The sequence below is a fragment of the Lactuca virosa genome, chromosome 1 (assembly GCF_052849685.1).
Source record: "Lactuca virosa cultivar CGN04683 chromosome 1, Lactuca_virosa_CGN04683_v6, whole genome shotgun sequence".
NCBI classification, from domain to species: Eukaryota; Viridiplantae; Streptophyta; class Magnoliopsida; order Asterales; family Asteraceae; genus Lactuca; species Lactuca virosa.
Window position 1 is genome coordinate 145,338,479 of NC_136426.1, and position 72,089 is coordinate 145,410,567.

A 72,089-nucleotide genomic window follows, 5' to 3' on the forward strand; every position below is an offset into this window, starting at 1 on the left:
TGGTAATTTGGGGTCTACTTACTCGCTCCGACTGATCGTACACATCGCATCCTCTTTGACTATTTTGAAAACAATTTGAAAATTATTTATTTATTTGTGAGTTTGCTAGGTGAGTTTTCCTCACTATACTTGCAGGTCGAAGGCACCAAGGCCGGCCCATTGGTTTGATATCCTGATATTTACTGATATGTTGAGTATAGAATAGATATGCATGATTATGCTACTGGTTAAATGGGACTCTAGAGATCAAAAGAACTTAATACTTGACTTAATACATGCACGGAACCAAAACTACCATAACATTTGAACCTTTATCCCCAAGGAACTCATGATATATCCAGATCTACAATTTCAAGCTTTAAAAACGTCTTTAACTCCCACTCATCAACCAAAAGGGGTCAAAATGACCAAAAATGCACCAAGAAGAAGATCCATGAAATGAAAAGGCAAGGTTTGAACTTTATTCCTCCCAAGCTACCAAAAGGAGATGTAAATGCTGGATCTCAAAGCTTTCCTTCAAAGAACAAGTATTCAAGTTTCTCCTTCTTCTTCTAGATCCATAAAACTCTCCACAATCTCACAAGAGCTTCAAAATCACCAAACATGGGCTAAGGAGTCGAATTAGGGTTTTTAGAGCATGGAGGTTGTCTTAAAAATGATCAAAAGGGGCTATCATAAATCTTATATAGGGTACAACACAAAAAATAGGGTTTTCTAACTGACCCTCGTACGCCCAGCGTACTCCTCGTACGCCCCGTGTACGAGACATCATACCCCCGCACCACCCTTCGTTGTACGCCCTGTGTACACCACTTTACGCCAAGCTAATGACCTCCGCAGCAGTATGCCCCACGTACCCCCTTGGTACGCCCCGCATACTAGGGTTCCCTCTATAACCCTAAATACTCTGAAGGCCATAACATCCTCGATCTAAGTCCGTTTCCGACGAACTTTATATCCACAGAAAGGTGACGAGAAGCCCTACACTTTTAGCAATCCATCATAGCCTTGAAGTTCCCCGAACCAAACCCAAAATGCATAAAGGATCGGGTCAACAAATTATGATTATACCATTGGGCTATGAAACACCATCGAGCACTCGGTTTACTTAAACTTTAACATCCTCTTCCAAAAAGGGCCAAATCCTTTCTTCCCCAAGCTCCCAAGCCTTATGATAACTGATGATCGGGATGCAGCCCCGAATAATGAAGAGATTCCCCCCATATAAATTCCATTTCATCCTCGAAATCATTCCTTATCATCCCTGGCATGCCTGAAAGCCCGAGGGACACAACCACAACCTTGAACATACAATTGCCTTCCCAAGGCAACTGAACCCAACAGAATTCCCCACTTAAGAAGATGAATCCAAAATCCCATGAACAAACCCAACCTACTCTATCTGAAGCCTGAAGTCTCGAAGTGGTCTGACTCCCTGACAGACTGCCCATACTGAACTAATGCTAAATCCATGACACCTATCCATCAAACTATCTATTCAAATCCTGATGATAAAAATTCCATGAACACAATGAGATACAATATATAAATTTCCTTAACCGCCGGACCGACATGCTGCTGCTATAATGATGAAACCTCATCACTTTCCCGGCCTTCACACAGGTAGCACCATCCTAGAGCACATACATATAAGCTAAATCCTGAACCTCCAGCTGATGCCTTTGACACAAAGATTTCATAATCCACATCTTTCTGAGCACATCCCTTGCATGGATACACTCGCGAATCCCAACACGAGTTTCCACTAAAATCCCACTCGAAAATGGCCACTCATATTCTTCTCGAAGACCCTCCCCTACAACTGGTTTAACATCCATTTATGAAACTACCCCCCCCCCCAATCCCTGACTGGAGACCCTACCAGAAACAAGCAGAAATGATCCTCAAAACATACCGATTGTGAACTTCACCCAAAACCAAACCATATGATGTACCAAACCTTAATAACCCTTTACTCTCTACTAGGCCATTACCAACCAATTCTTCAACAAGCAAAGATGATCAAACCAAGATTTTCGCGTTACATCAAATTCCTATCGCCTCAAGTGAACCCCCACCTAGACAACCACTCGAGATATTCATAAAGAACTTTATGACCTGTGACCTCATAAGCAATTTCAAATATTGAAAATCATAACCCTAACAACAACTTGTGAACAATCGGAAATATAATGCATACATCCCACAGAGACTTTCTGATACCTGATTGATACTCCCCACAACCCTTACTGCTCCCTTTATCTAACCAACAGATTTGTGACTCGCCTAACATCCATCAGTGCGTCAACACCGAAAGCACCACAAGAAGAAGAAATGAACAACCATGTTCACTAGGCCCTCAGCCTATGACTGGAATGCTCCCAATAACACACTGATCTTGTTGCTATCGCATCGATCGCCCAACACTCCGGGCCTAAAGATACTCACCTCATTCCATTGCCTTGAAGGGACCTAATCAACTCCCTCACAACGCCAACTGAGCACCACAAAGCTGCTACCAAAGCAAAACCTTACAAAATCATGGTCACACGCGGCCCGTGAATAGGATAATGATTACGCTCTTGGTCCAATTCGAAGGCTATAACCCAAAAGAACCATGCACATAATTCGAACCAAGTGCTCCAATGCTATCCTGCCTACCTCACATGAAATACCCCCATACACATACTTATGGAACCTATAATCTCATCCAAAGAGAGAAGAAATACCATAGATAATCGAAATAACACCTCAATAAATAACAGAAAACATCCTCACAAGCAGTCAAAATAAGATCCCATAGTTGATGGTGACTGAACGGATTCCACCACTACGCACCTAGCTTGACAAGACTTCCAAGGTGATCCCGAAGGTTACCAAAACCTGAGTTTGCTATGAACCAAGTTCCTACTCCACCATTAAGGGTAAACATACCCGAAGACCCAAGGAATATAGAACATACTGAACTTGATGATAGATTAGCCCGACCATTGAATCTCAGATGATACAATTAAACTTTTGAGTGAACCTCCGCTGAATGATGAAACCCATGACCAGTGGTTAAGGACACATTGACAATTAATCCAGAAAATCAAGACTCACATGGAACTGAACATACCCGCTTCTGGAAAAGATCCACCGATCAACATCTGCCCATCAAACCGAAAACAACAATCCAAGCAACGAACTAGCAAAACCCTCAATAGCTAAAATACTCAACCCGAGAATCCCGGTTCTCCCCCACTTGGGGCTCGAACTACCACCCACTGGCGCTGAAACCAAATCATAACTCAAACCAGCATAAGCAGGTACTACCCTTCCTAACTCTGGAAATTAAGAGCCTGCTTACTCTTTCTCCGAACTCGGAAAAACTGAAAGGGCATAACCCTTGTCACAGATAACAACATTCCAATCCATCAATCAACCATCCCACTTCCAGTTGCAAAACCGAAGCCGATCATAATCATCGCTCCCTTCTTGAGTCCCGCGAATCGAATACCCGGTCTCGAGTAAAACCTACGATGCCTCAAACCAATAAACTCACTAGGTTTGCACCAAACAACCCAAATTAATAACACCACTGGGGCTCAAAACGATTAACAGGACCATCCTCACGCCTGAGCAGTCACAACCAAAAGATAGACAGGAATGGAAACACTGCCATGGATCATGGTATCTAACCATGCAACCTTCCCCCACTAGCCCTTAGAAGCCCTGAAACCTTCCTTGATTCGAGTACGGATCTTGTGCTTCTAATAGTACGGGCCCAATACTAGCTTCCACACCTATCCATGCTTTCTTTAAGAATCGTCTCGGGTCTTCTAAGACCTAGTCACAAAATACTCTTGAAACCTGCTCAACGACGAAGCAACCTCACTAAAATACTCCCTAGGCTATCCTAGGATTCACCCACACCCCCTCTGCCATCAGCTGTTGAAGGACCCCTACCAATGTCAGCTAACCACTTCATGAATACAATTACATGCAACCAAGCTTAAATAATCCTTTGACTGAAGGGCTCAGCCCTACAACGGTTAGACTCAAACAAGAGCTGTGCAATAGATCCGAGTCCTTCATTCTAAGATTCTTTAACCTTCATAGCTTGTAATTTATTATATTCATTTGATGGTTAACTCTCATCAACATGGGTCCCACAAAGCACAAAGCAAGCAACATTCGAGCAGAGAAGTTGACTGGCAATAATACGTAATAAAATTTGACAGATCCTCATACGTAATCCTTGATCTTCAACTCCCCCGCACCACGGGTGCACCTTCGCCCTGCTCTCACTCTCCCCATAGTGGCTAATCATTCCTCGCGCTGACCCGCTATACACTACACCCACTCATGAAACTTCCACCAAGCCTGAAACACTCGTGTATTGATAGTTTCATTTTATTCACTTCTTTTTATAGTTTATTTTAGCGCATTTCATCCGTATTTTAGTTAATTTCCATGCATATTTTCCTTTTTGCTATTTTATGGCCATTTCGGGTATTTTTCTAGTTTCGCGAGCATAATTGCAGATTTTAAGGAGACTAGCGATGCAGAATCTTTGAGAGGTGATTGGATTTGGAGGACAACAAGAATTTAGGGCTTGGTGATAATGGAGTTGATGCTTGGTGTGGGCTTGCTTATTAATTGAAGGCTTGGAAGAAATAAACTTTAAATTTGCGAGACGCGGGAGAATATTCGAGCGTGCGGAGATTGATGATCGGGCGATTTCGGAAGTTATGGATCATTTGGAGAAGCCAAATTGGGCTTAAAATGAAGTGAACTTAAAGAAAAATGGGCTAGAAGCTGTTTGGACTCGAACTGGGCCAAGTGGGATAAGCTGTGGAGGCCCAATATTCAAAGAACCCATGATCTAAACACACCCGTGCAACCCACCCGCGCAAGGTTGCGCGGCCGCGCACGACTCAACAGGGGTAGTTTCGGGATTTCAGTTAGAAGGCTATATGGGGAAGGTTGGTTTGCATCTTTTGGGGACTCTTGGACATCCAATTTTTGAGCATTCTCTCTGGAGTTTTGAAGATTCTTGAAGGCCAAGAACACCTCAAGAACATCATCTTTTCACCTCTTGATTCTTGTTTAATGTTTGGTATAATCTTTTCTAACTTTGTTTCTTTGAGTTTAGCAATGTTTGGCTAAACTAAACTTGGTTGACTTTTGTTGAATCCTTTGAACTTTTGTTGAATATTGAATAATCCATGAACTTGTTCTTAAATCTTTATGGGAATGTTTTGTGTTTTAACATATTATCACCACTTGTATGTTTTTATTCATGAGTTTAAATGTGTTTGTGTTGATTAGTTGGCTAATTTCTTGATTAAGTAAAGGATCCTCAAATTAGCAAGAAACGAATGATTTTTGTGTTGTTTTTGCTTCACACAATCATAAAGCATTTCCTCCAACATGGTAGTGAAAGCATTTGACTCCTCTTGGAGTTGGTGACTTTTTGGTTCTTAATGCTAGTTGACTTTCACTAATTACATGCTTAATGGGAATTGTGACTTTGACTAAGGAAATTTTTATGAGCTTCTCTAACCATTTTAACAACTAAGAAAAGTCTAGGTAATCTCAAGCTTCTTGGATTACTATAGCCAAATTAAGGATTTAAATCAAGTATTGCACCATTGGATTCTAATGATATGGCCATCACAAGTCAAAGTCAGGAAACCTTAAGTCAACCATCTTCCTCTTATTGATTTTACATCAAACTATTATTTTTGTTGAAATTGTCTATTTAAATCTTAGTTTAATTCTAGTTTATTTCAAGTATTTCAAAAGACCAAACCCCCCCCCCCCCCATTTTTAATTTATTGTCATTTTTCAAGTATTTTACAAAGAGATTTTTCATAGAGTTATAAATTGAACCAATCTCCATGGATTCGATCCCTTTACCACCATACACTATTTTAGTGTGTAATATTTAGGGTTATTAATTTTATTCGCCTCGACAACCACTAAATTTTGGCGCCGTTGCCGGGGATTGGTTTATTTTTAATCAGTTTGTTTCTCTATACCCAGATATCAATGTACAGATGACTTGATTTATAATCCGAAAATTGAGAAAGAAGCAATACGTTTGGAGAAGGAAAAGAGAATAGAACGTGGTCAAACTTCTAATCCACACGGGGATCCAGAGGTTGAACCCGCTTCATCAAGTGACACGGAACCCGATTCTAGTCCCGACCCTCGCCAAGAAATTCCCGAAACACCACCCCTACAACAAAATCCACCCATTATTAAACCAATTGCAATGGCGGACGAAGGAGAAGCTCCCGAAAGAACTTTGAGGCAAATGATGGAAACCGATGTTACACAAACTCCAACCGGTATCAATTACTCGGTTTTGGAAGGAGGTTCGGAATTGAAGTCAAGTTTAGTCCATCACCTTCCAACTTTTCATAGATTAGAGAATGAAGACCCTCATAAGCACTTGAAGATGTTCCATATTATTTGCACTAGTATGAAGCCACAAGGGTCAACCGGTGACCAAATCAAGCTAAGGGCATTCCCCTTTTCATTGGTCGATAGAGCAAAGGATTGGTTATTCTATCTTTCCCCGGGGTCAATCAACTCATGGACCGACATGGCAAGAGATTTTCTTGACAAGTTCTATCCCGCTTCAAGAGTCTCAAGTCTTAGAAATGAGATTTGTGGAATCCGCCAAGGTCAAAATCAGACTTTTAATGATTATTGGGAGAGGTTCAACAACTTGTGCTATAGTTGTCCACAACATCAAATTCCGGAACAACTCCTCATTCAACACTTCTACGAGGGATTGTTACCAATGGAGAAAAGATTAGTTGATGCCTCAACTGGTGGAGATGTTTTTAGCAAAACTCCATAACAAACAAGACAACTCTTCAACACAATAGCCGCAAATTGACAACACTTTGGTCCGCACCAAGATATGAAGAGGGAGACACAACACAAAGTCAATAAAGTGGGAACATCAAATCTCGAGTCTCAAATCATAGATTTAACCTTCGTTGTCCAAAAGTTAGCCATGGGACAAACTCCACAAGTGATGGTTTGTGGAATATGTGCAACAATAGGACATCCTACGGATATGTGTCCCATTCTCCAAGAACATGCGGAACATGTAAATTCCATGGGAGAGTTCGAAAACTACCACAACAAGCCATCCGGTTACCAAAATGCATATAATTCAAGTTGGAAGCGAAATCCCAACATGAGCTACAACCCAAGACCATTGCCTCAAAATCCATTAGTTAGACCTTCCTATCCACCACCACAACCTCATTACCAACATCCACAACCACACTATCAACCCAAACCACACCCTCCACATCATCATCAACAACCTCCTCAATCTCAACCAAGTGGCTCCGGAATGTCCCTTGAAGACATTGGCAAATCCTTAGCCACTAGTACCCAACAATTTCAAAAGGAGACAAGAACTAGTATCTCCAACCTTGAAGCACAAATGGGAGATATAGTTACACACATAAGCAAGTTGGAGTCCCGTGGAAAATTGCCTTCTCAAACCGAAAAGAACCCAAATGTCAATGTGGTGACCTTGAGAAGTGGCAAACAAACCGGATAGTAGTTCAAAGAAGAAGCCAAGGGATGAAGAGGAAGAAATAGAAGTCATTCCCATTGAGGATCCCATAGCCAAGAATGCCATACAAGCAGGAGTTCCAAAGAAGACCACTCCCTTAGTGACACCAACCGCCACTCAACCGCCACTTCCCTCTCGACTTGTGATTTCGAAGAAGAACATGGAGGAGAAAGAGATTTTGGACACCTTCCGAAATGTGGAAGTAAACATCCCTTTACTTGATGCCATCAAGCAAATCCCTAGATATGCAAAATTCTTGAAGGAACTTTGTACCAACAAGAGGAAATTGAAGGGAAATGAGAAAATATCAATGAATGAAAATGCATCCGCGGTTTTACAAAGGAAACTTCCACCCAAGTGCAAAGATCCCAGAATGTTTATGTAACACCCTGTTTATTTATTAGATAAATAAATAAATTAATGAATGAATAGTAGCCCTAAAATAAATAATTGAAAGTTTAGAGGGTTAAATGGTAAATTTCGGACTCAATTTGTAAAGTGGGTTGAAGGCCGGGGTCAAAAGGATAATATATAGACTTTAATTCAGAATAATTTGTAAATGAGGGGTTGGATGGTAACTGCTGGACTTAAAATGAAAGGAATTATTGGAGCAGGGGTGAAATGGGTAATTATGGGAGCTATTTTGAAATTATCCTGGAAGGAGGGGCCATAGTTGCCATCATGGAAGTGAGTTTGGTTGGAGCCGGGTATAAAACACTCCCGTAACCCTAACCCTAGAGCCATGCTATCCAGCCGCCACCCTCTCCATCTTCAATCACCGGCCGCCACCCACAGCCTCTCTAGTCGGTCGTCGCCGCCGCTGCTTAGTCAAGTTCAACACCATCCGCCACATCGCAACCGAGACGCCTTCACCACTTCCGGATTTATCATCCGACGGTGAGTTTCGTGTGGGAGTCGCGTCCGATAGGGAGGTCGGGGGTAGATGACGAAGTTGCCACCCCGTCGTTGAGTTCGTTGACCACCGGCTGTCGCCACCTTGCACCACCGAAGCCGCCATCGTTAATCTGTGCATCGACCATCGTGGTTAGCTGTTGTTGTTGTCATCATTTCCCCTCCGCCACCAGCTACGTTCCTGTTGCGCCACCGCCATGTCCACCACCGCCCTTTAGCGCTCCGGTTGCCATCTGCCGCCAGTCGTGGTTGTGTAGATGTCGTCCAGCGACCTTGTTCCGGCGGGTGGTATGCTAGCCGGATTCATTTGTGGATGCTCTCGTTTGGCCGAAATCATCACGGGAACCACCATGGCAGCCCATCATGGTCGTTGTTATCTTGCTGACGCCTCCGCACGCCACCATGAGGTGGGTGGTCACGTTCATTCCCGAGAAAAAGGCGTGCTTAATGGGTGTATTCTGTTGTGTGGGTGTTAGTTGGCCGGAAAAGCCACCGCCACCACCGTGAGGTGGTGGCTGCCACCATCTGCCGCCGCCGGCCACCACAAGGTGGTTGTGTGTATGTGTATGTTTGTTTGTTTAGTGTGTGTGTTTATTTTGAGTTTTAGCATTGTAAAGAGTAAAATTACAATTTGGATAATGAAAAGAAAACTGAAAACCACCACCGTAGGGTGGTGGCTGCCGCCTCCTGCCGCCACCGGCCGCCGTGTCGGGTGGCGGTGTGCCTCGTTGTATGGTGACTCGTTTGTGGTGTTTGGACAAGGGACATAAACCCTAATGGGCCTAATAAACCCTAATGGGCCCAATGAAGCCCTAATTGACATTAAAGACCAAGCATGTGTCTAATGGGCTTAATGGACCCTAATCTATCTAAGGACTTAGCTAATGGGCGTATTGGGCTAAGATGGGTTGGAAACCCTAATTAGGGTTTGGAAAACCCTAATCCCATGAAACCCTAATTTGGGGTTTATCGGGATCGCATCGGGATTAATTAATGAACTCAGAATATTAATTAATAATCATTTGCAATCAATCTAAGTCAATATTGGACTTAATGGATTAAGTCCTTAGCGGGTTAAGTCCTTAATGGGTTAAGTAGGAAACTTAACCCTAATCATCATTTTATGTGAAACCCTTATTTCACTTGGGTTTATTGTTGGGCCTTTCTATTGGGCCTTGATGATTGGGTTATTAAGTGGGCTATCCAAGATCAAGCAAACGGTCTAGAATAATTTAATGGGCCTAGGGTAAGGCCCATTTAAGGGGTTTTGGGCCTAATTTAGAAAATTGGGCCATAAATGGGCCATAGTTTGGGCCTTAATGATTATATGATGTTGGGCCTTAGAATGAGACCATGTATAGGCCTAGGCCCAATTTGGAAAATTGGGCCATGTGTTGGGCTTTGATTCCTAATTGACTTTGGGCCTATGGATTGGGCCTTGGGGTTGAATAAGCCAAGCTAGGGGTAATGTAGTAATTACCCAAAGAATGTACTTATGGTTATGTAGTGGGACCCAATTATTAATTGGGTGTTATTTTGGTGTTGACAGTTCGGGAATCTGTCATACAGCTGCTGCGGTTGAGTCTACGGGACTTCAGCAGAGTGGGATTGTGTCTACGGGACTTCAGCAGTGTGAGGTGAGTTACCTTCCAGTAGCGGTGGGTCTATGGCCACAATGCCGGCCCACCAGTAGGAGTTGTATGTTGGATGATTGTCATTGTGATATCATCCAGGTTTGCTACTACCTGATATGTTATATGCCGGCATGATGTTATATGTGATAATGGTAGAGTTCGGTTGTTAGGACCGAAGAGTAGGTCAGGCACCCCAGATATGTCTGACAGTATGTGATGATGTGTTTATATGCTGGCATGATACGTTATATGTGATAGTGGTAGTAGGAGGGGAATAGTCCCCAAGTTCGGTTGTTAGGACCGAAGGGTAGTTCGGACACCCCAGATATGTCTGATAGTATGTTTATGTTATGATATATGTGATAGTAGCAGTAGGGGGTGGAATAGTCCCCGAGGTTCGGTTGTTAGGACCGACGGGTAGGTTAGCACCCTAGAATGGCTTGACACGGGTAGGTTAGCACCCCAGAATGGCTCGACACGGGTAGGTCATCACCCCAAAATGGTTGTACCGGGTAGGTTGGCACCCCAGAATGGCCGTACCGGGTAGGTTGGCACCCTAGAATGGCCGTACCAGGGTAGGTCGGGCACCCCAGAATTGTCGGCAGTATGTATGCTATGTGATTGTATGGTATGTGGTATGATGGGGGAACTCAATAAGCTTCGTGCTTACGGTTTACAGTTTTGGTTTCAGGTACTCGTTTCAAAGGAAAGGAGCCGGCTTGATCGCAGCGCATCACACTATGTTTTCCGCACATGAGATCCTTGGGATTACACTCTGATATGGTTTTATGATAATATTCTTTGATTATTGACACTTTGGTTTGACATGAGAGATGAATATGAATGTTTTATTACTGATGGTTTTATATTATAACTTAATCAAAATGAAATTTTTGGCCTGAAATTTTGGGATGTTACAGTTTACGGTTCCTTGCAAGATTGGGGACGTCACTTTTAGTAGCGCTATGCTTGATCTTGGTGCTTCTATCAATGTCATGCCCTATTCGGTTTATGAATCATTGAATGTCGGACCTTTAAGTGAAACCGGAGTCATAATCTCTCTTGCGGATAAATCGTGTGTCTTTCCTAGAGGTGTTTTGGAAGATGTTTTGATGCAAGTGAACCAATTGGTCTTCCCGGTGGATTTTTATGTGATTGATCTACATGAGCAAGTGTCCTCCAAATCGGCTCTAATCTTACTTGGAATACCGTTTTTGAAGACGTCTAGGACGAAGATCGATGTGTATGCGGGAAGTTTGACAATGGAGTTTGATGGTGAAACAATAAGTTTTAATATCTATGATGCTATGAGATATCCTAGTGATGTTTCATCTTTATACTTTGTTGATGTTGTTGAGCCACTAACCCAAGACTTATTCGAGTTGTCTAATGGTTATGTGTTGGAAATGAGTCTAAGCAAGGGATTCGGTTGTGGGAAGCTAGCCGAGCAATTGAAGCGTTATTCTCTGGATCCGGAGGTTGAGAAGTTGGTCAATAATTTAGAGGTGAAGAAATCTACAAGATTTGATGTCAAGCAAATTGAGTTGCCCCCAACCCATAAGAAATTGTCACCATCCCTTGTTCAACCACCCGAATTGGAATTGAAAGTCCTACCTCAACACTTGAAGTATGCCTACTTGGGAAAAAATGAGACACTTCCGGTTATCATATCGACCCATCTAAGAGAATTTGAAGAAGAGCAACTCCTTAAGTTGTTGAAGGAGCACAAAGAAGCCATGGGTTGGACAATCGCGGATATTAAGGGATTGAGCCCCTCCACTTGTATGCACAAGATCTTGATGGAGGATGGATGCAAGCCAAGCCGGGACGCACAAAGAAGATTGAACCCGCCTATGATGGAAGTTATGAAGAAAGAGATTTTGATGCTTCTTGATGCGGGGATGATCTATCCAATCTCAGATAGCAAATGGGTGAGCCCGGTGCAAGTTGTTCCAAAGAAGACGGGAATCACGGTGGTCGAGAACAACAAAGGTATGATGGTCCCCACCCGTGTGCAAAACGGGTGGAGAGTATGTATTGACTACCGCAAACTCAATGCAAGCACAAGAAAAGATCATTTTCCATTGCCTTCCATTGACCAAATGTTAGAAAGGTTGGCCGAGAAATCTCACTGTTGCTGTCTAGACGGGTACTCCAGTTTCCACCAAATCCCGGTGGCAGCGGAAGACCAAGAAAAGACAACCTTTACATGTCCTTTTGGCACTTTTGCATACCGGAGAATGCCATTTGGATTGTGTAACGCCCCGGCCACTTTCCAATGTTGCATGGTTAGTATCTTTTCGGAATATGTTGAAAACATAATTGAGGTTTTTATGGATGATTTTACGGTATACGGGAACTCGTTTCAAGAATGTTTGACCAATCTCACCAAAATTTTAAAAAGATGCATTGAAACAAATTTGGTTCTAAATTTTGAGAAATGTCATTTCATGGTGAGTCAAGGTCTCATTTTGGGTAACATTGTGTCTAAAAAAGGAATTTAGGTAGATAAGGCCAAAATTGATGTTATACAAAGCTTACCTTACCCGACTTGTGTTCGGGAAGTTCGTTCTTTTTTGGGCCATGCAGGTTTCTACCGAAGGTTCATCAAGGATTTTTCAAAGATAACAAGAGCAATGTGCCAACTCTTGCAAAAAGGAAGTTGATTTCGAGTTCAATGAGTCGTGCAAAGAAGCTTTCGACAAGCTCAAGGAATTGCTTACATCCGCCCCGATCATACAAGCACCAAACTGGGATCTCCCCTTCAAGATCATGTGTGATGCAAACAATTATGCTATTGGCGCCGTTTTGGATCAAAAGAATGGAAGAGCCTCCCATGTGATCTATTATGCATCAAGGACACTAGACAATGCTCAAAGCAACCACTCTACCACGGAAAAGGAGCTATTGGCGATAGTGTTTGCTTTGGAAAAGTTTAGGCAATATCTACTTGGCACCAAAGTTATAGTGTATTCGGATCATTCGGCTCTCAAGTACTTGATGACAAAGAAAGATGCAAAGCCAAGACTCATCCGGTGGATCTTATTATTGCAAGAATTTGATTTGGAAACCCATGACAAAAGTGGATGCGAGAATCTTATTGCCGACCACCTAAGCCGGATCATTTCAAATGAAACTCTTTTCCTGTTGCGGGACGAGTTTTCGGATGAGCATCTCTTTTCCCTTACTCAATCTACTCCTTGTTATGCCGATATCGTTAACTTTTTGGTCACAAAAGGTATCCCGACACATTCACATGCGCTCAAAAAGATAAGTTGAAAAGTGATGCAAAATATTACGTGTGGGATGAACCTTATTTGTGGAAACATTGTCCTGATAAAATCATTAGGCGATGTGTGCCCCAACAAGAACATCAATCCATTTTGCAACTTTATCATGAATTTTATTGTGGGGGACACTTCATACCTAGCTGGACTTTGAGAAATGTTCTTGAGTGTGGACTATTTTTGCCAACCATGTCACGCGATTGTTATATGTTTTGTAAAAGTTGTGAATGGTGCCAAAGGACAGGAAACATTTCACATGTGACAACCCGAAAATTTCTATCTTGTACAACCATACAATTCAATCAAAGTCAGACTAGTTTCTGCTATCTTTTAGCCCTGTTAAGGATCTGTTTTAGAGCTTCTGTGACTAGTGTAATGTATGAATGGATGCTAGGATTAGTTAGCTTGAGATCGGGATGATAAATTCAAACCAGAAAATCACTCACAAGATGTTCACGGCCGCAAACTAGGTTCACGGCCGTGAACCACCTCCTATATATATTAGAGGGACCTCATTTTCTTCTCATTTCTCCTCCTCCCAACCGTGAACACATCCATTCTCTATCAAAAAGCTTCAACCGTGAACACTCTAAAGCCTAAAAAACGTAAGTGTTTCATCCTTACTCTTGTCATACTTGAAAGTGTTTCTTCAGTCCATTGTTATCACGGTTTGGGCCTGTCCAGCCGTGTTTATGTCATTAGGGTTTAGTATATAAGATGCATGCATGCATCGTTCTCTGTACGCTTTTGGTTAATTATTCTTTTCATCGTACTATAACCCTAGCACACCTCTACAGTAGAAGTTCTTTGTTGAGCTCTTCTGAGGTGGAGCATATTAATCATTCAGCTCTTGTTTGATTCATCGTGTGTTCATTGCTCTTATTATGTTTGACTAAATCTGTTACGAATCTAAATGATCTTAGAGAACTTAATTCTCATCAATTGGTATCAGAGCAGGAGACTGTGTAATTCATACGCATCTCTTCTGTTGGAAAAATCTCTTTAGGGTTTCTGCTTTTGTTGAAATCATTGAAGCTGTCATCTCATTATTGACGTTGTTCCACGTTTTTAATAAAATCCTAATTCAACCTTACAAGTCTGGTTCTTGACAGATATTCAAAACAGGTCATCATGTCTCACGAAGATTCACAAACAAACCCGATCAACATATCCAACAGCATCAGATCTACTACAAAAATTTCGATTTTATACACTCAAGATTATAAAGTTTAGACGCATCACTTTGAAGACTATGTTCTTGGTTCAGAGGATAATGGGTATCTAATCTGGGAAGCTATCACCTTGGGTCTGTTTGCACACACTGGAACTAATAGAGTCATCACAACTCAAAAGGAGTACAATCAGCTGATGATCGACGTAGAGAAAGTTCCTCAAGACGAGAAGGATAAACTGATGAGCAACATTAAAGTTATGAGGATGATCAGATTTGCCTTGCAATCAAATACTTTTTGTCTGGTTAGTTCATGCACGACGGCAAAACAAATCTGGATAGGCGTAAGGAGCCATATTCCACCGATGAGGATCTAGAGCATTCAATTCAAACTCTTCTGCTTTCAGAATTTGGTGACTTCAAGCAAAAGGAAGAAGAAAAACTCATTCAGGGGTTCGATCGTTTCAATCATCTTCTTAGTAAGATGATCAAGCACGGAATTGGAAGAGAAGTGATCGAACAGAAGTTAACTTTTATGAATGGCTTAAGACCCGAATGGATGGTTGTGGTATCGACTGTGAAAGCTCATGAACAGTTCAAATCCTATTCGTTAGTAAAGCTTGTAGGAATACTCAAGTCACATGAAAGTGTAGTGACTAAGGAAATGAAAGTGGTGTTTAGCATGGGATCTTTGGCTCTTCTCTCAAAGGGCAAGAATGTGGCTGAAGAAGAAGAAGAGTTAGACCTTTTTGAATGTGATCTGACAAATGAAGAATATGCATTAATGGTCTCTAATACTAAGAATTTTTCTCGCAAGAGGAGATTAAAAACACTCCTCAACAAGATGAAGGGAAGAAGGAGAACAAGCTTGTAGGTGACTCCGGATATGACTGTAATTTCTGCCACGACAAAAATCACTTTGCCAAAGATTATATGTTGAGAAAGTTGTCCGAGAAGAGGGATGGAGAAGATGATGAAGCGTATCACCTGCGAAAACTGGAGGAAATAAAGAAGAAGAAAACCTCTAACAATTCTATGAATGCTTTGATTGTGCAGGAGAACTTGATTGATGATGAGTTCGGAGGAGTAGAAGTCTGGTCTACTGACTCTGAAGATGAAGAAGTTCGCAAACCTACGCATGGTAGGGCCTTTGTGGCGAAGGAAGATGAGGCTAAGTTTGTTGGAAGGTGCTTAATGGTGTCTGCTGAAGTATCACACATAAGAGGCTACACAACGGATGGCGGGTCTGATGAAGCGAAGGAAAGAGAAGGCAGATGCTTCGCCGCCAAACCAATGGGTGAACAGATCAATGAATGTGATCAGTTGATCAAGAAGGTACAATCTATTATTGAATCACTGAAAATTTCAGTTACTAACTATACAAAGGAATTAAACGAATTGAAATTCAAATTTTCTAGTTTAAGTGGTAGCCTAAAACAAACTCGCCTCACGAATTCTAACCTAACTGATCAACTCAGCAGGGTGTCTTCCAAGAGTGAGGAGAGAAGAATGTGGATAGAGAAGAAGGAACTAGAGTTAGTTAGGGCTAGAGATGAACTGATTTATTTGCAACGTGATAAGATTCACAAAATGATTTTTCCTTTCCTTGAATTAAAGGAAGACGAAATCGATGCTTATTGCTATAAATGTGAATCTATTGTCTCTTCGGATGAGATTTCTGATGCCTACAGAATCGGTCTGGACAAAACCGAGTCCTTTATCCAGTCCAAAGACCATAAGAACATGCTTAAAAACCTTTTGGATGAAAATTACAAATTAAAAATCAAGACCGAAACTGTATAGAAATTCGACTCATTGAGTACCAAGTTGAGTTCAGAAAACAAGATAAATGTGGAAAACACTTCTGAATTTGATGAGGACAGTGATATGAGTGAAATATCTGTGGAGGATGTAATTGATTGTTCATAATATGTCAAAAGCGAAACCGAACCCACCAAAGGTCTTATATCTAAAAACTCGGTTGAGTTCGCACGAATATCCCAAGATAAATCCAAAGTTATGAAACCGAAGGCAGTGGTATATCAAAAGGTACAAACAGTACCAAATCAGGTATACACCACAACAGGAGTTACTCAAAAACACACAGCCAAACTTACAACCATATTAAACAAAGACAATAAAGGTGGTTGTGATAATTACTTTTGGTGTGCTCCAATTGACAATGCAGACGAAACTGTCGGATTATCATAAATAACATCATGGAGAGACAAAGGCAGGTATGTGGCAGAACCACTCAACAAGCCAACAAGCTTTGATGTACCAAGCACAAGTGGTACTAAAGAAATTCCAAGTGAACCTTCGAAGGCGGCAAGTGAAACCTCTTTATTGAAGAGTGAGACTGATGCTGAGAGACCTAAGCCGTGAGCAAACATTCACAAATCTCAAAAGCAGCTTGCTGAACAAAAATGCCAGCGAAACAGAAGATATCAAAAGAATCTCAATGAAAGGAAGCAGTTTTGGCACTCCCAAAACTCTAATTATGTTCGCACGGAAAAGGCTTCCAATCACAAGGCGAAAGAAAATCCAAAGGCTAACTCTAACACATGTACTCACTATCAGTCATGCAGTCAAACGAACTGAAAGAGCAGTTTCGGTCCCAAATCTAGCAGTGACAAGAACCGAAAGAGCAGTTTCAGTCCTAAATCCAATCCTCCTCATTCTCAAACAAAGCAAAATCCTAACAAGGATGTCAAGGGAAAAGGAAAGATCGTCTCAGAGAGCGAAGTACAAACGAAGAAGACGACAGCTAACCCAAGGAAACAAAAGAAAGTTTTTGTTAAGAATCAAAATAAAACTCAACAATCTGATTCAAACCAAACAAAAGCTAACAAAATTTAATTTTTCACCATCAAAAGGAAAGACGAAACCACTTTAATAAAATGAACATATCTAGTTAATTTTTCTATTGCAATTCCCTCTTCTGTAAAAGGCTCACGTGGACCCAAGCAACTTTGGGTTCCTAAATCTGCTTAATTTTTGCAGGTTATCAGTGACGAGTAGTTCGACGATGAATGGTATATTGACAGTTCACATGACAGTGAGACGGGAAGAGCTGAGGGAGTTTCGGGCCCTAAAAGATGGTGGATGTGTCAAGTATGGTAACAACTCATATGGCACTATAAAAGGCTATGGAATGATAACGAACGGAGATTTTCCATTCGAAAGGTGACCTATGTGGAAGGATTGCAACACAATCTTATAAGTGTTTCGCAACCGATAGTAGGGACTGGCCTGAAGGTCTCGTTTGATGATGAAGGTTCCAAGATTGTTAAAAAGAAAACTAAAACAATTATGTTGAAGTCCCAGCGCAAAGGCGAAATGTATCCATTGAATCTGAACCCGATACGAGGGAAGCCATCTGTATGTCTTGTAAAGAAAGCTCATTCTGATGAAAGCTGGCTATGGCATCGAAAACTCTCACACCTTAACTTCAAAGACATCAACAAGCTGGTTCTTGGTGATCATGTGCGAGGATTGCCACTTCTCAAGTTTGACAATGAACATTTATGTGTTGCATGTGAAATGGGAAAGCTAAGCCGAAAGAGTCATCCCACACGTGTTAAAGATCATTGAACCTCTTGAGCTATTACACATCGATCTATGTGGTCCATCGACAATAGAAAGTATCGGTGGTAATAAGTATATTCTTGTTATTGTCGATGATTTTTCACGTTTCACCTGGGTTTTCTTTCTTAAACAGAAATCAGAGGCAACTCCACAACTCAAAATTTTCATCAAACAGGTTGAAGTAAAGCTGAGAAAGATAGTGGGAAATGTCCGAAGTGACAATGGTTTAGAGTTTAAAAACAACGACTTTGAAGAATTTCTGACCGAAAAGGGAGTAACTCACAACTTCTCCGCTCCCTATACTCCACAACAAAATGGTGTTTTTGAAAGGCGAAACCGTTCATTGTGTGAAGCCGCGTGAACCATGATCAGCTTCGTTTCTCTTCCTCTGTACTTCTGGGCTGATGCGATTTCTGCTGCTTGCTATACCCAGAACCGAACCTTCCTCAATAAGCGGTTTTATATCACACCGTATGAAATTCTGAATAATCGCAAGCCTAACGTTAAATTATTTCTATGTCTTCGGTTCAAGATGCTTCATCTTCAACTCCAAAGAGAACCGAAACAAGTTTGATGTGAAGGTAGACGAAGGGATTTTTCTTGGCTACTCTCTCACATCCAAGACTTATAGGGTTCTGAATAAAAGATCCAAGAAAATTGAAGTAACCTACTATGTCACATTTGATGACAATTATGTGAAGAAACTTCAACCAAGCGAAAGTCCAATGGAGGAAATCTTTCCACAAAAAGCTCTAGTAACGGCTCCTATATCAAATCTATTTGAGGAGTACATGTTGCTTTTTGATGAACCGGAGAATTCAATTCTTTCTGAAGCGAAAGCGGTTGATAACAAGGTTGACAACCTGAAGGAGATAATCATCGAAGCAGCAAAACCCATGCCAAGCAAACCTCAAATTCCTAGCGAACCCAAAGGTCCAAGCGAACCTCAAACTCCTAGCGATCCCAAAGGTCCAAGCGAACCCACAAATGATCGCACCACTTTCCAAGGGGAGGGTTCATCTGCATCAAAGCAACCTGATTTGCCTTTCCAGGGGGAGAACCCATCTCCAACAATGGACCATGGACGTCCAACCGAGAGGGAGAATTTTGATCCTAATGTCAAAATTGTTTCATCATTCGAAGGGGAGAATAGTAATACGAATGACGACGACACTCAGTCAGAACTTGGAGAAGAAATCAATGCCGAATTGGATCCTAATTATGATCCCAATTACCCTCCTCTCACAAAATGGAAAAAAGATCATCCAAAAACTCAAGTAATTGGTGAATCATCTGAGGGAGTACTCACACGCTCTCAACTGAAAGCGAAGCAAACAGCTCTATTCTCTCATGTTGAATTCTGCATGTTTAATTCGTTTGTCTCCAAGATTGAGCCGAAAACAGTAAACACTGCATTTGATCACTCTAATTGGGTACAGGCTTTAAAATGGGTATTTCAGAACAATTTGGACAAAGAAGGGAACGTCATACGCAATAAGGCAAGGCTAGTGGTTAAGGGATATTGTCAGGAAGAAGGTATATATTATGAAGAAACCTTCGCTCCTGTAGCAAGGTTCGAATAGAGAACTAGAAGAGACTGTATATGTGGAGCAACCACCGGGTTTCGAGAATGAGAAGTATCCTGATCATTGCTATATTCTAGACAAAGTAGTTTACGGTCTAAAGCAAGCTCCTAGAGCCTGGTATGAAACATTAACTCGCTTTCTTAAATTGTCAAAATTCAAACAAGGTTCGGTTGAACCAGCCTTCTTTCGCAAGAAAGAGGGTAACCATTTAATGATCGTCCAAATCTATGTCGATGACAACATCTTCGGTTCTACGAATCCTAGCTTAACGGCTGAATTCCGGAAGTTGATGGAGACTAAATTTAAGATGAGTTCAATGGGTCCGATTAACTTTTTTCTTGGACTGAACATAAGACAGGGACCAGAAGGCATATTCATTAATCAGGAGGCTTACACGAAGACTCTACTAGCGAAGTTCGGCATGATGGGAGATTCTAAAGTAAAAGTTCCAATGGCATTCGGAAAAAAGCTAACACCATCTCTGGAGAAACCGACTGCAGATATGACCCTCTATCGTCAAATGATAGGGTCTCTAATGTATCTAACAGCTAGTAGACCAGACATTATGTTTTATGTCTGTTATTATGCCAGGTTTCAAGCTAATCCACGCGAACCTCATATGGTGGCTGTGAAAAATATCTTCAGATATTTGAAGCGAACCTCGTCTCTCGGTCTTTGGTACCCTGCGAAATCAGGTTTCTTTGTTCAAGCATTCTCTGATGCCGACCTTGGAGGATGTGGTCTAGATCGAAAGAGCATGACTGGCGGGTGTCAATTCCTTGATGGAAAACTCGTTAGTTGGCAATCTAGGAAACAAACCTGCGTGTCTCTTTCTACAGCCGAAGCAGAATACATCGCAGCAGCATCTTGCACTTCACAGGTCATATGGATACAAAGTCAACTTAGAGACTATGGCCTAAATATGAAGAGAATTCTACTCTATTGTGACTCAGCGCTATTCGGATATGCGACAACCCAGTGCAACACTCGCAAAACGAAACATATAGCACTGAGATACCACTTCATCAAGGATCACATAGAAGATGGTAACGTTGAGATCCACTTTGTTTGATCTGCTGACCAATTAGCTGACATCTTCACGAAAGCCTTACCCGAAGCAAGTTTCAATAAAATACTCCAAGGCTTAGGTATGATGGAAGTTGAGTCAGTACCGAAACCCCTCTCGCCTCTTTAAAATTAAGCAAGCGAAATAGAGCGAACGCTCGGTCTATTTCGGGTCCAGATTTTTTGGGAACCGAAATGCACCGAACGCTCGGTCAATTTCGCTTCATCTCTCCAAGGGTGAAGTTTCGGTTGTATACTTTGTACACTATGTATACTTTTCTCACTTTAATTTGTTTATTTCTTTTCATAAAATCTAAAAATATTTTTCTTTTCTGTTTTTATTTCTTTTCAGAAAAATTCATAAAATCCAAAAGGTTGATCGAGAATAAATTGATTACTATCTCGCATTCTCTCAACCGCAATACCTGACTTGGAGCGCACAGAAGATCACAACAGTCAAGGTATTGAAACAAACTTCAGCAAGGAATTTTATAAATGTGAAATTCAAAGTGACCCGAGGCTCTGACAACTCGGTTCATATGATTTCTCTTCCTGATCTGCCAAACTTAAATCCACATGACTGGATCCTCTTGAACAACATTCTGCTTACTGATCAACAACAGTACGAGCCTATCATAGATCACATCAAACGAATGTTAGTTTCTTACATTCATGAGTTTTCCAAGATGGATCAAGAGATCGCCTCTGCCTTGAGGAAGAAGCCTACAATCAGACCAATTGGGAAGGCGAGCAATGTGAACAAGATGCAGAAACAAACTTCAGCAGGGAATTTTATAAATGTGAAATTCAAAGTGACCCGAGGCTCTGACAACTCGGTTCATATGATTTCTCTTGCTGATCTGCCAAACTTAAATCCACATGACTGGATCCTCTTGAACAACATTCTGCTTACTGATCAATAACAGTACGAGCCTATCATAGATCACATCAAACGAATGTTAGTTTCTTACATTCATGAGTTTTCCAAGATGGATCAAGAGATCGCCTCTGCCTTGAGGAAGAAGCCTACAATCAGACCAATTGGGAAGGCGAGCAACGTGAACAAGATGCACACAGTCATGTTCACAAGAGCCGAAGGCCAAAAGTGTTTGTTCGCTCTTGATGATAAACACCTGTTCTCTACTTCTTGTCTGGAGCACATTCTGGATATCACTCACAGGTGTAAGCAAAACAGTGAAGATGATAAGAAAAAAATTTCGGATATGCTTTGGTGGTATATTGACTTTCAACAGACTCTTCTCGCCATCATACCGAAGCTATTCAAGACTGTGAAGAAATCTACTCTTACTTAACCGAAATGATCTCTTGCCTCAATTGATGCAAAGGGGGAGATTGTTAGGTCTAAGAGTTGCGTGATTGGGCCTGTTTCTTCAGTCCATTGTTATCACGGTTTGGGCATGTCCAGTCGTGTTTATGTCATTAGGGTTTAGTATATAAGATGCATGCATGCATCGTTCTCTGTACACTTTTGGTTAATTATTCTTTTAATCGTACTGTAACCCTAGCACACCTCTACAGTAGAAGTTCTTTGTCGAGCTCTTCTGAGGTGGAGCATATTAATCATTCAGCTCTTCTTTGATTCATCGTGTGTTCATTGCTCTTATTATGTTTGACTAAATCTGTTACAAATCTAAACGATCTTAGAGAACTTAATTCTCATCAAGGTCGTCATGTTAAACATGTGTCAAATCAGTATGGTTACAGCCCCATCACATTTTAACCTTAATTAACAAACTGGTTTTAAGGTATTCAGTACTTCAGTAGTTATTTTATACAATACTACTGTATACTTTCATTTTCCCATTACATTCATATTGTGATATTCTCACATAAAAGGTAATGCAAACTATTTTCTAGTAAAGATAGTTATAAACTAAGGAAAACTTACATCATTACAAACGACAAGTAAAACAGTCGAGTCTTAGTACATTCAGTTAGAAGGGGGCCTGTAATGCTAACTTTATGATTCCTCGGTAGATACATCAGGGATATATATTACTCGGATCCGGCAGGCAGTAGGATGTGTGCTTTCTGCTTCATTTCCTATTCCTTGTTTGGTTGTGGGCTTAGAGCAGATTCATCCAGTCTACTATCTATTCGGTCTTAGCTATATATATATATATATATATATATATATATATATATATATATATATATATATATATATATATATATATATATATATATATATATTGTATACACCAAGTAATCATAAGGAGTACCAGGTACGTGTCAGGTCATAGTATACAAGCTCAATACACCGTTTTCTAGTACAAAACATACTTTTCAAATAGAACATTTGGTAGACAAAAACTAGAAACTTATCCGTAAAAGGGTTTAATCCATTTTATTAAACCAGTATAACTTAAAGGACATTTAGTGGTTAATTCTATAATACCTTAGTTTATACATCAGGGTTATATATAATTAATATCCAATAGATAGTTGGATGTGTGCTTTCCGCCTTACTTCCTGTTCCTTGTTTGGTTGTGGGCTTAGGGCAGATTCACACAATTAACTATTTGTTCGATATTAGATTATATATAACTAGTATAAACTAAGTGATTATAGAAGGAGCTATTGTGGTTACCATTTTTACTAAAGGAAATAAGGGTTTTTCTTAATGAATGTTTTCAGCAAATATAAAGGAACTATTACAGTTAACTCCGTGAGTACGAAATGAATACTTTAGGGTTATATACAACGAAGATCTAACAAACAATGGGATGTGTGACTTTTGCCTCATTTCCTGTTGTAAGGGTCGAAGACCTGTTGTAATATGTCGAAATCATAAGTTTATCATACAAGGCATTTTATGTAATGAAGCGTATTGTTTAGTCCTTTTAATTTTTTGTGTGCTTTCATGTTTCCTATAAATAGGGACATTACTTAGAGTTAGATAAGAGTCTTTGTATGAACTTGTCTACATACTCTCTGTAACAGTTGAAAGCATAATAGAGCTGAAACCAGATCATATTTACATTGTGTGCTCAATCTATATTCATATAACTCTGATTTGATTCATACTTGATTCTACACTTCATCAATTGGTATCAGAGCAGGAATCATTATCTGAAATCTAATTTTCATTCTGATTCAAAAGGTTTTTGAATCAAATTTCTGGTTCAAAAAGTTCTGCACCTTTTGACGTGAAAAAGCGTTCTAGATCTTCAGTTGTGATTTGATTCTGCAACTGATTTGTTGAATCGAGTATTCTACTTGATATTTATGTTCAATTCAGCAATTTGCTTTCAAATTCTCTTTGATTTCTCAAAATTTCTCAAAAATCTTCTTCCGTACATCAATGGCGAACTTCAATCTCAACTCGACGACTTCATACTCTCATCTGCTAGGATCTTCAACTAAGATTCCTATGCTCATTCCGGAATACTATGATCAGTGGTATGATCGTATGCAAGATTACTTTAATGGAATCGATGAAGAGCTTTGGTCTTGCATCTCAGGGAATGTTACACTTCCGACGAATCTTCAACCAATTGGATCATCGTCTGGTACTACGAGTGTTGAAGATCAAAATGTTCGAATGAAGAAACTTGAAAAACGATGCATAAGGGAGTTATGTGGTGCATTGCCTCCAGTTGTGTATAACTATGTCAGAAGTTGTACAACTACAAAAGACATCTAGAATAATTTCAAAGAAAAGTTTCAAGGTAGCGAGAAGATGAAAATCAATTCAGTTAAGGAATATTTGATTGAAATTGAAGGATTTCAAGCAAAAAAGATGGTGAAACGATTGAAAGTTACTATGATAGGCTGAACGAGCTGATTTACAAATGCAATCGTTATGGAATCACGAGGTCTGCCATGGAATTCAATCTCACCTTTGTTATGGGACTCCGTAAAGAATGGAGGAGTGTTAGCATGATGGTGAAAAATCAACAGAGTTTCGACACATCTTCTTTGAATGATTTGTACAATCAACTGAAAACTCACGAAAGTGAAGTGAACGAAATGGTAGAAGAGTCGAAGCTTAGTCTGGGAGGTCCATTAGCACTTGTCTCTAAAGTGTCTGAAAAGGAAGCAGTCGAAAAAGGTGATTCTGATGATGAAGAGGGGTTTATCATGAATTCGGATGATGAAGCAATTGCTTTTTACTCAAACAATCGAGTCAAAAAGTTTTTCAAGAAACCGTTTAATCCAAAGGTAAAGCAAAGTGAGGGAAAAGGAAGTTTCGTGAACAAGGTTGTAGGAGAAGAGACAAAGAAGTATGAGAAGAATGATGCGAAGGGTGTTGAGGAAAAGAAAGAGAAGAAACTAAAAGGAGATTCTGGTATGGATTGTCATTATTGCAATGGAGCAAATTATCTAGCAAATGATTGCATGCTTCAAAAGAAGGATGAGAAAAAGAATAGAGTGAAGGATGAGGCATATTATGTGGAGAGATTGGAAGAGGTGCGTACGAAGGCGAAAAATTTGTCTTTGGTGGCTCAAGGTGAACAGGAGAATGATGACACATATCAAATTTGGTCTTCGGGCTCCGATGATGAGGAAATGCGTAATCCTACGCATGGGGCCATGTATGCGAAGCTGGAGGAAGATTCAGACGAAGAGGTAACGGGTCGATGCTTTGTGTCAAAGACTGCTGACAAGTCTCCAATGACAACTAAGGTACGTAATATTCTTCAATCTTTCAATATTCCTTTGAGTGCATATGATTCTGAAATTGTTGCTTTTGATGATACTATTGCTTATTTTGATGATTTGGTTGTTTTTGCTAGCAATGAAGCTAAGAAATTAAGCAATCAGTTGTTAGAGACACAGAAGAAGTTAGATTCGAAAGTTGTCAAGATAGAATGTTTAGAATTGCAAATAACAAACACTATGTGTGATCGAGATTCATTGTCTAGTGAAGTAAAACTTTTGTTAGCTCAACGAAATATCTACTGCAATTCAGCTAAAGGTCTATATGGCAAGTTAACTGCATTGCATCATTCGTGTGAAATTAGCAAGGAACAACATAGAAAATTATTACCTTTTCTAGCATATGAGAGAGCGAAGGTTGATAATATTTCGTATGATTGTGAGAAAAATATTGCTGAGTTTGACAAAATTCCTGATGATAGATATGCTTATGGAATTGTCAAAATTAACGAATTTCTTGATTCAAATGAATTAGTTAACATTGTGAATGATACTTTGACAAAATCAGAACAAATCAAAATTTTGAAAAAGACTGAGAATTCAACATCTGATTCTCAATCTAATTTTGCCGATATTGAAGATAACTCTGATAATATTAGAGAAATTAGTGAAATTGAGGATGTTGATTGTTCTCAGTTGTCTGTCATTAATATTGCATCAAAATCTAAAGGAAAAGAAAAACTTAAGGATTTGAAAGTTAAGATTGACACTGACAAACCTTCAATTTCGAAAGTTTGTGATCCCGAGATTGTGGATATCCGAGATAGTCAAACGGATAGCAGTGATGATGAAAATGATGATGACGATTCGCATAAAAAGGTATCATCAAACAAAGATTTGAAAGAAACGGAAATTCCCCGTGTTGTTGTTGATCAACTGTTTGGGAACACGGACAACTTCGATAAAGTGTTGTCTGAAAAAGGAGCCCATTATTTGGAAACAAATCAAGTGGTGTATCCAAATTTCAAGTGTAGTGATAATGTTGTATTTCCAAATCAAGTGTTTGTCACCACTGGAAATGTTGAGAACATTAAACCAGAATTCAACAAAATGGTAGAAGATGACAACAAGAGAACAACAAACGAAGGGTTCTTTTCAAATCAGAGCATTGTCGAAAATAATCTAACAAAGAATTCATATGTTTTTCAAAGACAAAAATCACAACGCAAATGGGTTGAAAAATCGAAAATTGTGGAAGAAGTTACAAAAGAGGTTGTTGTGGAAAATGATACTGTTGTCAAATTAAATTCCAAAGAATTTAAAGAACAAATTGACAAGTTTTCAAAAGAAAATGCAATTTCAAAAAGACAAGCTCGAAAGAAGATTTTTTGGCAAACCGTAGAGTTACGAAAGCAACAAAATGGTTTGAGATTGAAAACAACTAAAAACACAAAGACTAAATCTGTTAAGAACAAGTCTTCTCATTCAACAATTCATTCAGATCAAAAGATAAATCCCGCTCAAACAAATAAAACTAAATCTGAATCTCATCCAAAGACAAATTCTTCGAAAGTTTCAAACTCATCATTTTCTAAAAATAACGAAAATATCTTAAAGAGTGTTCAAAATCAACCATCAACACAACTATTTTCTTCTAATCAACAAACAAGGTTTTCTCAAAAACAAACATCTCAAAATTGATTTTCTTAAAATGTAAGTGTTGGAAACAATGATGGAAGTCGATACGCAATGACATTTCGACCTAAATCAAATGTTGATTTCTTCCCACAAAAACCGAATTTTCCAAATCCTACAGGGAAACAAACCTTAAAAGTTTCATACACAAAAGGGTTGTCTCGTGACAAAAACATTGATCATTGGCTTGAAGGAAAAGGACGAAAATATCAATCAAGGAAATATTCTCAACAACAAATTCATGAAGCCTATGAGAATTATGTGAATACTTCGTCAATTGAAAGCTCATCTTCAAAAGATTCGAATGTTTCGGTAAAAACTTGGCAACCGGTTTCGAAAGAAAAGAATGCTCATACACAATCTAAAAAGACGAAGGCATGTGTCAGTGACAATCCCAAACTAACAAAAACTTATATTTCTATTCCTTTACCTAGTGATGTGGACTTAATTGATAGTCTAAAAACTAAAGTTTGTGATTGGGTTAAAGGTTCTGCATTTCATTATGTGTTCAAAACTAATTTCCAAGGACCCACACAACCTTGGGTACCTAAATTCTTTCATTGATCGCAGGTACTATGTGGCGAGAAATATTATGAGAAATGGTATATCGATAGTGGTTGCTCACGTCACATGACAGGACAAAAGGAAAATATGAGAGATTTTTGAAGCTTGGAAAATGCAGGAGTTGTGAAGTTTGGTAATCATCACAAGTGCCAGGTGAAAGGATATGGCAAAGTCATGAATGGAAAGTTCACTGTTAATCATGTTGCTTATGTCGAAGGTCTTCAACATAACTTGATAAGTGGTTTTTAACGAAGAAGGCAGCATCATTTCGAATGTTGAAACTAACAAAGTTTTACTCAAATCCAAACGACATGGTGACATTTTTACTCTTGATATCAAACCAATCATCGGCAAACCCTTAGTATGCTTACTTTAGAAAGCTTCCTCTGACATCAGCTGGCTATGGCATCGACGTTTATCGCATTTAAACTTTCGAAATTTGAATAAATTGGTTGTTGATGATCTTGTTCGAGGTTTACCTGTACTAAAGTTGGATAATGATACCTTGTGTGTAGCTTGTGAGAAAAGTAAACAGCACAGAAAAGGACATCCAATTGTGATAGATTCGAAAATTGTGTAACCGTTGGAACTTCTTCACATTGACCTTTGTGGACCATCAACTGTTGAAACTCTCAACAAGAAACGGTACATTTTGGTTATTGTTAATGATTTTTCACAATTTACTTGGGTCTATTTTCTCAGGTTAAAATCTGAGGTTGCTCAAACAATGATCGAGTTTATAAAGAAGATTGAGATAAGTCTGAAGAAATCTGTTCGAAAGCTCAAAAGTGATAATGGATCTGAGTTTAAGAACAAAATGTTAGATTCGTACTTAACCGAAAAAGGAATTTCGCATAACTTCTCTTCGCCCTATACACCTCAGCAAAATGGTGTTGTTGAAAGACGAAATAGGTCACTTTGCGAAGCAGCAATAACTATGTTGACATATGCGAATCTTCCTCAATATCTATGGGCTGAAGCAGTTTCGACAGCATGTTTCACTCAAAATCGATCTTTCATTCATCGTCGATTCAATATCACTCCGTATGAAATCATCAATAACCGAAAACCTAATGTCAAATTCTTTCATGTTTTTGGTTGCAGGTGTTTTGTAATGAATCTTAAAGATAGTCTTTCAAACTTTCAAGCTAAGGCTGACGAAGGCATATTTTTGGGAAATTCGCACAATTGGGTTGCATACAGAGTGTTAAATAAGCGCACACGAAAAGTCGAAGAGGCATTCAATCTTAGTTTTGATGATTATTTTGTCAAACAAGTTGAAAAGCAATTTGAACAAAAACCAATTATTAATGAATCATCTGATAAAACTGAAGAATCAAATTCATCTGACTTTGATTATGATTTAATTTTTGGTATTCCTGACAGAGCTGTGGATGCTAAAGTACATGATAAGCATCACTCTGAATCTTCGAAGCATAATGATGACTTGGAAATTCCTCAAACAATTGTGGATGTTAATTCAACAACGAATTCTCCAGGAGTTGGCGAAAGTATGCATAATAATCCAGTGGAAGGAGAGCACTTGGATTCGAATACTCTGGATGAGGGGGAGCATTCTTTCGAGGGATAAAATGGGAGAATGGATGAAGTTGTTGAGGGGGAGCATCAAAATGATAATCGTAATGAAGAGGACCATGAAGAAACTGATATAATAAATATTAATCAAAATGATGATTTTCATGATCTAAATGATGATGTTTCTGTTGTAGGATATGAAAATGAAGAGATGTACGAAGATGCACCTTTGGAATTTGATCCAGCATATCCACCGTTAGAGAAACGGACAAAGACCCATCCGATAGATCAAGTCATTGGAAATCCTCAAGATGGAGTATTAACAAGAGCTCAAATTCGTGCGAAGAATGAGGTATTGAATACTCATCAAGAATTTTGCATGTTCAATGTTTTCATATCTAAAATTGAACCAACGAATGTTAAGGTTGCAATGGAACACTCAGATTGGGTAGTTGCAATGCAATCTGAACTGGCTGAATTTGAAAGAAACAAGGTTTGGAGATTAATTCCTAAACTTGAAAATGTTTCGATTGTCGGGTTAAAATGGATTTTCAAAAACAAGACCGACAAAGATGGAAATATTGTTCGAAATAAAGCACGACTAGTTGTAAAAGGATATTCGCAACAAGAAGGGATTGATTATGAAGAAACCTTTGCCCCTGTCGCAAGACTTGAGGCTGTTCGAATATTTTTAGCTTATGCAGCTTATAAGGATTTCGATGTCTAACAAATGGATGTGAAATGTGCTTTTCTCAATGGTGAACTTGAAGAAACTATTTACGTTGAACAACCTCCAGGTTTCGTAAATGAAATGCATCCTGATCATGTGTACATTTTAGATAAAGCAGTTTATGGGTTAAAACAAGCACCAAGAGCATGGTATGCAACTCTCACCAGTTTCTTAAAACAGTCAAAATTTAAACAAGGATCAGTTGACCCCACATTATTTCGAAATAAAGTTGGGAATCATCTAATGCTTGTTCAAATTTATGTTGACGATATTATTTTTGGCTCTACTGACCCTGCTTTGTCTAGTGAATTCGAAAATTTGATGAAAAGCCAATTCGAAATGAGCATGATGGGTAAAATCAATAATTTTCTTGGTTTAAATATTTATCAAAGCAGATAAGGCATTTTCATCAATCAGGAAAAGTATACAAGGAATTTGCTCGAAAAATTTGGAATGACAAATAGCACGAAGCTAAGAGTACCAATGGCAGTTGGAACAAGGCTAGCCCCTTCGTTAGAAACGCATGCGGTTGATCTTACCTTATACAGGAGCATGATAGCTTCATTGCTTTTTCTTACTACAAGTAGACCTGATATCATGCTTTCTGTATGTAATTGTGCTAGGTATCAAGCAAATCCACGAGAACCACATTTAATTGCTGTGAAGAATATCTTTTGTTATCTCAAGGGAACAATTTCGTTAGGATTGTGGTATTTCATTCAAGCATTTTCAGACGCAGATCTTGGAGGGTGTACTTTCGATCGAAAAAGCACAAGTGGTGGTTGTCAATTTTTGGATGAAAAGTTGGTTAGTTGGCAGTCGAAGAAGCAGACGTGTGTTTCGATTTCTACTGCTGAAGCTGAATATGTTGCAGCTGCTGCTTGTACTTCACAAATAATTTGGATTCAGAGTTAGTTGAGAGATTATGCTGTTAATATGAAAAGATTCCACTGTATTGTGATTCACAAAGTGTTATACGCATTTGTCATAATCCAGTACAACATTCGAAAACAAAACATATTGCTCTTCGTTATCATTTTATCAAAGATCATGTGGAAGATGGTAATATAGAAGTTCATTTTGTAAAAACAACGGATCAGCTTGCTGATATTTTTACAAAAGCTTTGGATGAAAAATCATTTATTCGAATTTTGACAGGATTGGGAATGATCGAAGCAAGTTCAGTTCCAGGAATGATTTCAAATTTATAACAACGAAGTTTTATATAAATATGTCGATTCAGAGGTCATCATGAATCATTCAGAGGATGATAGTATTAACCATTCAGAGGTTACTGTTCATAGTCAACGCTTCGACATGCTTCGACTTCGTTACATTGAGCATTTTGGTTTGGAGTAACACTTTTCGTTAGATTTCCAAATTTCTTTTGTATCTTAGTTTTATTTTCCAAAAATCCAAAAACTACAAAAAGATTTGATTTCTGTTTTGCATTTTATTTTCGAAAAATCACAAAATCCAAAAAGATTTTCTTTTATTTGCTAATTGTTTCTTTTAAGAAAAATCAAAAACATCAAAAAGATTTTTGTTCTTTTGTTTCTTATCTTTTGTATGTACAGATTTCATGAAGGTTATACAAGGGTCATGCTTATGTTTCTCTGGGAAGGTACAATTTCAACAACTTTGTACTAGTTAGACTATCCCTAGAAGCATGTTGCAGCATGTCGACCCAAGCCTCCATAGATTCCATCTGTGTTTACGAAAGTCTTCATGAAAATTTTCTTACGAAAATTTCTTCCCAAGTCAAGCTTAAATTCACATTAGTCAAATGAGCTACCTTACTCTTCTCAAATGAGTTAAGAGTTGTCTGTTTGGTCCAATCATAACAGAGGTACAAGTGTTTTCGTGAACCAATCTTTTTCATCACCAAATTTCTTACACTTGGACACACGAAGACATATGTCCAAGAGATCTTTGATTCAACCCATCAAGATTTAGACATATCAAAATTTTGTGTTAATGATCTGACATCATGAGGCCGTGATGAAAGTGAAACCCAACATTCTATCTTCGAAAGGAACTGACGGGGAACTATGTTCCAGTTTTGACGAAACATTTGTTTCAGTACCACTTTTCAAAACTCCAAATCATATTCATTTCTTATGAGTAATCTTGATCAAACTATCGAAGCCCACGATGTTTGTTACCCAACAGGATTCAGTATCAATTCTTTCATGAATATGATTTCAGTGTGAGTTTCATTTGCTTTCGAAGTCACTTTCAAAATAATTCAAAGCATACTTGTCACTGACTACACCGATCAAACAAGTAATTTCGGTTACAATTACTCACCTTATGTTTAGGTTGATATGTAACGAAATTGTAAACAACCCATGAAGCCTTATAAAAGAAGCCCTTCGATACTTCTCTAGAAGTATTCGATTGAAATTCACGGGAACATACACAAGCAGTTGATTATCTCTCTTGATAATTAACGAAGTAACCTTTGCCTGGGGTTTATCTGCTTTTGTGTCAAATATTACTTTATTTGACATCACATATCCAAATTTTTGTTTAATTGTTTCTTATCTTATCTTTGGATTACTGCACTCACGAAATCCTTGAGGTTCTGAGTAATACCAGCTCAGGATGATGATTTCAAACATCTGGCACATGACTTCGCTTTTTATCCCAAAAGTGAAAGAGCCTTACCTCCATCCGAATATTGGTGACGGTTACAATTCAATTGAGATAAACGATCAGCCTGTTTGAAAAGACGTTCTGTATTCAGTCCGAGTTTCTAGGTGATGTGACAGCTACTTTTTGATGCATGGCTACTTTATCGCAGAATGGTGCGAGATTCAAGGTGCCACGTAGGATCTCATTTAATGTCAGTCCCGCTTCAAATTCAAACACTAGGGTTACATATAAAAAGGGAATCAAAGGGTTATCTTAGTTTATGCTTTCAAACGTAAAATCCCAACTTTTCTCTGAAACTTTCCGATTTTCTTCAAAGCTTCAACAAACCCTAATCATGGCCAATTTTGCTGATGTCGTTGTTCAATCTCAAAACACTGACGATGTTACTTCCCAACCAATAATGAAGATTCAAGGCACGAACTATCAAGTTGAAGATGATGTTTCTCTTTATCCAGACGAATTGAAGATGTTGGTAGTCGCATTGAAGAGTTCTGTTCTTTCCACTGCCATGTTCAATTCTTTTGCAGTTCCACTTTCATGGCTTACACAAGCAGGATCCAGTGCTACGTACAACAAAGCAATGGATATCATCACTTTTCAACTAGTGAATGACAAGAAGATCCAATTGTCCAAGAAGATTTTTTGTCAGATTCTTGATATCCCTAATTCTCCAATCTATACTGATCTTTCTTCTGCACAAATCATCCATATGTTTAATGAGATGGGTTATCAACCCCCACTCACCATGATCAGTGATTTCAAGAAGTCTGGACTTCCGACTGTTTGGAATTTTCTCTTCGGAATCTTTCTACGCTGCTTGACTGGTCGCAGTGTTGGTTTGGACAAAGGTCGAATGGAGGAGTATGCGATGGTAGTTGGGTTGTATTATGACATAACTGTGGATTATTCTACACAGATGTGGAAGGAATTTCAGAAAAGTGTAGAAAACACGAATGTTGTGCAAGGAATTTCGTGTGCAAGGTATTGGAGTTTAATTCTTCGATATTTCTATGCCAAAGAGGGAATTGCGGTGCCTACTGATGAGGAGACTGTTGAATTCATAAAGTATCAATTTCCGAAGGAGGTTACGGATGATGCTGAAATATTTACACACATTGCAAGAATTCCAGATGCAATGTTGCAGCGTGTTGATCCAATGAATTTGGTTCTTATGGAGTATGTAGAAACCATCAATCCTGATGATGGGTCTGGGAAGTTGTTACGAAAAGAAACAGATGGTCCTTCGAAGAAGTCTTGCAAAACAAAGAAGGATGCAACAATTACTCCTGAGAAACCTGTCCAGGAGCCAAAGAAAAAGAAATCACCACCGAAACAGACGAAGCCAGATGCACAAGTTTCGATTCTTGTGATTGAACTGGTCGAGCCTGTTATTGATGATCACAAAAAGGAAACAATCCCATCAAAATCAGGTATTTTTCGAAGAGTTAAGAAAAAGTCTCGTAGATCACGAAAGCTTTCAGATGGTTCGTTTAAGTCTTATTCTATGGTTCGTAAATCATATCTGAATCACCAAGGAATTCTCATTCGTGAGGTTCCAGCTCCTGTTTCTCCTTCTTCTAAGAAACGAAGAGCTGAAGATGTTGCTACACATATTTCAAAGAAGAAGCTAAAGAAACGAAAGATGGTTCTTCAAGCAGAATCATCCGAAGGGGAGAAAGTTCCTGAAACACCTGAAGCTAATATTCTCCAATCAACATCAATTCCTGAGCAGACTAAGGTCACACCACCCGAAGTTTCATTAACTGAATCAATTCTTGAGGAGCACTACTAGAAAACAGCCCTTTAATGACGCACAAATAATGACACGCAGTGATTTACGATACGCAAAAGCGTGCGCCCTAAAAATAATGTCATCTCTTCTAAAATTTGAAGGATAGAGGACACGCATTTGTGCGTGCCTTGAAATTAGTGTTAGAAAAGGAAAAAAAAAGAAATACGGAGGACGCCCATCATAAAATGTGCATCATGTAACACTGTCGCTTTATATTTTTTTTAGTAAAACACGAGTTTTAAGCGGGAAATGAAATCCCAAAAACTAAAACCCCGCCGAGAAAAATTAAAACCCCCTCCGCTTCCAATTATCAAGAAAGAAGCCTAGGGTCTTCGCCTTCCTTTCTCTCTCTCTCTAACCTAACACCCACTCCATCTCATAAACCCTAAAGGGCTTCAACACCCGTGCCTTTCTTGTAATCGCTCGTGATGCTGAACTTCATAAAAGAGTTCTTCTCCGGTCTTAGCATCTTCCTGGGTAGCTGAACTTCTGTCATCGCTCCGGATCGCTCGGGACGTGCTACTGTTATGAGTTTGGATACGGACCCATGATTGGAGATAAGTCTTCTAATTCACAGGTGATATATTAATGTGATGCAATTTTAGATCAATAATTTGAAGTAGTCAGTTTTCACGGATGAAGGTGAGTCAAGACCTTGACTTTTCTTGTTCTAAAAATTCCATCCTTTATTTCCCTTTCACAGTTCCACTAACATTTTTATAGAAAATAAGGGTATTCTTACAAGAGCTTTCTGATTGCAGGTGTTACTGATGCTGTCCAAAAAGAGAGTTTACACTCGTTTGCCTTTTATTGCTCTCATTTAGAAGAGGAAAGTTGTTTAAAAAATGAAGTAGATGAGGCTTTACTTCTTCAACTACCTGTTGAGTTTCCTTCAGTTCTTGTTCCATTGTCTAGTGATCACCAGGAAATACGGGTAGCTGCAATGATCTGTATTGAAGGACTACTTACCTTATGGCCACATGTTAGTTTATCTGGAGGGAAAAATGGTAATTTTCTTTTCTTAGACATAGTTAACTAATATTTGAGTCGCCTTATAACATTTTATGTTACCTTTTCCACAGGGAGAAGTTCAATATGGAGTCATTTTCTTGGAGATCTTTTGGCTTTGATGGTTCAGCACGAAAAGCTTATGTTGTCTGACAAAAATTTTCTTCCTGAATTCTTTACAACATTGCTAAGCTCTACACATCATAGCATGTTGGTCCCACAGAGTGTTGGAGAGAGGTATTTTCACTATCAGTACTTTTTCATATTTATAATGAAAGCCTTGTATGTTTTCTAATCTGCATCTTTTTAAAACTTATCCAGATTTGATTGGCCAACAAAGGACAACATACTGAAGTTTATCTTGGGATCTATACTATCATTGTGTCCATATGGAATGGTAAGTTTCTTGCAGAATGCTAATTCAGTTGCCTTTGACTTTCATCCATTCTGTATTGACTTTTTATATGTTTGACACATTGGCAGCTGAAAGTACTATCTTTAGTCAAAGGTTTGAGAAGCCAAGTTATGCTAGTTAAAGAAGTCAACTCTTTGCTAAGTGAACTGTTAGAAAGACGCAGTCATGTAAATCCCATCAAATATTGTCAAAGACAGAAGTTCAAATCCTATGTCTTCTATTAAAGGTAATTTCTCTAAAAAAATTACATATTTATATGCCTTTAAAATCTCATTCTCTCATTGAAATAATTTTTTCTCCCTCATCTTAGTGTTGTACAAAGCTTACCTCAACAATTATAGCAATCACCTGTAGCAACAGATGGAAAACGTCTTATTGGTCAGAGATTCAGCGATGCCTCTGTATAGAGTGACATCAAGTTATGGCCTTTCAAGGGAACTTTTAATTTTCCAACATTAATCAAGATTTCAATTGATATATCAAAGGGTATGAACTATCTACACCAGAATAACATCATACACAGAGACCTCAAGGCTGCAAATCTTCTCATGGATGAACATGAAGTAAGATTATATTCTCTTCTCTTTTCTTCTCTTTCTTCATGTCTGGATAAATCATAAATGATATTTATAAAGTATGCGATAAACTTTTAAAAAAGTTAATGGGGGGGGGGGGGGGGGGAAAGCCTTGTTTCCAGTTTCTCTATTAAGTCAAAAAGAGAGACTCATATGTATAGACTTTGTTTTCAGGTTGTTAAGGTGGCTGATTTTGGTGTTGCAAGAGTGAAGACTCAGACAGGTGTCATGACAGCAGAAACTGGGACATATAGATGGATGGCTCCTGAGGTACATTTTCAAAGTGAAACTTCCCTTATGACCTTTTTTTCATTAACTTTTGACCAGATAAATGGGGACATGAATTAATTTGCTGCAGAGGAGATCTCGTCCATGGTTCTCATCAAGATGAAGGGAATCGCAGAAGCTTTCTCGGATAAACAGTCAAAATCGCAGAAGCTTTCCTCTGTATAGAGTGACATCAATTTTTGACATGGTATCAACTACTAACAGAACCTTCAACTTTCAAAACGTCAATTCAGACCCCTGGATGCAATTATTTAGATTCAAAACCTCTATCAACCTATCTCTCTTTTGCTCCAGCAGAGGTCAAAATCTTTTGGTCTCATTGATTCCATATATTGTAGTCTCTTTGATGCTTTTATTTATTCGTTCATATAGATGCCCTGATTTTTGAACTACAACTCTCATTTTGGCCATTTAGGTTTACTTTTTTCATTTTGTTAGTGTAATTTAGGGTAGTTTGAATATCGTCTTGCAATAGATTCTAAAGTTTGACTTTCGTTCTTAATTGATTTAAAATGTTGTGGTTTTTGTATCTTATTTCTGTTCATGGATTATAAAAATCATGTATACAAGTGTGATAATTCTTTTAACTGCTCTGCAACTTATTTATTAGGGTTTTTTTATTTATCTAACATAATACCTTGCTTACTTATTGTGGTTCAAGAGTAAATACTATCACCAATATTATCATTTCTCTGAATACTCTTCCTAAAATTATTGTAGCTATTGAATTTCTATTTACATAAATAATAAACCATTCATAATAGAATCTCATTCAAATCCCAGTAAAAGTATATTTTCTTACTTATTTTAGAAAATAATATTGTTATTTAGTTAAAATCATGAATGCTTTGGTAGGTTCACTTTGACCTTGACCCCAATTGTTTTATATTATTTGATATTGTTTCTAATATATATATTTTTGTGTGAATATGTATGTATTGTCTCTTTTAGGCTGCTTCTCAAGTTCATGGAGGTCAGTATGCAATTTGCTTTATGGATGGATATGTGACATCATTTGACATCCGAACACCTGATGGGTATGTTTGTCGTTTCATCTTAAATTACTCATATATGAATTCATTCTTGTTAGTGTTGCACGACCACACACTCGAAGAGTAGAAAGAGTTGAGGGAATCGGCTTCCACCCTGGACTCGATCCAGCAAAGGTAAATTTTTTTTTTTTGAAAAATTATAACTTAACGTTTACTTTTGTTTGTTTTTCTATATTGTGAAATTCATTTCAGATTGTGAGTGCATCTCAAGCAGGAGAGATATTATATGCCTATGATGCTGTTGCAGGTATTATAAGAAATAGCAACATACATAAGAAATCAAAGAGGAAGTGGATACATCTGGCTATGATGTTGTTGCAGGCATTATAAGATTTAGTATTAATTGTTCAGAACTTGTTAATATATCAGTTAAAGTTGTAATCATTAAGTCTTTGAATTTCAAGAAAATGCATTTGAAGAGGACGAATGAGAAGAAAACACATATTATCTGCCTGGAGGGTTTGAAGGTCACAAATCTTCAAAAGCTGCTCAAAAAAGAAGGAAAAACTTTAAAATTTATGGGGGAAAATCATATGAGATGGGAGGTGATGTGTCGTTCATGCAAGCTGGTGGGACCCAACCCTCTATTTTGAGTGGGAAAAGACCTGCCACCAGTTTAAATGTCTCAATTCCAACAAAAAGAGTGTATACTGCTTCTCAAGTCATGGGTTTCTTTTAATGTTTTACATGTTTTGTTTTCTATAATAAATATTATGCAATATTAGCAATGTGTTACATTTACTTACTATTGGAACGATTATTTGTATTTGAAATATTAGTGAAATGAATTATCTTTATTGTTTATGCTATTTTATTTTGTATCATGAGACTTTTAATGTGTTATTTAATTTGAAAATTAGTAAATCTATCAAATATATATAATTTTAAAAACATTTAAAATTATGACACGCAAAAATGCGTGTCGTCTTCCTTTATGACAGGGGCTTCCTTGATACGCATTGCGTGTCATAAACACGCGCGTCGTAAGGTTATGACACGCAAATGCGTGTCGTCTTCCTTTATGACAGGGCCTTTCTTGATACGCATTGCGTGTCGTAACTGCGCGTCGTAAAAGCGTGTCATTATTGCGCGTCGTAAATAGACGACGTGCAAAAGCGCGTCGTCTCTCGTTATGACATGGGCTTCCTTGACACGCATTTGCGCGTCGTCTGAGCGTTTTACGATACGCATTGCGCGTCGTAAAAGGCTGTTTTTCTAGTAGTGGAGGTTCAAACTTCAGACATGAATACATACGTATCTGATACGAATGTAAATGTCAATATGGGTGAAGGAAATTCGAATAAAGAACTTGTTGTATCTACTCAAGGTATTCCTGCATCTTCTGCTACTTTTGTTTCTTTACCGCCGTTCATTGTTCCTATCTCAAACACTACTAATTCACCCACCTTTGAAACCATTCTCACTCAACCCATCACTACTTTATTCTCATCGCAAACCACTGATCCACTTCAAACTACTGAGGATACTGATGTTAACGAAGGTGGTTTTGTAGGAACATTTGAAGAGATGGAATTTGAGGACGAAGAAGAAACTTTCCCTGACAACATGTTAATGATGATGAAGCAATTTAAGATTTTGAATAAGAAGATGAATTCAATTATTCAGTCTCAAGCTGACATGGGGGGAAGTCAATCTCTTTCAAGTTTGCAACTTGATGTTATGCTCAAAGACTTGTCCACCACACCTGTTTCCTCAACTTTCTACGGATAACAGTCGAAGCTTTGTGGATCTTACCTCTTTGTTAAAGGAGTTGAAAGACTTGTCCACCACACATGTTTCCTCTTCGATTATAACTCCAAAATTCTTGTCTCAAAAGTTTTCTCAATTCGAGGTTGTGTTGCACAAAAAGGTGGCTCCGTTATCCAAGTTTTCAAGTCTACTACCAAAAAATGCCCCACCTGTAGTCACAGGGGTGCAAGGGGGAGAAAAGAAGGTTGGTAATGCGAAAGTTGGTGAGGTTTCGCATGAAGCTGTGAAAACTGTTGGGAAGATTTTTCAAACAACAATTCCAGTATCAAAGCCAATTATCTCAACTGTTGGGCCTGTTACTTCGATAGTTGTTACAACAATGCCAATTTCAAGACCAATTTCTAAAGGAATTGTAATTGGGGAAGGTGGTAGTAGTTCGAAGCCCAAAGATGTTGTTGATTGTCCCTCGGTCAAAGATAAAGGGAAAACAATCTTGGTCGAAAAATCGAAAGAGGAGAAGAAAGCTGAAACTGAAGCTGAGCTAGAGAAATTAAGAGTAGTTCAGAGTATTTTAAGTCTTCGTGCAAATGACCCACCTGTAATGAACAAGGGTAATCCTGCGAAGCATTACAACTATGAAACAATTGAAGCAAAAGTTGCATATAATCATATGTATACTTTTGAAAAGAAGCCCAAGCAAAGCTATGCTGTTGTGAATACTGATATGAGACAACTGGATTTCCCAACAAATGAAATGATGTTCATCATGGCTCAGTATAAGATTGCTGAGAAATTTGATAATGATGATGATTATACATACATGAAGCTTAGGTTTCATGTTATGTTAGGGAAACTTCCAGAGGAAATTTGGTCACTCGTGAAGATAAAAAAGGTGATTAGTATTAAGAAGGATGTTCTTTTCGAAGACATGATGCAGAACCTTCGTTTTTACGTTGCAAGGGCAAATGGTCAGGAATGTAGTTTCTCAATAGCTGATTTTCCATTAATGAACTTGTATGATCTTATACAAGTTGCATTAATTTTGAAAGATAAAGATGCTTCGTATCTTCGAGAGACTGATTCAGAAGTTTTTCGTCTTGGTCTTGCCCACATAAAAATATTCATATATAACTACTATGAGTGTTTGGCCCTAACGGATGTGGAGTTAGCAACTGCGAAGGGGTTGGAAGTCAAAGTACCCATGGAACCAACGAAGACTCAACCTGAATTAAAGAAGTATGCTGATGGGGAAATATGCTTGAAGCCTTTTGGCATGGTCTTCGCAGGGAAGGACAAAAATGGAAAAGCCAAGAGATTCTTATTTCAAGCTTGCGAAGTGGAGAGATACACAACCTCCCAGTATACAAACTTCATTGTTCGTATGAATAGCTGCAAGAAAAATAACGAAGGGGACAAGAAAGAGTTGAAGAAGATAATTACTTGGTACTCTGAAATCTGAAGGGTGATGTTGTATGCTATACAGATTCTTTTGAACTGAAGATGGTCGACATTATTACAAAGGGGGAGAATGTAAGGTTCGAAGACCTGTTGTAATATGTCGAAGTCATAAGTTTATTTTACAAGGCATTTTATGTAACGAAGCGTACTGTTTACTCCTTGTAATTTTTTGTGTGCTTTCATGTTTCCTATAAATAGGGACATTACTTAGAGTTAGATAAGAGTCTTTGTATGAACTTGTCTACATACTCTCTGTAACAGTTGAAAGCATAATAGAGCTGAAACTAGATCATATTTACATTGTGTGCTCAATCTATATTCATATAACTCTGATTTGATTCATACTTGATTCTACACTTCATCACCTATTCCTTGTTTGGTTGCAGGCTTAGGGCAGATTCACCCAATCGATTGTCTGTTTACTCTGGGTTTTATATAACTTGTATCCATTTAGTACTCATAGAAGGGATTGTAGAGTCATTTTTACTTATCTTTCATCATATCAGGAAATATAGGATTTTCTGGAGGAACAGGCGAACTTTTCTAAAAGAACCTACAACTTACTTTACATCACTAAAATACTTATGAACTCACCAGCTTAAATCTTGATCTACTCTTTCAAAATAACTTGTATTCTCAGGAAACCAGTAGATAGGTACGCGCACTGGGATTCAGAAGATGGAGCATAGTAACTTCATGTCTTGTTTTGTTATTTACTTTTGGAGTCTATCTTATGTGAACCACATACTCTGTAAACACTTTCATTCTAATGAAATGGTTGTTTGTTACTTTGATTACTATGATGCATGTGTTGTGATACTAAACATGATGTCCTCCGCCCCCGAACGTTTCCACCATTCCGGTTTGAGGGTGTGCATCACAAAAGAAGTACAATGGGACCCATCATGTCTCAACCGCCTATCACCCTCAAACGAACGGTCAAGCGGAAGTTTCAAATCGTGAGGTGAAGAGTATTCTAGAGAAAACAGTGAATCCGACAAGGAAGGATTGGAGTTTGAGGCTTGATGATGCCTTATGGGCCTATCGGACCGCTTACAAGACCCCGATAGGAATGTCCCCCTTTAGGTTGGTTTTCGGAAAGCCATGTCATCTACCCGTCAAACTAGAGCACCGTGCATTTTGGGCGGTCAAGCAATGCAATTACAATGTTGATGAGGCGGGAAGACATAGGAAGCTTCAACTCCAAGAGCTAGAAGAATTGAGAAATGACTCTTATGAAAACTCGAGAATTTATAAGGAAAAAACGAAGCTCTTCCACGACAAGTCCATCACCCGGAAGCATTTTAAACCGGGGCACATGGTCTTAATTTACCATTCACGATTGAAGTTATTTCCGGGAAAGCTAAGGTCAAGATAGATTGGGCCCTTTATTGTGATAAAGACCTTTGACCATGGGGCGGTGGAAATCCAAAGTGAAGAAACAGGACAAATTTTCAAAGTCAATGGGCACCGTTTGAAGCCATTCTATGAAGGTTTCAATGCAAATTGTCTTGAAATAATCCATTTGGATGTCCCGAGGTGTTGAAGCAAGCTAGAAAGACGTATCGCCAAAGACGTTAAAGAAGGGCATTTTTGGAAAGCATTGTCTTTCATGACTTTGAATTCGAATAAAGGAGTGATGAAGATATTTTGATGTTTATTTTGAAGTTATCTTTGAAGAAAATAAGTTTTCCAAGTGTTTAAGCTTTCAAATGCAAGCCAAGAATCCCAACAAGTTGAAGCGAAACGAACCGGAAACTACAATAAGCAAGCGCCTGCTTGGCCCTGCGCGCCCACCCTACGCGACCTCATTGCGCCGCCGCGCAACCTTGCGCGGGTTGCTTGCGCGGATGGACCTGATCGATGAAATAAGCTCGTGAGGAAAAAAATGGAAATTGTAACATGCACGCGGCCGTGTGCCCTGCTTGCGCGACTCGCGCACCTGGTGACGACCATTCCATTTTTCGTTGACTAGCTTTGACCTTTGTTGACCAGATGGATTAATGAGTTGACTAACATTGACTTTCGTTGACCGGAACTTGACCATGGATTAAAACTCCCAGCACTTTTCTTCAATTAACCCTATCAAACTCCCACCATTCTCTCTCAAACTCTCAAGAACACAAACACCCACCACCCACTAAAATTTGATTTCCCGGAGTTCTATCGGTCGGAATCCGGCGAGGCCACTGCCATTCTTCACCGTTTTTCATCCTCTACAAACCCCACCCAAAATTTCCTCCGATCCGTCGCCAGAGTTAGGGGCGCCACCACCACCATCTCGCCACTTTACGGACAACTCCGGCCACCTCTCGCAATTATGACACCACCAAAGTGTTTCTTTTTCCAAGCTCTATATATCCCACCGAACAAAACCTCAATATCTCACCAAAAATTTCGCCGGAAATTTTAAGCCACCATGAGCCGCCGCCAGATTTTTCACAAAAATCAAGTTGAAAATATTTTTTTAGTGAATAAGTCTGGCATTTTAGCACCCACAAAGCTTGGGGTGCGTGGTAGCGGGTTTCGGATTCAAGTTCAATTTTTGGAAAAAAAAACGAGTGAATCGGGTATCTTCTTTCCTTGGCTTTCTTTACATTTCATTGTTCTAATACGATAATTGCATCCAATTATGCTTTGAAAATTGTCTAGGATCGATAGTTATTCCCGGTTGGTTTGGAAAAATTGGTTTGAGAATAGTTGAAATTGGTTAATTTGCTTGGGAATTTGTTTAAAAATTGTTTAAACTTTGGTTGGGATTTGCTCATTTTATCTAGAAATGTTGCCGAATTTTTGTTAGAATTGTCAAATATAACCGAGTGGTGTTGTTTAAAACCGTTTTGAATTGTCAAAAAGTTGGGTGCAATTATTTATTGGAATATTTTGTGTTCGGTTTAAATATAGTTGAATTATTTTGAGAGTGGTGAGGGAGGGATTACTTTGGTGGATTGTTTTTTATATTGTAGGTCTTGGAAATGGGTAAAACTAAAACCCAGGCACGCACTCATGGCTCATCCGTTCACTCTAACACACAAAAGGATGCCGCCGGAACTTCACGAAAAGCCACTGGAAAACGAAAGAAAAGTGGAAATGAGGGGAGCGGTCCTTCCCTTACAAAGGCGGAAATCAAAACATACCGGTCAAACCTCTGCGGACGTCCAATCCGGCCCACAAAGTTTTACCATGAGGAGTCAATGAATAAGCTTGGGGTTCACATTGGTTTGGAATCAATGTTCCGTGGTATGGGTTGGGGTGACTTTCTCAACCTCTGCGATAACACCTACGAAGAGCCCACACTAGAATTCCTGTCCACTTTCGCCACTGACAATGAATCCGAAGTCCTCACCTTCCGATTACAAGGCCAAAGCTACCAACTTTCATTCGGGCGACTGAACTCTATCATGGGAGTAGACCACACAAACGCCACAACCATCTATTCTCAAGAATACGTCAGCTTCCTGCGTTACCCCAACGCAGAGTTTTGGTCGTGAATCACCGGTCTCGACACGTTCAATCCAAGCCGCCAGAGGGCCAAGCACATAATCCATCCTTGTTGGCGCATAGCACACCACATTCTCACCACCAGCGTTTTCGGTCGCCTCGAGCCCGGTCAAATAAATAGATGTGAACTTTTCTTCCTAGACTGCATGAGACATAGCGGATCCCCTGATTTCTCCACATTTTTCCTTGATAAATGTGAGGCTGTCCATCAGCGCACCACGGGAGAGATCCATATCGGGGGGCTTATTACCATCATAGGTCGAGCCTTCGGCCTAGACTTTCCCACTCCCGATTACTTGTCCGTTGATCACTACCATCCCAACTTCCTACTGGATGGTTTCGCTCTCGAGCGAGCGGAAATGGTGGAGAGTCGGGGCAATGACTCATACAGTTGGCTTGACGGTGACAACCATCTGGTCTATATCCTCCCCAGTTGGGTTGGTGATTCATTTGCACCAAATGACCCCAACACTTGGCTTCCTCCAGATCAGTTAACTCCAGCAGGTGTGCTACTCGACTCTGATGACGAAGAGCAGGAGAACGAAGAAGATGACGACGAGCTTCCCGAGGCAGAAGACCATTTTGACCAGCCTCCTATGCAGCAGCATCAGTATCAGCCACATCAGCAGGGGGACACGAAATCCCAACATATTTCTGTTGGATAATGTGTCTAAGTCCATAACTTATTTAGTATATACTTGACCCGACCCGGCATGGTCCATTTGGGTTGCACTTCACCCGAACTGTTTATATGGATAACATTATGAGAAGAGTATATTTGCGGCCTACTAATATATTATAAGTTATAATATATTAATATGAAATTGTATTATTAAATTAGTATTGATCTTAAATTAATTATGAATTAATTTAGTGATCATAAGGTGACTAATTAAATAATGGGCTATTGTACTTATATAGTGTGGGCTAACACTCATAAGGAAATGGGCTAAGCTTGGATGGGAGTCCATGGATGATCCATGGAGCTTTTAACCCATGGATCCTTGGAATAGGAAAAGACATGGGTTATTAGGGTTTGCATGGTTCATAACCCTAATCATCTACACTATATAAAGAAGCTTATGGTGCTTGAAAAGACACTATATGTGTGTGTGCATAAGGTGTGGCCGATTTCTAGAGTATTAGAGTGCTCTCTCATAAGTTTTCCAAGTTTGTGGTGATTTGTGATTTCAATTTGAGGCATTCACATTATTGGTGCTTGGCTCTCAAACTCCCACGGAATCAACTCACTAGCAAAGGTATGTAATTCTTCTAGTATCTTTATGTTTAAAAGTACCCCATGTATGCTAGATAGGTTATGAACCTTGGAAAATTATTTTGCATGTATTTTAGACAAACATAGATCCAAGGTTTCTAGGGTTGCATGAACACCTTAGGAGTGTTAGTTTGCTCAAAACCCAACAGTGGTATCAGAGCCTAGGCTTGTTTGTTTGATACTTGTTGCAAACTTGTTGAAAAACTCAAGTTTTCTGCATTCTGCAGCATGAACTCGCCGAGTCCATGGGGGGACTCGCCGAGTCCATGAGTAAATTCATTCTACTCGTCGAGTAGGTTCGTGCACTCGACGAGTAGAAGCCTCAGAATGCAGATTTTCAAGTTTTGCTGTTGGAAATGGACTAGAAACATTACCCTAAACTGTTTTGGTGTTATAAAACCTGTTTTAGATGGTGTAATGTTTATGCTAATCCATTTACACTGGCTTATATCAAAATTGCATGATGATATGTGTTCATATGTTCTTGGAATTTTTGATATGATGTTCATGTTCTTGTGAATTATTGTTAGATCATAGGAATTATTTGCTAAATTGTTTATTGATAATTCTTGATCATTTATGTGTTTTAATGGAGTCCATAATTTGTCCTCAAGTTATGGATTTCCAAAGGTCACTTTCATTTATGCACACTTAAAACACATAAGTTACATGAAAATGAAGAGTCTTCATTTTATGAACCTTTAATTCATAAGTTATGAAATGAAAAGTTTTGAATAGTTTCAAAACTTGTCCTCAAGTTTTGGAATTTGTAAAGTTACACACACTTTAATATACCTTAATTCCAAACCCTTAGAGTTTTAAAAGTTAAAATTCAACCCTTATACTATTTATAACATTAATGGTTAATTATTATATATATGTATAAGATTAAGTCGTTTTACCGTTAGTAGGCCTCATTCACGAAGCCGGTCTATAAGGGGGGTATAAGGTTGTTGCCTATAAAATGGCAACTTAATGGGTGTCCATTCTCACCCACCGCTTCCTTGATCGATGGAGGGTCGTTAGCCGAATGGGTAGGACAATGACTTTAAATTCTCATTAAAAGTATAATGAATATTATAAAGTAACTAAACCTTTAATAAATTTCCAATGTTAGTTACTTTAGGAAAATGTGAATATGGTGCTAACCCATGAAATTCACACTTTGTACCTTACCAAGTCGTTGGTGGAGCGTGTGTGGTTAAGCGGCATACTAACTTGGACTAGTAAGGATCACGAAGGGTGACTTAATGTTTATCATAGATCGGTGGAGCATGTGTGGTTAACCGGCACATTGATTAGGTGATAATATTAAGGGTACCAAGTGAATTTGCATGGTTATTCACACCTTGTTTTGTGATCCTCGGCATCCCAGTCACAAACCTTGAAGGGCACAATCGAGATTGAAACATGCCATTGAAAAGTTCAATGAATCTCAAAAGATCTAGGAATTTCAAAACCAATTAAACCTAATAATTCATTTCGTTTTCATGGTGGAAATTGGTGAATCGTCATTCACCTACCTTCAAATATGTTATAGCTTAGATTACGACATCCCTCTTCTAAGTTATAATATATTGTGTTGGATCCTAGCCTTAATATTACATTTGGGTGTATTATTAAGGATTCGATATATCTAATCTAAACTTGTTTTCTTCTTTTCAGATGTCTTCCAACAACAATGCTTCGGGCTCTAACCCTACTGGCTCCTTTTCCCTCATGAACCTTTGTGGGAGGGTCATCTTTGATGGTTCCAACTTCATGGATTGGATCTGGAACATCAGGATGGTCACTCGTTACGAGGACAAGGAATATGTCCTCGATAAGGAGCTAAAGGAGCTTGATGAGTCCACTGCTACTCCTAAGGAGGTCGCTGAGTATCAGGCACATGAAAGAGATGCCACCAAGGTGGCATGCATCATGATGGCCACCATGACAGCTGAACTCCAAAAGTCCTATGAGGACTATTACCCTTTTGAGATGCATCAGGATCTGATGGAAAGGTACCATCAGAGTGCTCGTCAAGAGCGGTATGAAATAATCTCCTCCATGATCACCACCCGTATGAAGGATAGTGAACCAATCACGAGCCACATGCAGAAAATGCAAAGGTCTGTGGACCATCTAATGAAACTGAATGTGAACTTCCCTGAGGAGTTGGCAATTGATATCATTTTGCACTCCTTGCCCTCGTGTTATGATCAATTTCGTATGACATACCACATGAACAAGGAGGAAGTCACACTCAGTAAGCTTCAAGGACTTCTGAACACTGCCGAAAGTGGTCTTAAGAGTAAGTCGGTTACTACTCCTACTCCTACTACTACCCCTGTTTTGGCTATTGGGCAAGGCAAAGGGAAGAAGAGGAAGCACCCTTCGAAGGGTACCAAGGGAAAGTCCCTTGAAGGCTCCTCATCTGGAACCAAAGGTGGTTCTATCACTCCTTCTGCCATCCCTAAGGATGCTGAATGCTTCTACTGTCAAAATAAGGGGCACTGGAAGCGAAACTGCCCAAAGTACTTGCAGGATGTCAAGGATGGGAAAGTGAAACCATCCCATGCAGGTATTTACACTATATTGTCTAATAACTCACCATATTCTAATTCTTGGGTGCTTGATACAGGTTGTGGTATTCACATCTGTTGTGACTTGCAGGGCCTAAGAAGAAGTGAGGATGTGGAGCACGGAAAGATAAACTTAATCATGGGGAACAAGAAGGTTGCACCTGTTGCCAAGATTGGAGTTTATACTTTGTTGCTAGATAGTGGGTTAAAGTTAGATTTGAATAAATGTGTGTACTCGTCTGAAATGGCGAGGAATATTATTTCCTTTCATGCTTTGTACAAACAAGGTTTTACCTTTTCTTTTGATAATGAAGTTGGTAGTATTAATGCTTTCTTTAATAATGTTCTTTATTTTAAAGCATTACCTTGTGATGGTGTGTATGAAGCTGTATCGGTTGTAGATAATTTAGGAAATAATGTATTATGTATTGATTCTTCTACTAGCTTGGATAAAGCATCTTTTTGGCATTGTCGTCTTGGACATGTAAGCAAGAAACGCATAGGCCAGCTCCAAAAGGATGGAGTCATGGAGTCGTTCGACCTCAAGTCGGATGATAGTTGTGAGTCTTGTCTACTTGGAAAAATGACAAAATCATCCTTCACTGGTACTTGTGCAAGGGGTGAGGGTTTGTTGGACCTTATACATACTAATGTATGTGGACCATTCAAAACCGCCACAAGGGATGCTAATCGCTATTATGTGGCTTTTATTGATGATTTTAGTAGATATGGTTATGTCTACTTAATCAAACATAAGTCAGAAACTTTTGAAAGGTTTAAAGAGTTTAAACAGGAAGTAGAAAATCAATTGGGCAGGAACATTAAGATGATTCGATCTGATCGAGGTGGTGAGTATCTTAGTACTGAGTTCCTTGACTATCTTAAGGAGTGTGGGATTGTCTCACAATTGACACCTCCCAGGACACCACAGCTGAATGGTGTAGCTGAGAGGCGTAATCGAACTTTGTTGGACATGGTTCGCTCTATGATGAGTCGAGCTTCGCTACCAATCTCTTTTTGGGGGTATGCCTTAGACACTGCCGCCCACATCCTTAATCTAGTCCCTACAAAGAAGGTTGCCAAAACACCTCATGAAATGTGGACTGGGAAAGTTCCCAATTTGGACCATATCAAGATTTGGGGTTGCGAGGCTTTCGTGAGGCACGAGACTCATGACAAGCTCGAACCTCGAAGTGAAAGGTGTATTTTCATCGGCTACCCACAAAAATCCTTTGGTTACCTCTTCTACAGACCCAGTGAGAATGTGGTCTTTGTGGCTAGGAGAGGGGTCTTTCGAGAGAGAGAATTTATAAACCAAGGAGACAGTGGGAGGCAAATTGACCTTGAAGAAATTCAAGACTCAATTGGTGAAGGAACCTCAGACACTAGCAATCAACGTGAGGAGGAAATTCCTGTTGATCCAGCTGACGAGTCTATACTTCCGAGGCGTTCCACAAGGGTTAGGAACACACCTGAGTTTTATTATGGATTTCATATTACTACGGAAGGTGATACATTTATCAGTGACAGTACACTGGTAAATCTGGATGAACCTAACAGTGTTAAGGAAGCCATGGCAGGCCCAGAGTCTGCTAAATGGAAGGAGGCTATGGACAGCGAGATACAGTCCATGTATGACAATCAAGTTTGGAACTTGGTTGACAATGTACCAGGCCGTAAGACAGTCGGGTGCAAATGGATCTTCAAGAAGAAGACCGACATGGATGGGAAGGTGCACACTTATAAGGCTCGACTGGTTGCGAAGGGTTTTACTCAGACTCAGGGTATTGATTATGATGAAACCTTTTCACAAGTAGCAAAGATTAAGTCTATTAGGGTTATGCTAGCCATTACTGCATTTCATGATTATGAAATATGGCAAATAGATGTCAAAACCGCTTTCCTTAACGGAAAGTTGGCTGAGGATGTTTACATGAATCAGCCAGAGGGTTTTGTCAGTGCATAGTACCCCAATAGAGTGTACAAGCTTGAGAAATCCATTTATGGATTGAAACAAGCATCTCGAAGTTGGAATCTTTGTTTCGTTGAGAAGGTCAAAGAGTTTGGTTTCTCAAGAAGTGAAGATGAGTCCTGCGTGTATGTCAGAGCTAGTGGGAGTATAGTTAGCTTTTTGGTATTGTATGTGGATAACATACTACTTATATGAAATGACATCCCAACCTTGCAGGAGGTTAAGTCCTGGCTTGGGAAGTGCTTTGCTATGAAGGACCTTGGAGAAGCTGCCTATATCCTAGGGATAAGGATATTAAGAGAGAGGAGTAAAAGACTAATTGGACTTAGTCAGAGTATCTACTTGGATAAGGTGTTGAAAAGGTTCAACATGCAGAATTCCAAGAAAGGAGAATTACTGATCCAAAGCAATGCCAAACTGAGCAAGGCTCAGAGCCCGAGTACAGAAGATGAGATAGCTGAGATGAGTCGATTACCTTATGCTTCCGCTGTTGGCTCGATCATGTATGCTATGACTTGTACCCGTCCTGATGTGGCCTTCGCTTTGAGCATGGTCAGCAGATATCAGGGGAACCCTGGCAAGACTCATTGGACTGCGGTAAAGAATATTCTCAAGTACCTACGGAGGACTAAGGATTGGATCCTTACCCTTGGTGGGAGTTATGACTTGAGAGTAGTAGGGTATAGTGATGCTAGCTTTCAGACTGATAGGGATAACTTCCGCTCTCAGTCGGGCTGGGTCTTTACCTTAAATAGAGGGGCAATCACTTGGAATAGTTCCAAACAGAAGACTGTAGCTGATTCGACTTGTGAATCAGAGTACATAGCAGCGAGTGAAGCGGCAAAGGAGGCGATATGGCTGAGGAACTTCATCGGAGACCTTGGAGTTGTACCAGCTATTAAGGAGCCTATGGAGATTTTATGTGACAGCAATAGTGCGGTTGCCGTAGCTAAGAAACCAAGAGATCATGGCAGATCCCGACACATTGACAGAAAATATCACTTCATAAGACACACGATAGAAGAGGGACTCCTCGTAGCAAAGAGGGTATCGTCAGATGAGAACCCTGCGGATCCCCTTACGAAGGGACTGACGAGGGTGAAGCATTTGCAGCATGCGAGACGCATCGGGCTGAGGGACGATATTAGTTTTACAGATTAGATAGTTATTACTGAAACTTGTAAAATGTAATCGACGTTTGATGATGAATAAAAGTTGTGATTTATTTATGAGTAAGGTGTTGCTATCATTGTCAATTATTTACTATTGTTTCAGCTTTGCATGTTTTGACTTCCAGAATAATAAGTTTATTCAAACTCTCCACAGTCGGTCATATGTCGGAAATAGGTATGAATCAAGACTGTCATGAATTGGGATTGAAGATGACTAAAGGTGTTTAGCCATAGCAATGGTTGCTACAACATTCATGAGTACTCATAAGTTATGAGTATTGGAATAAACCCACGCTCACTTGTATCACTTCATGGAATTTATCTCGAGTGATCGTGAGACGGTAATATCATATAAGTCTTCAAACCTAGAGATATGAGTTGTTACCTATGAGTTGGTTGTGCATTGATTGCACGTAAACGCATCAGTAACTTGATGTTATAAAACGTGCCTTTGTGTGCAATTCAATAAGTAGTAAAACAAGCATATGAGTCGAAGTTTACCTGTTCCTTCTAGAAATAGAAGCGATATCTGGGCCCCTCGATGATTTTGTTTTGACCTATGTACCGGGCCCGGTCAGAACTAAATTGATGTGTTCGATTAAGTTCTTTGTCACACAAATCGGAAATCGGGAAACAAACTGCTGGGCAATAAGTAAGACATTGTTCCATGTATTTGTCCGGCTGATATCATGAGAGCAGAGGATTATGTGATCACTTATCTAAAATGGCGCTTCATAGTTCAACAGAGTTTTCGAGAGCTACGATTGCCGGTTGGTTCCTGAAGCCATATAGGCAAATACAGTTATCAGAATTATCCAAGTGGGAGACTGTTGGATAAGGTGTCTAAGTCCATAACTTATTTGGTATATACTTGACCCGACCCGGCATGGTCCATTTGGGTTGCACTTCACCCGAACTGTTTATATGGATAACATTATGAGAAGAGTATATTTGCGGCCTACTAATATATTATAAGTTATAATATATTAATATGAAATTGTATTATTTAATTAGTATTGATCTTAAATTAATTATGAATTAATTTAGTGATCATAAGGTGACTAATTAAATAATGGGCTATTGTACTTATATAGCGTGGGCTAACACTCATAAGGAAATGGGCTAAGCTTGAATGGGAGTCCATGGATGATCCATGGAGCTTTTAACCCATGGATCTTTGGAATAGGAAAAGACATGGGTTATTAGGGTTTGCATGGTTCATAACGCTAATCATCTACACTATATAAAGAAGCTTATGGTGCTTGAAAAGACACTATATGTGTGTGTGCATAAGGTGTGGCCGATTTCTAGAGTATTAGAGTGCTCTCTCATAAGTTTTCCAAGTTTGTGGTGATTTGTGATTTCCATTTGAGGCATTCACATTATTGGTGCTTGGCTCTCAAACTCCCAAGGAATCAACTCACTAGCAAAGGTATGTAATTCTTCTAGTATCTTTATGTTTAAAAGTACCCCATGTATGCTAGATAGGTTATGAACCTTGGAAAATTATTTTGCATGTATTTTAGACAAACATAGATCCAAGGTTTCTAGGGTTGCATGAACACCATAGGAGTGTTAGTTTGCTCAAAACCCAACAATTTCCCCCCTACATTCTTTGAGCAGTTTGCCACAATGTTCTCCACGATTCAACGTATCGACACTCAAACTCAGGAGAACACACGAGCTATTCAAAATGTGGCGACTCGTGTTGATCGGCTGGAGCAGTCCTTCCCACCCACTTCCCGCCAGGTCTAGGATATGTTGGATTACCACTACCGCCATGGGCATTTCCCGCCGCCCGATCCTCCGATTTAGGTTATTTCTGCCCTTACCTTAAGCATTGAGGACAATGATTGTTCTTAAGCTTGGGGTGGGGTATTTCCTTTTACTTTTTCATGTATTTTTTTTAATTAGATTGCATAACATTTTAGTTTTAAGCTAATTTGCATTTATTATTTTTTTATATAAATTCCAAAAAGATTTTTCTTCTTTTCCACTTTTTATTTTTGCATAACATTTAGCTTAGGGCATTAGCATTCATGCATTTTTGTTATCTGTTTATCCTCACCCCTCTTGGATGCCATGGAACAGGTTCACAGTTATTGTATCATTATTGGTCCAGGATCTTGTTGCTATCTCACCCATCGAACCGGGACCACTAGCTGCAGTTTGGGACTTCATACTTGGGATCAGATGTTGGAAGCTTAAAGGGGTAAGTGATCATGGCCAGGTAGTTTCATGAAGAATTATGCACGCAATACTAACAACTATAGGATATACTATAGCAATGCATGTTCTTAGCCTTGCGGTCCATACCGCCGAGAGGATCACACTTGATCACGTTTGAACCGTTAGTATGAAGCATTGGTGCTTGTCCCCGAGTAGAATCCATATCCGGTCTCTTTACATCACCATTTATTTTGCGATTTCCTTAGGATTTTAGAGAGTCTTTTAGCCCACATTTGGGCATTTTCATTATTTTTGAAAAATAACAAGTTTGAAAAGGATCCTGCATATTTACGCTCCACACATGGTCATTTTCACACTTAGACCATTCAGATTATATTATTACCCTCTCGGTTGCACTTACATACTTTTGGGAACCAAATTTTGAGTCAAAAAGTCTTCTTTAAAAAAAAATGAATATGTTAGTGCATTACATTTGAATTACCAAAAAAAAATTGAATATGTTAGTGCATTACATTTGAGTTATCAAAAAAAAGAGAAAAAAGAAAAAAAGAAAATCCCAAGCAGATTCCAAGCCACGATTATCTTGGATGGGTGACCGGTTCAATTATTGAACAAATTTTCCTACATTTTGGTCACCCGACGCTTGATACTTATTTATTTTTTTAGGAATGTTTTGTTGTATATAGATCGAGTTGTTTATTTTCTCAAATTGGGGATGTTAGAGAGACTGTCGAGTCAGATACTACGGGAGGTTTGGGCCAACACTTAGTGAACGAATTCCTACAACGGTGCCCGAGCGATGAAACCCAATCACACTTGAGAGTGGCCAACAGACGTGAGATCACACAACTTTCATGATAAGAGTGTACACTTAAAAGAAGAGCTCCACACGAGCCCGTCCAGCTGCTTTCTCCCTACTACATATGTTCTTCATTGTATGCAAGTTCCATTGGGGCTGGGACTGACCATCCTCCTTACTCACCTAGAGGAGTTGTCCTGGTTGTGGTTTATGGTTCCATTGTCATCGAATGAAAAATTCATGAGATAATAACAAGATCAATTTTGACCATGTTGACTGACTGTGATCAGGTTCCGCGGTTCTATCCATTCTTTTTATTTTTCTTAGGATAGTTCATCCCAAGTTCATTTTAGTCTTGTCTTACTTGAGGACAAGTAAGGTTTAAGCATGGGGTGATTTGATAGTTTCATTTTATTCACTTCTTTTTATAGTTTATTTTAGCGCATTTCATCCGCATTTTAGTTAATTTACATGCATATTTTCCTTTTTGTTATTTTATGGCCATTTCGGGTATTTTCTAGTTTCGTGAACATAATTGCAGATTTTAAGGAGACTAGCGGTGCAGAATCTTTGGGAGGCGATTGGATTTGGAGGACAACAAGAATTTAGGACTTGGTGATAATGGAATTGATGCTTGGAGTGGGCTTGCTTATTAATTGAAGGCTTGGAAGAAATAAACTTTAAATTTGCGAGATGCAGGAGAATATTCGAGCGTGCGGAGATTGATGATCGGGCGATTTTGGAAGTTATGGATCATTTGGAGGAGCCAAATTCGGCTTAAAATGAAGTGAACTTAAAGAAAAATGGGCTAGAAGCTGTTTGACTCCAAGTGGGCTAAGATGTGGAGGCCCAATATTCAAAGAACCCATGATCTGAACACACCCGCGCAACCCACGCGCACAAGGCTGTGCGGCCGCGCACGACTCAGCAGGGGCAGTTTCGGGATTTCAGTTAGAAGGCAATATGGGGAAGGTTGGTGTGCATCTTTTGGGGACTCTTGGACATCCGATTTTTGAGCATTCTCTCTGGAGTTTTGAAGATTTTTGAAGGCCAAGAACACCTCAAGAACATCATCTTTTCACCTCTTGATTCTTGTTTAATGTTTGGTACAATCTTCTCTAACTTTGTTTCTTTGAGTTTAGCCATGCTTGGCTAAACTAAACTTGGTTGACTTTTGTTGAATCCTTTGCACTTTTGTTGAATATCCATGAACTTGTTCTTAAATATCTATGGGAATGTTTTGTGTTTTAACATATTATCACTACTTGTATGTTTTTATTCATGAGTTTAAATGTGTTTGTGGTGATTAGTTGGCTAATTTCTTGATTAAGTAAAGGATCCTCAAATTAGCAAGCAACGAATGATTTTTGTGTTGTTTTTGCTTCACACAATCATAAAAACATTTCCTCCAACATGCTAGTGAAAGCATTTGACTCCTCTTGGATTTGGTGACTTTTTGGTTCTTAATGCTAGTTGACTTTCACTAATTACATGCTTAATGGAAATTGTGACTTTGACTAAGGAAATTGTTATCAGCTTCTCTAACCATTTTAACAACTAAGAAAAGTCTAGGTAATCTCAATCTTCTTGGATTACTATAGCCAAATTAAGGATTTAAATAAAGTATTGCACCATTGGATTCTAATGATATGTTCATCACAAGTCAAAGTGAGGAACCTTTAGTCAACCATCTTCCTCTTATTGATTTTTCATCAAACTATTATTTTTGTTGAAATTGTCTATTTAAATCTTAGTTTAATTCTAGTTTATTTCAAGTATTTCAAAAGACCAACCCCCTCCCCCCCCCCCCTTTTAATTTATTGTTATTTTTCAAGTATTTTACAAATAGATTTTTCATAGAGTTATAAATTGAAACAATCTCCGTGGATTCGATCCCTTTACCACTATACACTATTTTTGTGTGTAATATTTAGGGTTATTAATTTTGTTGGCCTCGACAACCACCATGTATGTTAGCCATACATAACACTGGATCATATAGATAGTCGAATACCTGATTCTACCCTAAGCCCTTCATCAAACAAGAACAGGAAATAAGGCCAAACCAAACATTCTCAGGATATAAAATCTTATTTATGTACAACTATGATGCATACATTAATCAACTATAGTAATGATGTCAATTTCACGTACGGAAGAACCCTAGGCTATCAGGCATCATATAATCAGGTAATTCTATCATGCAATTCCTAAAGATCCCTAGCCTATTACTAGCATGTTGTTCTAACATATCACAATATCAAAGAACAGTGTGGTAATTTGGGGTCAAGTTACTGGCTCCGACTGATCGTACACATCGCATCCTCTTTTGGTTATTTTGAAAGAAACTTTGAAAGTTATTTTTAAAACCTTTACTTTGATAATTATTTTTAAAACCCTTTTTCCTTAGTTTGAGACTGGATTCACACGAGTGTTCCTCCAATTCACTCAAACCAAGGCTCTGATACCAACTTGTAACATCCCGAAAATCTCAACAAATTTAAACTTTTCAAAACAACTCATTTATTAACAAAAGTGTTTACAAAACATTGTTTCCACCACACAAACATACAACATATACAGCGAACATGCTCAAATACTCATGCCTGGTCCAACCAGCCTCGGGCTATAATACCACGCATGTCTACGATGGGCCCAGTCATCCCTGGGATGGAATACCCTCGTATCATAAGCGGTTTGGTCTAATCAACCATTGGGTTGGAATACCAAACATGTCGGGTCCATTCAATCATTGGGTTGGGATACCCCATGCCTGTTGACTGACACACAAAGCAGTTCAGTCTCACCATAATCCATACTATCATATCGAGTCCACTAAACCATCGGGTTGGAATACCCCAGGCCCAATCAACCCTCGGGTTCGAATGCCAATACACAACGGGTCAAGTCATCCTAAGGGTGGAATACCCTCAAGCCCTCAGTACGAGTCTGGCATATCACCCAGTCCTCAGCTCGTATTTAGAATGCACCTGGGTTTGTTGGCTACAGCCGAAGCTGTACAACCTCAACCTAACACAAAATGTCGACATATAACATATAAACGTATAAACAGTCTACAGGCAGACAGGCAGATCTACAGATCACTAAACATAGCATCATCCTCTAAACCAGGATACCGATCTAACAGATCACTACTGAACAATAGCATGCATAACAGGATATCGAATCCAAAGGGACACCATTGGTTCCTTCGACCCGTAAGTATAGTGAGGAAAACTCACCTCGCACTGCCGAATCATATAGACGATCCATGGCTACTGGCTGCCAGATCCCCGAACTGCCAATATCAAAACAACACCCCATCAATAGTTGATCCCACGAATAAAATCAGACTGCAGATCCGCTAAAATCCACGCGCTATCAAATACCATAATGACAACTCGTCAACATCTAGCCCCTGACTCACGTTGTGAGTCCAAATTAGGGTAAAAGACCTTTTTACCCTTCACAAGCTTGGCCCAAAGCCAAGGCCCAAACTAGATGACCAAAGGCCCAAAATCCAAAATAAACATCTAAGGCCCAAATATGGCCCAATTTTCCAAATTGGGCCCAATTTCATTCATGGGCCTTTACCCAAAAAAAGTCCTGCAAGTCACAACAGCGCAACTATAAAAATCCAGATGGCCCAACGTGGCCCGACACAACCGAAGCCCAAAATCAAAAAGCCCAAGTATGTCGAGTACGCGGGGCATACTCTGCCTGTACGCTCAGCGTACAATATGGAAGGCTTGTACCCGCAGCGTACACACTTGTATGCCCAACATACTCACCAACCATGACCATCTTTCCAAATTTATCACTTAATCCATTAAGACTTGGATCCAACCTCAAATCTGACTTCTCCAATGTGGTTAATCACATAAAGTTGCCAACTTTATCTGCATTCTTGGCTAAATGGGACTCTAGAGCTCAAAAGATCTTAATACTTGACTTAATACATGCATGGAACCAAAACCACCATAAAGTTTGCACCTTTATGCCGAAGGAACTCATGATATATCCAGATCTACAATTTCAAGCTTTAAAAACGACTTTAACTCCCACTCATCAACTAAAAGTGGTCAAAATGACCAAAAATGTACCAAGAAGAAGATCCATGAAATGAAAAGGCAAGGTTTGAACTTTATACTTCCCAAGCTACCAAAAGGAGATGCAAATTGTAACATCCCAAAAATCAAGGATAAAAATTTCATTTTTATTATAATCAAAACACTATTGTAACTTTGTCCAAACATCGAAAAGCCTTTCAAATAAAACAATTATCAGAGTTCATTCCCAGAGATCACATATTGCGGAAAACACAGGTGTACGCGCTGCGATCGTCCCGAGCTCTTTCATTTGAAAACTGGCGTACCTGAAACATAAATTGAAAACGGTAAGCACAAAGCTTAGTGAGTTCCCCAAAATACCTCATACCATACATAATAAATCATATACCGGGCTCCCACCCTCCATCGGGCCTCGCCCGGTCTCGAGTCCCACTCGTCCTCGGGCCCCGCCCGATCTCGGGCCTCGCCCGGCATCGAGCCCTGCTCGGATTACAGATCTGTCATTTACCAAGCCCCGCCTGTCATTGGGCACCGCCCGATACACATATAATCATATAACCCTATAATCATATAAAAATATATCCTTACTAACACATGCAATAATCACAAAGACTACAGCATACCATACAGTCATCGAGCCCCGCTCGGCATCGGGCCTCGCTCGGTAAGCATACAACAGATACTCATAACCAGCATACACTAAACTCCTCAGGACCTGCCTACCATCGGGCCTTGCCCGGAAAGCATACCATTCCATAATGAATGCAAGAGTTACGCAGACATCTGGCATTCTAACATAAAAACAATGGGACGGCATTGGTGCCTTCGACTCGCTATACCCAGTGAGGAGACTCACCTCGAATGCAGAAGCTCCATGAAAGAAATCCCTAGTTGCTGCCCTGCTGGCTTCCTGAGCTATCAATACCAACAACACACCCAATTAGCAATTGGGTTCCATGTTATAATTCATAATCCTTACTTGGGGTAAAATGACCATTTTACCACTGATCCAACATGAACCAAAACTAAGGCCAAAAAACAAAAGATCTATAAAGGCCCACTAATGGCCCAATTTTCCAAATTGGGGCCAACCCCATATGGGACTTATCCTAAGCCCATAATTTTCTTATTACAATTCAGATAACCTCAAGTACCCCTTGGGACAAACTTTCTCAAAGACATAATTGAAAGTCAAAGTCAACGGTCCAAGTTGACCCAATTTGCCGAGTTTTCCTTTAACTCGTCGAGTTTATCCGTCAAATGCATAGATCGGGAAAAACCAAGTTGACTCACCGAGTTGACCACAAACTCGCCGAGTTCCTCTATCAATATGAAAATGTCGGGGAAAACCGAGCCAACTCGCCGAGTTTATCCATAAAGTCGCCAAGTTCGCCAGAAACCCACATCTTAATACATTAAGCACTTAATCCATAGGGACATGACTCCAAAACATAGATCTGACTTCCTTGAGTTGGAAAACCACGTAAAGTTGCCAACTTTACGTTCATGCATCTCTAAATGAAGCTCTTAAGCTTAGAATAGACTTAATAATTGACTTAATGCATGCATGACACCAAGATCCTCATAAAGTTTGCACCTTTAAGCTCAAGGGTACCAAAACCAACTCAGATCTGAAAGAAAAACACCTTAAATGACTTCATTTCATCATCATCCCCAAAAGGAGGCCAAAACACAACAAAACCTAAAATAAGGAGATCTAATCATCTATAAGTCAAGGTATGAACTTGATACCTTAGAATACTGCAAGAAATGGAGCGATTTTGGATCCAAGACTTCCATCCCAAGATAGAAACCTCAAGATCTTCTAATTCCTTTACAATGCACAAAAAGAACACCAAACTTCATTCCAAGGCTCCAGAATCTTGACAATGGAGGCTACAACTTGTTTTAGGGTTTTGATAACAATGTAGGCTGGTAAGGAGGCCATCAAAGGACCTAAGGATCTTAAATAGGGTGTAAGACCCTAAAAATTAGGGTTTTCTTCCCAGCTGCCAACTCATCGAGTTGAGGCTCCCCAACTCGTCGAGTTTGTTCATTAAACCTTCGCGAGCCATCCATCTTCAACACGACGAGTTGGTCCCTCCAAATCGTCGAGTTGACCTAGAAATAAGGTTATTCTCAACAATTTCTCTTCAAGATTTCGGATGTTACAACTCTCCCCCACTTAAACTAGATTTTGTCCTCGAAATTTATCCTTACTTTTCTCATCACACCAAACAATCTGAACCACGCTACCAGAACCCGAGAACATTATCACCTCCCCAAGGCAACTGGAACCAATCCAAATAATACTCACCGTCCTGAAGAAGAACGAAATATCCGGTCTATATCCTCCCCAGTTGGGTTGGTGATTCATTCGCACCAAATGACCCCGACACTTGGCTTCCTCTAGATCAGTTAACTCCAGCAGGTGTGCTACTCGACTCTGATGACGAAGAGCAGGAGAACGAAGAAGATGACGACGAGCTTCCTGAGACAGAAGACCATTTTGACCAGCCTCCTGTGCAACAGCATCAGTATCAGCCACAGCAGCAGGGGGGGACACGAAATCCCAAAATATCTCCCCCTACATTCTTTGACCAGTTTGCCACAATGTTCTCCACGATTCAACGTATCGACACTCAAACTCAGGAGAACACACGAGCTATTCAAAATGTGGCGACTTGTGTTGATCGGCTGGAGCAGTCCTTGCCACCCACTTCCCGCCAGGTCTAGGATATGTTGGATTAACACTACCGCCGGGGGAATTTCCCGCCGCCCGATCCTCCGATTTAGGTCATTTCTGCCCTTACCTTAAGCATTGAGGACAATGATTGTTCTTAAGCTTGGGGTGGGGCATTTCCTTTTACTTTTTCATGTATTTTTTTTAATTAGATTGCATAACATTTTAGTTTTAAGCTTATTTGCATTTATTATTTTTTTATATAAATTCCAAAAAGATTTTTCTTCTTTTCCACTTTTTATTTTTGCATAACATTTAGCTTAGGGCATTAGCATTCATGCATTTTTGTTATCTGTTTATCCTCACCCCTCTTGGATGCCATGGAACAGGTTCACAGTTATTGTATCATTATTGGTCTAGGATCTTGTTGCTATCTCACCCATCGAACCGGGACCACTAGCTGCAGTTTGGGACTTCATACTTGGGACCAGATGCTGGAAGCTTAAAGGGGTAAGTGATCATGGCCAGGTAGTTTCATGAAGAATTATGCATGCAATACTAACAACTATAGGATATACTATAACAATGCATGTTCTTAGCCTTGCGGTCCATACCGCCGAGAGGATCACACTTGATCACGTTTGAACCGTTAGGATGAAGCATTGGTGCTTGTCCCCGAGTAGAATCATATCCGGTCTCTTTACATCACCATTTTTTTGCGATTTCCTTAGTTTTAGAGAGTCTTTTAGCCCACATTTGGGCATTTTCATTATTTTTGAAAAATAACAAGTTTGAAAAGGATCCTGCATATTTACGCTCCATACATGGTCATTTTCACACTTAGACCATTCAGATTATATTATTACCCTCTCGGTTGCACTTACATACTTTTGGGAACCAAATTTTGAGTCAAAAAGTGTTCTTTAAAAAAATGAATATGTTAGTGCATTACATTTGAGTTACCAAAAAAAATTGAATATGTTAGTGCATTACATTTGAGTTATCAAAAAAAAGAGAAAAAAGAAAAAAAAAATCCCAAGCAGATTCCAAGCCACGATTATCTTGGATGGGTGACCGGTTCAATTATTGAACAAATTTTCCTACATTTTGGTCACCCGACGCTTGATACTTATTTATTTTTTAGGAATGTTTTGTTGTATATAGATCGAGTTGTTTCTTTTCGCAAATTGGTGATGTTAGAGAGACTGTCGAGTCGGATACTACAGGAGGTTTGGGCCAACACTTAGTGAACGACTTCTTACAACGGTGCCCGAGCGATGAAACCCAATCACACTTGAGAGTGGCCAACAGACGTGAGATCACGCAACTTTCGTGATAAGAGTGTACACTTAAAATAAGAGCTCCACACGAGCCCGTCCAGCTGCTTTCTCCCTACTACATATGTTCTTCATTGTATGCAAGTTCCATTGGGGCTGCGACTGACCATCCTCCTTACACACCTAGAGGAGTTGTCATGGTTGTGGTTTATGGTTCCATTGTCATCGAATGAAAAATTCATGAGATAATAACAAGATCAATTTTGACCATGTTGACTGAATGTGATCAGGTTCCGTGGTTCTATCCATTCTTTTTATTTTTCTTAGGATAGTTCATCCCAAGTTCATTTTAGTCTTGTCTTACTTGAGGACAAGTAAGGTTTAAGCATGGGGTGATTTGATAGTTTCATTTTATTCACTTCTTTTTATAGTTTATTTTAGCGCATTTCATCCGCATTTTAGTTAATTTCCATGCATATTTTCCTTTTTGTTATTTTATGGCCATTTCGGGTATTTTCTAGTTTCGTGAGCATAATTGCATATTTTAAGGAGACTAGCGGTGCAGAATCTTTGGGAGGCGATTGGATTTGGAGGACAACAAGAATTTAGGACTTGATGATAATGGAATTGATGCTTGGAGTGGGCTTGCTTATTAATTGAAGGCTTGGAAGAAATAAACTTTAAATTTGCGAGATGCGGGAGAATATTCGAGTGTGCGGAGATTGATGATCGGGCGATTTTGAAAGTTATGGATCATTTGGAGAAGCCAAATTCGGCTTAAAATGAAGTGAACTTAAAGAAAAATGGGCTAGAAGCTGTTTGGACTCGAACTGGGCCAAGTGGGCTAAGATGTGGAGGCCCAATATTCAAAGAACCCATGATCTGAACACACCCGCGCAACCCACGCGCACAAGGCTGTGCGGCCGCGCACGACTCAGCAGGGGCAGTTTCGGGATTTCAGTTAGAAGGCAATATGGGGAAGGTTGGTGTGCATCTTTTGGGGACTCTTGGACATCCGATTTTTGAGCATTCTCTCTGGAGTTTTGAAGATTTTTGAAGGCCAAGAACACCTCAAGAACATCATCTTTTCACCTCTTGATTCTTGTTTAATGTTTGGTACAATATTCTCTAACTTTGTTTCTTTGAGTTTAGCCATGCTTGGCTAAACTAAACTTGGTTGACTTTTGTTGAATCCTTTGCACTTTTGTTGAATATCCATGAACTTGTTCTTAAATATCTATGGGAATGTTTTGTGTTTTAACATATTATCACTACTTGTATGTTTTTATTCATGAGTTTAAATGTGTTTGTGGTGATTAGTTGGCTAATTTCTTGATTAAGTAAAGGATCCTCAAATTAGCAAGCAACGAATGATTTTTGTGTTGTTTTTGCTTCACACAATCATAAAAACATTTCCTCCAACATGCTAGTGAAAGCATTTGACTCCTCTTGGATTTGGTGACTTTTTGGTTCTTAATGCTAGTTGACTTTCACTAATTACATGCTTAATGGAAATTGTGACTTTGACTAAGGAAATTGTTATCAGCTTCTCTAACCATTTTAACAACTAAGAAAAGTCTAGGTAATCTCAATCTTCTTGGATTACTATAGCCAAATTAAGGATTTAAATAAAGTATTGCACCATTGGATTCTAATGATATGTTCATCACAAGTCAAAGTGAGGAACCTTTAGTCAACCATCTTCCTCTTATTGATTTTTCATCAAACTATTATTTTTGTTGAAATTGTCTATTTAAATCTTAGTTTAATTCTAGTTTATTTCAAGTATTTCAAAAGACCAACCCCCTCCCCCCCCCCCCCCCCCCCTTTTAATTTATTGTTATTTTTCAAGTATTTTACAAATAGATTTTTCATAGAGTTATAAATTGAAACAATCTCCGTGGATTCGATCCCTTTACCACTTTACACTATTTTAGTGTGTAATATTTAGGGTTATTAATTTTGTTGGCCTCGACAACCACCATGTATGTTAGCCATACATAACACTGGATCATATAGACAGTCGAATACCTGATTCTACCCTAAGCCCTTCATCAAACAAGAACAGGAAATAAGGCCAAACCAAACATTCTCAGGATATAAAATCTTATTTATGTACAACTATGATGCATACATTAATCAACTATAGTAATGATGTCAATTTCATGTACGGAAGAACCCTAGGCTATCAGGCATCATATAATCAGGTAATTCTATCATGCAATTCCTAAAGATCCCTAGCCTATTACTAGCATGTTGTTCTAACATATCACAATATCAAAGAACAGTGTGGTAATTTGGGGTCAAGTTACCGGCTCCGACTGATCGTACACATCGCATCCTCTTTTGGTTATTTTGAAAGAAACTTTGAAAGTTATTTTTAAAACCTTTACTTTGATAATTATTTTTAAAACCCTTTTTCCTTAGTTTGAGACTGGATTCACACGAGTGTTCCTCCAATTCACTCAAACCAAGGCTCTGATACCAACTTGTAACATCCCGAAAATCTCAACAAATTTAAACTTTTCAAAACAACTCATTTATTAACAAAAGTGTTTACAAAACATTGTTTCCACCACACAAACATACAACATATACAGCGAACATGCTCAAATACTCATGCCTGGTCCAACCAGCCTCAGGCTATAATACCACGCATGTCTACGATGGGCCCAGTCATCCCTGGGATGGAATACCCTCGTATCATAAGCGGTTTGGTCTAATCAACCATTGGGTTGGAATACCAAACATGTCGGGTCCATTCAATCATTGGGTTGGGATACCCCATGCCTGTTGACTGACACACAAAGCAGTTCAGTCTCACCATAATCCATACTATCATATCGAGTCCACTAAACCATCGGGTTGGAATACCCCAGGCCCAATCAACCCTCGGGTTGGAATGCCAATACACAACGGGTCTAGTCATCCTAAGGGTGGAATACCCTCAAGCCCTCAGTACGAGTCTGGCATATCACCCAGTCATCAGCTCGTATCTAGAATGCACCTGGGTTTGTTGGCTACAGCCAAAGTTGTACAACCTCAACCTAACACAAAATGTCGACATATAACATATAAACGTATAAACAGTCTACAGGCAGATCTACAGATCACTAAACATAGCATCATCCTCTAAACCAGGATACCGATCTACCAGATCACTACTGAACAATAGCATGTATAACAGGATATCGAATCTAAAGGGACACCATTGGTTCCTTCGACCCGTAAGTATAGTGAGGAAAACTCACCTCGCACTGCCGAATCATATAGACGATCCATGGCTACTGGCTGCCAGATCCCCGAACTGCCAATATCAAAACAACACCCCATCAATAGCTGATCCCACGAATAAACTCAGACTACAGATCCGCTAAAATCCACGCGCTATCAAATACCATAATGACAACTCGTCAACATCTAGCCCCTGACTCACGTTGTGAGTCCAAATTAGGGTAAAAGACCTTTTTACCCTTCACAAGCTTGGCCCAAAGCCAAGGCCCAAACTAGATGACCAAAGGCCCAAAATCCAAAATAAACATCTAAGGCCCAAATATGGCCCAATTTTCCAAATTGGGCCCAATTCCGTTCATGGGCCTTTACCCAAAAAAAATCCTGCAAGTCACAACAGCCCAACTATAAAAATCCAGATGGCCCAACGTGGCCCGACACAACCGAAGCCCAAAATCAAAAAGCCCAAGTATGTCGAGTACGCGGGGCGTACTCTGCCTGTACGCTCAGCGTACAATATGGAAGGCTTGTACCCGCAGCGTACACACTTGTATGCCCAACGTACTCACGAACCATGACCATCTTTCCAAATTTATCACTTAATCCATTAAGACTTGGATCCAACCTCAAATCTGACTTCTCCAATGTGGTTAATCACATAAAGTTGCCAACTTTATCTGCATTCATGGCTAAATGGGACTCTAGAGCTCAAAATATCTTAATACTTGACTTAATACATGCACGGAACCAAAACCACCATAAAGTTTGCACCTTTATGCCGAAGGAACTTATGATATATCCAGATCTACAATTTCAAGCTTTAAAAACGACTTTAACTCCCACTCATCAACTAAAAGTGTCAAAATGACCAAAAATGTACCAAGATGAAGATCCATGAAATGAAAAGGCAAGGTTTGAACTTTATACTTCCCAAGCTACCAAAAGGAGATGCAAATTGTAACATCCCAAAAATCAAGGATAAAAATTTCATTTTTATTATAATCAAAACACTATTGTAACTTTGTCCAAACATCGAAAAGCCTTTCAAATAAAACAATTATCAGAGTTCATTCCCAGAGATCACATATTGCGGAAAACACGGGTGTACGCGCTGCGATCGTCCCGAGCTCTTTCATTTGAAAACTGGCTTACCTGAAACATAAATTGAAAACGGTAAGCACAAAGCTTAGTGAGTTCCCCAAAATACCTCATACCATACATAATAAATCATATACCGGGCTCCCACCCTCCATCGGGCCTCGCCCGGTTTTGAGTCCCACTCGTCCTCGGGCCCCGCCCGATCTCGGGCCTCGCCCGGCATCGAGCCCTGCTCGGATTACAGATCTGTCATTTACCAAGCCCCGCATGTCATTGGGCACCGCCCGATACACATATAATCATATAACCCTATAATCATATAAACATATATCCTTACTAACACATGCAATAATCACAAAGACTACAGCATACCATACAGTCATCAAGCCCCGCTCGGCATCGGGCCTCGCTCGGTAAGCATACAACAGATACTCATAACCAGCATACACTAAACTCCTCAGGACCTGCCTACCATCGGGCCTTGCCCGGAAAGCATACAATTCCATAATGCATGCAAGAGTTACGCAGACATCTGGCATTCTAACATAAAAACAAGGGGACGGCATTGGTGCCTTCGACTCGCTAAACCCAGTGAGGAGACTCACCTCGAATGCAGAAGCTCCATGAAAGAAATCCCTAGTTGCTGCCCTGCTGGCTTCCCGAGCTATCAATACCAACAACACACCCAATTAGCAATTGGGTTCCATGCTATAATTCATAATCCTTACTTGGGGTAAAATGACCATTTTACCGCTAATCCAACATGAACCAAAACTGAGGCCAAAAAACAAAAGATCTATAAAGGCCCACTAATGGCCCAATTTTCCAAATTGGGGCCAACCCCATATGGGACTTATCCTAAGCCCATAATTTCCTTATTACAATTCAGATAACCTCAAGTACCCCTTGGGACAAACTTTCTCAAAGACATAATTGAAAGTCAAAGTCAACGGTCCAAGTTGACCCAACTCGCCGAGTTTTCCTTTAACTCCTCGAGTTTATCCGTCAACTGCATAGATCGGGAAAAACCAAGTTGACTCACCGAGTTGACCACAAACTCGCCGAGTTCCTCTATCAATATGAAAATGTCGGGGAAAACCGAGCCAACTCGCCGAGTTTATCCATAAAGTCGCCAAGTTCGCCAGAAACCCACATCTTAATACATTAAGCACTTAATCCATAAGGACATGACTCCAAAACATAGATCTGACTTCCTTGAGTTGGAAAACCACGTAAAGTTGCCAACTTTACGTTCATGCATGTCTAAATGAAGCTCTTAAGCTTAGAATAGACTTAATAATTGACTTAATGCATGCATGACACCAAGATCCTCATAAAGTTTGCACCTTTAAGCTCAAGGGTACCAAAACCAACTCAGATCTGAAAGAAAAACACCTTAAATGACTTCATTTCATCATCATCCCCAAAAGGAGGCCAAAACACAACAAAACCTAAAATAAGGAGATCTAATCATCTATAAGTCAAGGTATGAACTTGATACCTTAGAATGACTGCAAGAAATGGAGCGATTTTGGATCCAAGACTTCCATCCCAAGATAGAAACCTCAAGATCTTCTAATTCCTTTACAATGCACAAAAAGAACACCAAACTTCATTCCAAGGCTCCAAAATCTTGACAATGGAGGCTACAACTCGTTTTAGGGTTTTGATAACAATGTAGGCTGGTAAGGAGGCCATCAAAGGACTTAAGGATCTTAAATAGGGTGTCAGACCCTAAAAATTAGGGTTTTCTTCCCAGCTGCCAACTCGTCGAGTTGAGGCTCCCCAACTCGTCGAGTTTGTTCATTAAACCTTCGCGAGCCATCCATCTTCAACACGACGAGTTGGTCCCTCCAAATCGTCGAGTTGACCTAGAAATAGGGTTATTCTCAATAATTTCTCTTCAAGATTTCGGATGTTACAACTCTCCCCCACTTAAACTAGATTTTGTTCTCGAAATTTATCCTTAGTTTTCTCATCACACCAAACAATCTGAACCGCGCTACCAGAACCCGAGAACATTATCGCCTCCCCAAGGCAACTGGAACCAATCCAAATAATATTCACCGTCCTGAAGAAGAACGAACCATCCGGTCTATATCCTCCCCAGTTGGGTTGGTGATTCATTCGCACCAAATGACCCCGACACTTGGCTTCCTCCAGATCAGTTAACTCCAGCAGGTGTGCTACTCGACTCTGATGACGAAGAGCAGGAGAACGAAGAAGATGACGACGAGCTTCCTGAGGCAGAAGACCATTTTGACCAGCCTCCTATGCAACAGCATCAGTATCAGCCACAGCAGCAGCGGGGACACGAAATCCCAAAATATTTCCCCCTACATTCTTTGACCAGTTTGCCACAATGTTCTCCACGATTCAACGTATCGACACTCAAACTCAGGAGAACACACGAGCTATTCAAAATGTGGCGACTTGTGTTGATCGGCTGGAGCAGTCCTTGCCACCCACTTCCCACCAGGTCTAGGATATGTTGGATTACCACTACCGCCATGGGAATTTCCCGCCGCCCGATCCTCCGATTTAGGTCATTTCTGCCCTTACCTTAAGCATTGAGGACAATGATTGTTCTTAAGCTTGGGGTGGGGTATTTCCTTTTACTTTTTCATGTATTTTTTTTAATTAGATTGCATAACATTTTAGTTTTAAGCTTATTTGCATTTATTATTTTTTTATATAAATTCCAAAAAGATTTTTCTTCTTTTCCACTTTTTATTTTTGCATAACATTTAGCTTAGGGCATTAGCATTCATGCATTTTTGTTATCTGTTTATCCTCACCCCTCTTGGATGTCATGGAACAGGTTCACAGTTATTGTATCATTATTGGTCTAGGATCTTGTTGCTATTTCACCCATCGAACCGGGACCACTAGCTGCAGTTTGGGACTTCATACTTGGGACCAAATGCTGGAAGCTTAAAGGGGTAAGTGATCATGGCCAGGTAGTTTCATGCAGAATTATGCATGCAATACTAACAACTATAGGATATACTATAGCAATGCATGTTCTTAGCCTTGCGGTCCATACCGCTGAGAGGATCACACTTGATCAAGTTTGAACCGTTAGGATGAAGCATTGGTGCTTGTCCCCGAGTAGAATCCATATCCGGTCTCTTTACATCACCATTTTTTTTTGCGATTTCCTTAGGATTTTAGAGTCTTTTAGCCCACATTTGGGCATTTTCATTATTTTTGAAAAATAACACGTTTGAAAAGGATCCTGCATATTTACGCTCCATACATGGTCATTTTCACACTTAGACCATTCAGATTATATTATTACCCTCTCGGTTGCACTTATATACTTTTGGGAACCAAATTTTGAGTCAAAAAGTGTTCTTTAAAAAAATGAATATGTTAGTGCATTACATTTGAGTTACCAAAAAAAATTGAATATGTTAGTGCATTACATTTGAGTTATCAAAAAAAAGAGAAAAAAGAAAAAAAGAAAATCCCAAGCAGATTCCAAGCCACGATTATCTTGGATGGGTGACCGGTTCAATTATTGAACAAATTTTCCTACATTTTGGTCACCCGACGCTTGATACTTATTTATTTTTTAGGAATGTTTTGTTGTATATAGATCGAGTTGTTTCTTTTCGCAAATTGGTGATGTTAGAGAGACTGTCGAGTCGGATACTACGGGAGGTTTGGGCCAACACTTAGTGAACGACTTCCTACAACGGTGCCCGAGCGATGAAACCCAATCACACTTGAGAGTGGCCAACGGACGTGAGATCACGCAACTTTCGTGATAAGAGTGTACACTTAAAAGAAGAGCTCCACACGAGCCCGTCCAGCTCCTTTCTCCCTACTACATATGTTCTTCATTGTATGCAAGTTCCATTGGGGCTGCGACTGACCATCCTCCTTACTCACCTAGAGGAGTTGTCCTGGTTGTGGTTTGTGGTTCCATTGTCATCGAATGAAAAATTCATGGGATAATAACAAGATCAATTTTGACTATGTTGACTGAATGTGATCAGGTTCCGCGGTTCTATCCATTCTTTTTATTTTTCTTAGGATAGTTCATCCCAAGTTCATTTTAGTCTTGTCTTAGTTGAGGACAAGTAAGGTTTAAGCATGGGGTGATTTGATAGTTTCATTTTATTCACTTCTTTTTATAGTTTATTTTAGCGCATTTCATCCGCATTTTAGTTAATTTACATGCATATTTTCCTTTTTGTTATTTTATGGCCATTTCGGGTATTTTCTAGTTTCGTGAGCATAATTGCAGATTTTAAGGAGACTAGCGGTGCAGAATCTTTGGGAGGCGATTGGATTTGGAGGACAACAAGAATTTAGGACTTGGTGATAATGGAATTGATGCTTGGAGTGGGCTTGCTTATTAATTGAAGGCTTGGAAGAAATAAACTTTAAATTTGCGAGATGCGGGACAATATTCGAGTGTGCGGAGATTGATGATCGGGCGATTTTGAAAGTTATGGATCATTTGGAGAAGCCAAATTCGGCTTAAAATGAAGTGAACTTAAAGAAAAATGGGCTAGAAGCTGTTTGGACTCGAACTCGGCCAAGTGGGCTAAGATGTGGAGGCCCAATATTCAAAGAACCCATGATCTGAACACACCCGCGCAACCCACGCGCACAAGGCTGTGCGGCCGCGCACGACTCAGCAGGGGCAGTTTCGGGATTTCAGTTAGAAGGCAATATGGGGAAGGTTGGTGTGCATCTTTTGGGGACTCTTGGACATCCGATTTTTGAGCATTCTCTCTGGAGTTTTGAAGATTTTTGAAGGCCAAGAACACCTCAAGAACATCATCTTTTCACCTCTTGATTCTTGTTTAATGTTTGGTACAATATTCTCTAACTTTGTTTCTTTGAGTTTAGCCATGCTTGGCTAAACTAAACTTGGTTGACTTTTGTTGAATCCTTTGCACTTTTGTTGAATATCCATGAACTTGTTCTTAAATATCTATGGGAATGTTTTGTGTTTTAACATATTATCACTACTTGTATGTTTTTATTCATGAGTTTAAATGTGTTTGTGGTGATTAGTTGGCTAATTTCTTGATTAAGTAAAGGATCCTCAAATTAGCAAGCAACGAATGATTTTTGTGTTGTTTTTGCTTCACACAATCATAAAAACATTTCCTCCAACATGCTAGTGAAAGCATTTGACTCCTCTTGGATTTGGTGACTTTTTAGTTCTTAATGCTAGTTGACTTTCACTAATTACATGCTTAATGGAAATTGTGACTTTGACTAAGGAAATTGTTATCAGCTTCTCTAACCATTTTAACAACTAAGAAAAGTCTAGGTAATCTCAATCTTCTTGGATT

At 39.4% G+C, this 72,089-nt stretch overlaps 1 protein-coding gene across 1 annotated transcript; it reads left to right on the forward strand.

Annotated features, from left to right (window-relative positions):
* Positions 1 to 8,760: 8,760 nt before the first annotated feature.
* On the forward strand, positions 8,761 to 13,416 carry LOC145121698 (uncharacterized). Its single transcript, XM_079057408.1, has 4 exons — positions 8,761 to 8,910; positions 11,058 to 11,380; positions 11,459 to 12,137; positions 12,796 to 13,416. Exons 1-4 carry the CDS (start codon positions 8,761 to 8,763, stop codon positions 13,414 to 13,416), a joined length of 1,773 nt encoding a protein of 590 aa, XP_078913534.1.
* The last annotated feature ends 58,673 nt before the right edge of the window (positions 13,417 to 72,089 follow it).

Excerpts from the sequence above, each read along its gene's own strand:
- LOC145121698 (XM_079057408.1), top strand. The coding sequence starts at position 8,761 with ATGTCGTCCAGCGACCTTGTTCCGGCGGGTGGTATGCTAGCCGGATTC. Across the intron at positions 8,911-11,057 it reads CCTCCGCACGCCACCATGAG|TTTACGGTTCCTTGCAAGAT; the intron begins GTGGGTGGTCAC and ends GGGATGTTACAG. Across the intron at positions 12,138-12,795 it reads AGAACAACAAAGGTATGATG|GAAGTTGATTTCGAGTTCAA; the intron begins GTCCCCACCCGT and ends TCTTGCAAAAAG.